This window comes from Bubalus kerabau, chromosome 7, assembly GCF_029407905.1.
Source record: "Bubalus kerabau isolate K-KA32 ecotype Philippines breed swamp buffalo chromosome 7, PCC_UOA_SB_1v2, whole genome shotgun sequence".
Lineage (NCBI taxonomy): Eukaryota > Metazoa > Chordata > Mammalia > Artiodactyla > Bovidae > Bubalus > Bubalus kerabau.
Window position 1 is genome coordinate 25,660,816 of NC_073630.1, and position 72,089 is coordinate 25,732,904.

Sequence of the window (72,089 nt, forward strand, 5' to 3'; positions counted from 1 at the left end):
TCCACAGGACACTGTTGAGGTTTGACAGAAAACAACAAAATTCTGTAAAGCAATTATCCTTCAGTATAAAAATAAAGTTAAAAAAAAGAAAAAAGATGCTGTGGAACATCAAAAATGTGCCAGGGTGAAAAGAATGATATCTAGACCCCTATCTCCTGACAATTATTTTCCTCTACAGTCTCTGATCTTGGTTTCCTCTTGTACTAAATGTTCCAGGGAAATTGCTTTAAAAAGACTCCTGGCATTCTCTTCTTTTTGCCTACTCTGAAGTCTCCTTCTTGTTTCATAAAATGAGCTCCTTTGCATGTGACTTGTCTTCTTATAGCACCAAGATTAGAAGACGATTTCTGCTTCTTCCTTGTTTCCATATTATGGAGGATTTAAGAGTCCTTTTTGGAAAGAGACCGTGGCAATTGAGAATAGGTGGTTTGGAAAGATAAAAGATAGCAAGCACAACTAAAGTAGGTAAAGTGTGAGTTTGCTACTAAAATACATAATTAGATGATAGAAACTATAGTTTCTTATACAAAAAAGCACTGGTGAACTTTTTATGATTTTACTAAGACTGTATGGTTGCTTCCTAAACGAACATTGGTATAAAAGTATGTATAAGTGTGGTATAAGTACAAATTCCAAATGGTTGAAATAGTAGCTAGAAGATATATTGGCAGAATTTTAACAACAAGTAGTACATTGTTGTTAATATATTAGATATTGTGCTGCTGGCTAAACTAAACAAAGTGGTAGAGCCTACTAATATTGCTGTTTTCATCATGCAAAAATATCAGAAGGATGTGGATATAGAATATAAATATGTATTTGGGACTGGAAAAGGAATAAAGCAAATGTAAAGTTTGAGGGAAGTATAGTAAAAATCATTTATGCTTCTGATGTTAAGTTCTACACATACAAGGAACTAGGGTTTCATTGTCCATGACATAATTCAGTAATTAGTATTTTTGTTCATACAAACGGTACACTAATCTCAGTCATAGACCATATTCATGCAATTAATTCGTGCAACTTGTTAAATGTATGAAAATGAGTATTTACTTGAGATTCAAATATAACAACAACAGTAACAGGAACAACGATTCTATTATCACTTTTCCCCAATAATCTTTAAATACCTGATTAGAACATAATTTCACAGTAACATACAACTTCAGCGTTAATGTAGAAAAGTGCTCGCAAACTAACTCGTTCCTGACACAAAGTCACAAATATCATCCTCTGATTTGAGGAAAAGCAGAATTAAACTGTAGTTATTTCCAGATGTTTCTGTGATCTGTGTAAATGCTATTGTGAAGGAACAATTCCCAGAGGAGGGGTCCCTGAGAAAAGAGGTGCCTGATGAGGTTGGAGGCTCCAGCTCCTACAGATAGGCTGGAAATATCAATGAACGAAAGAAGGATCCCCTAAAGAGAAAAGAAGGGCTGGAGGGAGGAGAAGGGGAAAAGGAAGGAATTCAAGAGACGTTCAACAGGTTGGGGCATGCTAGCTGGGGAAGTGAGGGAGACAATGGCATAAGTGAAGCTAATCAGGCATTCACTTAGCAAAAGCCTGAAAACTGCAGTGGCTCAGACGTTAAGTGGTTAGAAATGGATCGTTACCAATCTAAGTAGTAGTAAGAGGAGCGTTGAGAACCCAGGCAGAACAGCAGTGGGAAAGTCTGTCTTGAATGGTCACAGCCTCCCTCCAAAAAGGGCTCTTATGCTTCTATGACACGGCAACTGGACAGAAGCAGAAATCCAGGACTCGCAATGAGAAACCAGATGAGCCACAGGTAAAAGAGCTTAATTCATGAAGAAAGGGGATTCAAGAGTACACGGAAAGAAGAAGCTGCCAGGAGGCTTCTCAAGCAATCTCCTCATATCATTTATTACAAAGGTAGGAGACGGAGTTCTATGACTGGGTCTAAAGTAAATTAGACTATTAATAAATTTAGACTGGGTCTAGAAATTTAGTTCTAGACCCAGTCTAGAACTAAAGTAAATTTAGACGAAAGAGAAATAATACAGTGAGAGAATCTAGACTGTATTTAATAAATCTAGGTCAACCGAATTGATCAACCTGAGAATGAATATATCAGTTCAGTTCAGTCAATCAGTTGTGTCCAACTCTTTGTGACCCCATGAATCGCAGCACGCCAAGCCTCCCTGTCCATCACCAACTCCTGGAGTCCACCCAAACCCATGTCCATTGAGTCAGTGATGCCATCCAACCATCTCATCCTCTGTCGTCCCCTTCTCCTCCTGCCCTCAATCTTTCCCAGCATCAGGGTCTTTCCAAATGAGTCAGCTCTTCACATCAGGTAACCTTTATTGGAGTTTCAGTTTCAACATCAGTCCTTCCAATGAACACCCAGGACTGATCTCCTTTAGGATGGACTGGTTGGATCTCCTTGCAGTCCAAGGGACTCTCAAGAGTCTTCTCCAACACCCACAGTTCAAAAGCATCAATTCTTCAGCACTCAGCTTTCTTTATAGTCCAACTCTCACATTCATACATGACCACTGGAAGAACCATAGCCTTGACTAGACGGACACTTGTTGACAAAGTAATGTCTCTGCTTTTGAATATGCTATTTAGATTGGTCATAACTTTCCTTCCAAGGAGTAAGCGTCTTTTAATTTCATGGCTGCAATCACCATCTGTAGTGATTTTGGAGCCCAGAAAAATAAAGTCAGCTACTGTTTCCCCATCTATTTGCCATGAAGTGATGGGACCGGATGCCATGATCTTCGTTTTCTGAATGTTGAGCTTTAAGCCAATTTTTTCACTCTCCTCTCACTTTCATCAAGAGGCCCTTTATATATTTATATATAAATAAATTTTTCCTCAACTATTTAGAGGACATGCCCAAGGCATGGTGATTTGCTTGTGATGGTCCACAAATTAGAACTATATTCATTTCCTTATTTTTTTATAAATAGAGGCTCTTTCTGATTATTAAAGTAAAATGTGCTCATTGGAAATAATTTGAAAAATATATAAATACTTTTTAAAAAATCAGAATCACATTTAATACTTGGATACAACTTTGACATAACTGCTGTATACATTTTGCTATATTTCCTTCCTGTCTTTTCTTTCACATATTTTGTTTCTGAATTGAGGGCATAATGATCACAAGTTTATTTTTTTTAAATATTGTATAAATAGTTTTCCATATTATTAAATCCTCTTTTTAAAAAATAGCATTTCTAACGGCTGCATAATTCTCCAGGCTATGCACACACAAATTTGGGGATTTTTTTTTTCCTTTTTCTCTAAGGTAAGTTTTTTCCTGCTCACCAATTTTTGCTTTTAGGAAAATTATTATCATAAAATTATTTTATACATATAAAGACTTCTATGTATTTCAAACAGTTACTTTCTTTTGAAATGCAAATGATTACCAGATATAAAATGATTTCATAAAAAAGATAAGACTACTTTAAAAAATTTTAGTATATATTTTCAAATTATTTTAGGAGAAAACTGTTTCCAGCTAGCTATAATCCTACTTTTAAAATTATTATTATTCTAAATTCAGTTGTATTAAATCTATTAATCGTTTATTTTAATTTTTAATAATTTAAATAAAATTACTAATAATTTAAATCTATTATTATTTTACTTTGGTAATTTAAAAGATTTCTGTTGTATAAATCTGTACTTTGTACATTAATAGAATTTAGCATTTTCTCTAAGTTTATGAGCTTTATATTTTTGTACCCTGTTTGATCAGTTATTTTATGATTCCATGGTAAGAATATTAATTCCTTATAGCTCTCCTTGGGATAAATAATATTTACCATATGTGTTTTTTTCAAAAGTGTATTTGTAATGTTTTATGTCATTTAGAAATTTTAAATTTTTATGTAACTTAGTTTATCTGTTTTCTTTGTCATTTTTGCTCTTTGCTTTTAAATTTAGAAATTTTGAGTTTAGAAAATTATTTGTCAGATTCACAGTCAAAATATATGCTCTTATAGTTTTATGGGTTTCAAAATTTTTTTTAATATTTATTCATATAAAATTAAAATGTATTATACTATAAAGCATAATTCTAAACTGCTTTTTATATCGCTTCATTTATTTAATAAATATTTATTTGAACTACTTTTCAAACTCTTGTCCAAGAACAAAACAGACAAAGCTCTTTGTCCTTAAGAAGTTTACACTGTTGCTTTTATCATTCTATCATTCAATCTTCTTACATTGTAGATTCAAATAGGTTATCTATCTATTATCTATCATCCATCTCTATATATAAGATACAGATATATTTTTTCCTCAATGTTTAATGTTCTCAGTGAAGCACAATGAACAGTTAGTACTGGATGAGGAGGGATGGGGTGGGTGTTTGACGGGATGGGAGGAGAGAGGAATGTGTCATGTAGGAAGCAACCTGGAGATCCTACCTGAGTTTAGTAATCAGTAATGTTAAAAAAAAAAAGAAAAGCATGCGCCATGATTGTATGCTTTTCTCCAATCACATTCAGTTGCATAGGGACAAATGTGAAGTAGGCAGAGAGTTGACTTTATTCAGGTCTGTGTTGGTTCCAAGTGAGTACAAGGAAGTCAGAAAGAGTAGTACTGTTCAGTTCAGTTCAGTCACTCAGTCATGTCCGACTCTCTGCAACCCCATGAACCGCAGCACGCCAGGCCTCCCTGTCCATCACCAACTCCTGGAATTTACCCAAACTGATGTCCATTGAGTTGGTGATGCCATTCAACCATCTCATCCTCTGTCATCCCCTTCTCCTCCTACCCTCAATCTCTCTCAGCAGCAGGGTCTTTTCAAGTGAGTCAGTACTTTGCATCACGTGGCCAAAGTCTTGGAGTTTCAGCTTCAACATCAGTCCTTCCAATGAACACCCAGGACTGATCTCCTTTAGGATGGACAGGTTGGAGCTCCTTGCAGTCCAAGGGACTCTCAAGAGTCTTCTCCAACACCACAGTTCAAAAGCATCCATTCTTTGGCACTCAGCTTTCTTTATAGTCCAACTCTCATATCCATACATGACTACTAGAAAAACCATAGCCTTGACTAGACGGACCTTTGTTGACGAAGTGATGTCTCTGCTTTTTAATATGCTGTCTAGGTTCGTCATAACTTTCCTTCCAAGGAGTAAGCGTCTTTTAATTCTATAGCTGCAATCGCCATCTGCAGTGATTCCATGGACCATCATTATCATCATTGGTGACAAAAAGAGTGAAGGGATCAAGGGGACAAGGGGCGAATTAAGTTAATGGGAATAATCAATTGGCAAGGTTGAAGAATTACTGGAATGGGGGTACCGGAAGAGTTGAGTTAGAAAGGATATTAAGTTTAACAAGGGGTTGAAATGATTGGTAATGAAAAAAAGCTGGCATGACCCTAAGACTGAGTATCTCTTTCACTTTTGCATTTGCTTCACCCTAGTCTCATCGTTGTTCAAATATTGAAATGGTCTAAACTAAGAAGATGGTATTATTGGATAGAATAAATAATAAATTGAAATAAATTATTGAAATTTGAGAAAGAATGTCCTGAAGTAGACCAGACAGTAAAAATGAGGGGTAGGGAATGTGCTGTGATGATGTGGAACACTTCAGAAAGAAGAAAGACTTGTCTGAAAGTAGCAATAAGCATGAACTCCACCTTCAGACCCAGTGGGACCATCCCAGAAAAAGGAAGTACAGACCACAGAAAACAGAAACGTAGTAACGGTGCTCAGTGTTCACGAGACTGGAAACTGGCCCTTGAGCTCCCCACCACCATCTGTCTCAGCCTGAGCTCTTTTTGTCTCAGCAATCTGCTGCCTGCTCTAGATTTCCCAGTTTGGCAAACCAATCATTCAATTTCTCTGGCTCTCTACTGTTTTTTTTTTTTTTTTTCCATTCCCCAGCTGATGGCTTAATTTCCTCTCTGGCCTACCACTTGTTTTGGAAAGTGCTTCTGGTCACTGACCTCTTTGTCTTGGCTCAGAAATCTGCTTTGTGTACATGTCTCAGTAGTCAGCCCTGTAGGATGTGTATTCACCCCACATTCATGGAATATACATCTCTCCTTATTTTCCTAAACACTTACAGCATGTAAAACCAGCCAGATTTAACAAAATGAGCTTGATTTCCATCATAGCGGAAATTTACAGAAGTTGATATACTGTCCAGTTTGCTTCATGGAAATTTACAATAGAGAAATGAAAGTGAAAGTCGCTCAGTCATATCTGACTCTTTGCAACCCTATACAGTCCACAGAATTCTCCAGGCCAGAATACTGGAATGGGTAACCTTTCCCTTCTCCAGGGGATCTTCCCAAACCAGGGATCGAACCCAGGTCTCCCACATTACAGGCAGATTCTTTACCAGCTCAGCCACCAGGGAAGCCCATAGAGAAATGAAAATGGCAAAAAAGTAAATTTCAACATCAGTTTCTCAAAGTTAACAGTCACCAAATACCTGGATGCTCAACCACTTCTTTAAAGATTCCTGCTAAAATTATATCCCTTCAACCTCCAGACAAAGAAAGAGTTCAAAATTTTATTTCTTGTGAAACAAATTTTTATTACAAATAATATTTTCATATGGATAATGTGGTACCAGTTTTGTTGTTGTTAATCATTTTATACTTAGGAAAGTCTCACATAGTGTATCATTAAGGTATATGACTTAACATTAATTATAATATTCTTTAACTGTTGAACTTTTGATAAGAAACAGATCTTCTCTGTTATATAGATTTCAACATATAGCTTTATTTGTAAAATTAAGATGTTGTTCCATTCTTTGTTAACTTTGGTTTCTGTACAGTAGATTCTCTTAACCTACCCCCGCTTACCCAAGTCAGTGGTAAGTGAAAGTCAAACTTGCTCAGTCATGTCCAACTCTTTGTGACCCCATGGAAAAAATTCGTGGAATTCTCTGGGTCAGAATACTGGACTGGGTAGCCATTCCCTTCTCCAGAGGATCTTCCCAACCCAGGGATTGAACCCAGGACACCTGCATTGCTGGTAACCAGCGTTCTATTCCTTTGTAAATACACTCAGTGCTCTTAGCTACCAGTCACCTTCCTGTAACTCTGAGCATTCTGTGCCCTACAACTGAGTGGCAGGCTTACCAAGAATCACTTGAGGTTGTCCCAAAGTTATTTTCTTCAGTTTCACTTGTTGTCATTTTAAACTACAGGCCAATATCACTGATGAACATAGATGCAAAAATCCTTAACAAAATTCTAGCAATCAGAATCCAACAACACATTAAAAAGATCATACACCATGACCAAGTGGGCTTTATCCCAGGGATGCAAGGATTCTTCAATATCTGCAAATCAATCAATGTAATACACCACATTAACAAATTGAAAAATAAAAACCATATGATTATCTCAATAGATGCAGAGAAAGCCTTTGACAAAATTCAACATCCATTTATGATAAAAACTCTCCAGAAAGCAGGAATAGAAGGAACATACCTCAACATAATAAAAGCTATATATGACAAACCCACAGCAAACATTATCCTCAATGGTGAAAAATTGAAAGCATTTCCCCTAAAGTCAGGAACAAGACAAGGGTGCCCACTTTCATTGCTACTATTCAACGTAGTTTTGGAAGTTTTGGCCACAGCAATCAGAGCAGAAAAAGAAATAAAAGGAATCCAAATTGGAAAAGAAGAAGTAAAACTCTCACTGTTTGCAGATGACATGATCCTCTACATAGAAAACCCTAAAGGCTCTACCAGAAAATTACTAGAGCTAATCAATGAATATAGTAAAGTTGCAGTTGATATAAAAACAACACACAGAAATCCCTTGCATTCCTATACACTAATAATAAGAAAATAGAGAAATTAAGGAAACAATTCCATTCACCATTGCAATGAAAAGAATAAAATACTTAGGAATATATCTACCTAAAGAAACAAAAGACCTATATACAGAAAACTATAAAACACTGGTGAAAGAAATCAAAGAGGACACTAATAGATGGAGAAATATACGGTGTTCATGGATCGGAAGAATCAATATAGCGAAAATGAGTATACTACCCAAAGCAATCTATAGATTCAATGCAATCTCTGTCAAGCTACCAATGGTATTTTTCACAGAGCTAGAACAAATGATTTCACAATTTGTATGGAAATACACAAAACCTCGAATAGCTAAAGCAATCTTGAGAAAGAAGAATGGAACTGGAGGAATCAACCTGCCTGACTTCAGGCTCTACTACAAAGCTACAATCATCAAGACAGTATGGTACCTACACAAAGACAGAAATATAGATCAATGGAACAAAATAGAAAGCCCAGAGATAAATCCATGCACCTATAGATACCTTATCTTTGACAAAGGAGGCAAGAATACACAATGGAGAAAAGACAATCTCTTTAACAAGTGATGCTGGGAAAACTGGTCAACCACTTGTAAAAGAATGAAACTAGAACACTTTCTAACACCATACACAAAAATAAACTCAAAATGGATTAAAGATCTAAACTTAAGACCAGAAACTATAAAACTCCTAGAGGAAAACATAGGCAAAACACTCTCCAACATAAATCACAGCAGGATCCTCTATGACCCACCTCCCAGAATATTGGAAATAAAAGCAAAAATAAACAAATGGGACCTAATTAAAATTAAAAGCTCTACATAACAAAGGAAACTATAAGTAAGGTGAAAAGACAGCCTTCAGAATGGGAGAAAATAATAGCAAACGAAGCAACTGACAAAGAATTAATCTCAAAAATAAACAAGCAACTCCTGCAGCTCAATTCCAGAAAAATAAATGACCCAATCAAAAAATGGGCCAAAGAACTAAACAGACATTTCTCCAAAGAAGACATACAGACGGCTAACAAACACATGAAAAGATGCTCAACATCACTCATTATCAGAGAAATGCAAATCAAAACCACTATGAGGTACCATTTCACACCAGTCAGAATGGCTGCGATCCAAAAGTCTACAAGCAATAAATGCTGGAGAGGGTGTAGAGAAAAGGGAACCCTCTTACACTGTTGGTGGGAATGCAAACTAGTACAGCCACTATGGAGAACAGTGTGGAGATTCCTTAAAAAACTGGAAATAGAACTGCCTTATGATCCAGCAATCCCACTGCTGGACATACACACCAAGGAAACCAGAATTGAAAGAGACACATGTACCCCAGTGTTCATTGCAGCACTGTTTATAATACCCAGGGCATGGAAGCAACCTAGATTGTCCATCAGCAGACGAATGGATAAGAAAGCTGTGGTACATATACACAATGGAGTATTACTCAGCCACTAAAAAGAATACATTTGAATCAGTTCTAATGAGGTGGATGAAACTGGAGCCTATTATACAGAGTGAAGTAAGCCAGAAAGAAAAACACCAATACAGGATACTAATGCATATATATGGAATTTAGAAAGATGATAACGATAACCTTGTATGTGAGACAGCAAAAGAGACACAGATATATAGAACAGTCTTTTGGACTCTGTGGGAGAGGGTAAGGGTGGGAAGATTTGGGAGAATGGCATTGAAACATGTATAATATCACTTGTGAAACAAATTGCCAATCCAGGTTTGATGCATGATACAGGATGCTTGGGGCTGGTGCACTGGGATGATCCAGAGGGATGGTGTGGGGAGGAAGATGGGAGGGGGTTCAGGATGGGGAACATGTGTACACCTGTGGTGGATTCATGTTGATGTATGGCAAAACCAATACAATATTGTTAAGTAATTAGCCTCCAATTAAAATAAATAAATTTATATTAAAAGAATATAAATAAATAAATAAAACTTTTCTGCTCAAAAATAAAATTAATATTATGTAAATCATCTAGGTATTTGTGAAAAAAATCAACAACAACAACAAAAACTCCAATTAGTTTCCATGAAAATTAAACCTAATGCTTTGAAAAGTCTTAAAAATTTTAAGTTATAAATTGTAATTTAATTCAGTGTGGACAGAAACAATCTGTAAAAGTTTGACAAAGCTTTTGTTTCCTAAAGGCTTTAAATTTTAACTTCACTTTAAAGACCTGGATATTATAAGTATTATGAGTGTCATTTATTCCAAAAAGCTGTTCAAGAACTAAACAAAGGCTTTGATCTATATGTAGAATTTGCTGAAAAATGTGTCCTTTTATACATTAAGTTAAAATCAACTTTAAAAATATGTGTTATACTTCATTACTCCCCATTTAAATTTATATTTTAAATTAGCAAATTAACTAAAATTTCCCATAACATTCCCATAACTTGAATGGCATCTACTGCGTGTTCCCTCTATATCACAATCTTCCTGAAATCCAAATTTAAGTCTGGTTCATCTAATTCAAACCATTCACTTTTAAACACTATAGTAACATTATTCAATTCTTGCCTAATTTTTCATGTCTTAAAAAACAAGCAAAGGACAACAACAACAAAAACCTTTAGTTTTATATTACTCTTTAGAAAATTCAATTATTCTCCTTTTCAAAGCCAAGTTCCTCAAAAGAATGAATTATGATTTCTTCCTCCATTTATGCATCAAACTACAGTAGCCAAGTCTGGCAAACAAGCTGGCAAAAGCCTGGGACTACTGTTGAGAAAGCCACCCATGACTACTTCAATTAGACACTCCCAGTGGACTTCCTTCATCCCCCATCTTTGATTGCACTGTAGTATTTGAGACTTAGTTGTTTGCTTTATCGTCAAATCATCTTCTTTCTTAGCAAGTCCTCCTCCATCTCTTGTTTTTTCTCAATCTCAGACCCCCTCTTTGTATGCTTATTTTGTGCAGGATTTGTCAACGGCTCTTTTGTGTTCCTTTCTTTAATTTCTGATTATAAAGGTAAAACATGGCCATTATAGAATATTAGATATTAAACATTACCTTGAAAGTAACATAAAATTTACAATCAGGCATAATCATGCCACCTAGCAATTACTTCTGTCATCATACTGATATTTTCCCTGCCTTCTTTATGCCTATTATATTTAACAGAAATGAAATGATATCTATCTTTAGTTTTGTTTTCTACTTTTTTCATTAAGTATTATTTTCTGAACTTTCCAATCAGTATTATTAAATATTTTTAAGTATGATTTTTTTTATAGTTGGATGACATTAAATTATCTGGATTTGTACTGGCTTATTTAAGCACTCCACCTCCACTGCTATTCATTAAACTTGCTTCTGTATAGACATATATTCTAATTCAAATACAAATTTTAGCTTTTTAAATGTAGAGTTTAATTTATTCACATCTAGTCATAACTAATAATGTTTCTTTTTTAAGCACTTCCATATTGGAGAATGTATCATTTCTATATTCCTCACAAATTGTTAACTATTTGGCTTGCTGTTCAATTCTTAGATCTATCTTTTTTTTCTGCCCTATGAAAACTTTATCTCAGATTATATTCTGGAATTTAGTACTGTGAAGCAGAGCTAGTCAGCCACCATGTTTTTATTTTTTCAGGTGACTTTTTTCTCCTGTCTGATCGTTTATTTATCCCCAGACTTAACAATTTTTGCTAGGCTATGTCTAGGGTTATTGTTGAAAAGTAACTTAATTAAACTCATATTTTTAAAAGTATCTTCATCAAGGCCCAGCAATGAAGAATAACCGGACAGTGGCATCTTTTTCTTAAATCATAAAACAAGAATTTTCAACATGTCCACAGTGCAGAACTGGCTCAAAAAATAGCATTAAATGTGTGATGCTGGTAAACCTGTAGACTTATGTAGGGATATAAACTTATAGAGACTTTGACAAGAATTAAAATACATAGTTTATTCAACTCTGCCCCAAGAGATATTTGCTCATTTTTTGATTTCCTAGTTATATTTGTGTATAACTTAATCATTATAAGAATGTTCTGGCATATCATTTAGTTTGATTCTCAACATAACTATGAGAAGGAACTTTGTTTATTGTTTCCCTACTTTATAAATCAAGGAAAAGATGTTCACAGCAATTCAGTAACTTTCCTCAGTTTATTCAATTAACTAAATCTCGGAGTAAGACTTGTAGCCAAGTCATCTGTTTCCAAATAGATAGGTTTTTAAATCTACCAATTTTTTTTTTTACATAATTTATATAATCATAAACCCAAGAGACAGAGGAACACTCTTTGTGGACTGGAATAGAGTAAGGACAATAAGGACTGGTGTTAGTCATGATATATGCTGGAAAGTTTCATTCTCACTACCTGGAATTTTACTACCCTGCCTTGATTAAAAGGTCCCCCACAGGTTTTTTGTTTTTGTTTTTGAATCTTTTCAGAAAGCCCATTTAAAATATAAAGTTTCCAGGAAAAATCAAGCTATATTTGTCTTAAAGGGAAAAACTTGAGCATATATTATTATGTTTGGAAGAAAAGAATAACAATTGCTGTGAGAAATGTGATGATCAGGGGAGAAAGGGAAAAGGTACTCATCAAAAGAAATCAGGCTACCATACTTATCTGTTTCATTGTATAACCAGGATCACATCTGCTTGATAGTACTATAATATTCTAAACTGTACAATGCACATCTTTTCAATGATCAACTAATGTGGAGTAGACCCTTCATCACTTAAATAAAACATTTCAAACTCAATAGGCATTATAAAATAAATCCCTAAAATATACATGTTAGCAGATTTTTGCATTAAATCTTCTGTAGCATTCCTAAGAATTAGAAACATACATATACATATATATATGTATATATATAGTATATACACTTTCTAGAACTGTGCTGCTACTGCTGCTGCTAAGTCACTTCAGTCGTGTCCGACTCTGTGCGACCCCATAGACGGCAGCCCACCAGGCTCCCCCGTTCCTGGGATTCTCGGGCAAGAATGCTGGAGTGGGTTGCCATTTCCTTCTCCAATGCACTGTAAAGTTACTTAAAAAATCGGGACACATTATATTGTAACAAGTATGTAAGTTTTGTACCATATGAAACTATTACACCTGCTAGTGGAGTACTGTAATGCACACCATATGATTAAGCAGTCTTGCAGTAAAGGGTTTCTGTACTTTCAAGGTACTTGCAATTTTTCCCTACTAACAATCATTGTAAGGAACTCGAAAGGATCTTCTCTTCGTAGGTAACAAACTAGCTTGCCATAATGTCATGAATGCTGTCCCAGACTCATGAGACTCCTGAGTCAGATATAAAGAATTTTGTTATTTACAGGGATAGCAATAGCCAGAGTATCAGGATTTTCTTGTGCTGGTTCCTCAAGCTTCATTTCCCACAGAGCAATGCATCCAATAGTTTGCATTACAGAAGACCTCTGAACTTGGAGATCCTGAATCCTTTATGTATAAATGCACAGGTATCATGTCTGCCCTCTGCTCTGGAGGAAGACACTATCTCTACCTCCCAAGGATGTTTGCTATACAAAAATCTTTGAAAGGTAGTCTAGAACAAAGACCAGTTTGTACCTCGCTCTCAAGATGCGCAGAGATGCAAGACATCTTTGGAGGAATTTTCCCCCAACAATTATTTGCAATGTATTTAGTACTTTGTGATAATTTCTGACCATATGAAATAAATACTGAATTACATATTCACATTAACCTTATTGGGATATATGACCTTCCTCTCTCTTACAGCTTAAATATTTTATGTCTAGTGACTTTACCTGTGTATGTTTCAAGATTGTGAACCTCTTCTTCAGCTTCTCAAATACACAAAGTCTATAGGTATATAAAGTCTTTATCAGTTTTTGGCATTTTTAGAGCAAACTTGTTTTTCATCTTGCCTCCATGTCATAAAAAATAGTTCAATTTTTTAAAGAAGATATTTCCAAATAAGCTTGTCAATCATATATAAAAACCAAAATACAAAAAAAAAATTTAGGATAAGATAATAACACTTGGTAGAATTAGTACTATATTTGCAAAATGTACATATATTAAAAAATTTTGAAGTTTATATATTCCTATAATTATACAAAACATACACAAAATTATTTTATGTTACTTATGAAAATGATGGAGAATATTATTTGTTCAGTTCAGTTCAGTCACTCAGTTGTGTTTGTTAGGCAGAATTAAAATGTATATGCAATAGAATGTTTGCTACAGATACATTGGCATACACACACTAGATATTATTTCAAATGTTTCATCTGCAGAAAAGAAAAATCCCACCACTAGTCCACTGTAAAAAAAAAAGTAGCCTATATATATATAATGTATTGATAGGCCACATTTGTTTTACAGGGTATATTATATGTACATATAATATACATAGAATTATATGTATTACATAGTATATATAATATATAGGTTATATGTAAATATTTCAATATGGACAACTTATTTTTAGTATCTTAGATTCTTATATTTTGATAATACATATGATTAGATAGCATATATTTTAAAATTTCTGCCTTTCATTCTGGTTTTAAAAGTCCTTAAATATATTCATGCTCATTCAAAATGAAAGCAATTGAGAGCAGGTTAGAGAAAGCTGAAGACAAAAGAGGCTAGACAATACTTCTTCAAAAGTAAATAGATCTATGCACTATTCAGGAATGATTCAAACATTCATTATCACTCAAATAACTGCCAAGCGATTGAAATCCCTCTAATTGCAAGGACCCTAACTGTAGCTTATTGCCTTCCTCTCCCATCTCCTGCCTTCTCTGGGTCATTTCATTCGCACCTCTCTTTCAAGCCATCTGGGATCCCTGGTACAGCCGAGTTTTAATGCCGAACACCTGGCCTGACAGTGTTTGCTGCTCTCTTTCACCTGCCAGCCCTTTGTTCCTCCCCAAGATTGCATGAACACTGCAAGTCCTGTCAGGCATGCACGCACAGAGGCTTTCCTGCGTTCAATCTCTTCCTCAAGACCTTAAGTCTGGTAAATCCTTTCATTATTTTGCCCTACCCGTTTAGCTGTTCCATCTACTCTGTGATCTCTAGAAGCTAAAAATCCACATGAGAATTAAATCTAGATACATGTGATACCTCTAGAACAGTACAGTGGAAGAGAAGGGTTAAGTGAAGAAAATCACATAAAGACGCCCCGTTCTTATATGGAATAGTTATAAGTTATCTGGCTTTGCATTCAAATTTAAAAATTCAGCAGCTATGAGATTTGAAAATGTGTGTAATCAGTACTTAGAGAAATATCAAATTGCTCCTCCACAACGCAGATAAGCCCTACTAACTACCCAAGACTTGGTTTTTCATTCTTTGTCGAGTACCTCCCAGGATTTGCATCCCACCTCTTGAGCTCCACCCACACACAAAGCTCCTTTTACACTTCCAAAAATAATTTCTGATCTGACATTCCCAGTGATATTGAGTCTATACCTCAACTTCCATCTGTTTCCCACTCTCAATTTCTATAGACTATACAACTAAGAATATGGTACTTGGCTTAGCAGTCATTCTCCTTAATTATTCGGAATTCTTTCCAAACTTTAGCCTTTTCCAAGTTTCTCCTTTCAGTCAATACAACTTTCCCAGTTTAACTCAGACACAATTATACTTCTCAGAGGCTTCTGCGAAAATGGTATCATTCACTTCAGTGCTTGATAAAATAAATCTGACTTAAAATTTTAAAACTTGTACAAGTGAGAGCGAGAAGGGCCAGGGGACTCATTTGGTACAGGACAAACTCCAAGATGTATAAAAATTCATGGCATCCTTCAAATGTGTAATGAGTAAAGACATTAAAGAAAAAATCCATAAAAAATATTTGCCATTCTAAGCATGGAAGAAAAAAAAGAAAAGAAAAAATATAATAACAATAAAGAATTCCATGAACTTTACTGATTAAAACACAAAGAAGCAAGTAAACCAGAATGTCACAGAATCTTACCACAATCCTTTAGTCGAATTAGAATGTTTCCATGGAAAACTGTGAAGAGGCCAACTTTGGGAATGAGGTAAGCCGAGTAATTTTAAATTGTGTTGCAATCATGAAGTTAAGGCTCCTATTATACAGAGGCTCAAAACTGATTAGGCAAGGCTTAGTTTTTGATGACTTATACTTGATAAACCAGTTTCAGAGAGGTTTTTTTTCAACAGTTTGTACAAAGGTCAGGAGAGTACCCAACTCAGGTGACTATGGAGAAATGTTAAACACGAGCTCCTCACTAGAGACCTGCTCTCAAGTTCCTGCCTGTTGTCTCTCCTGCTCCATATTCCACCACCTGCAGGAAATATAACTCATTATTTTAATAAGGCAAAAAATCAGATTAATCTAATGGTAGAACTCTGAGAACTCAGATAATGTTTTTAAAAATTAAGAGACAGACAGACACGCAGAAGAAGGATATTCTAATCTAAGAAACTGGGAAGAGAGAGGAACATTTCCAAATAGAATCTCTGTATGTATAGTGGCCTTTGTTGGCTAAGATGGGATGACCATTAGATGTAAAAGTGATTTATAATTCACTGTAAAATATACTAGGGATGGAGTGAGAAGCAAAATTTGCAGTCTCATGTTTGTCTATTATATAAAGTCAACTTAGTTAACTTAAGATTTTAAACTAAGGAAATAAATGAGCTCTCTGAAGAGAACTGAACTTTTATAAGACAAAACCATATGTGGAAAGTGGAAGTAGAATGATTCTTGGTTAAAAGAAGAAGATGGGTGGGGAGGGGAAGCAAAGTAATATAGAAAATACCAAGGAACTTTCTAACTGTAGAGAAATCCAGAGGGTGGAGTTGGGGAATTTAAATGAAAAACAAAGGAAACAAATATAAGTATACTACAGGTCATCCAGATAGACCCAGAAAATTTCTCAGAGCAACAATATTGTTGAAACAAGATACCTAAAGATATTTCAGTAATGTGAAACCTCTGGGTGGAGGACTTCAATGGTGTGTTTTGGGAACCCTTTCTCCTCTGTTCTGATGGACATTTCTGTCAAGTCTCTGGATGAGGCCATGCATGACAAGTTGCTATATCTGCAGCAAGAACAAAGTGGACAAATATCCCAATAACTGGCTTATCAACTTTCAACTTCTTCAACTGGTCCCACATTTTTTCTCTCACTACTGATTTTTATCTCCCTATATTTATGCTTCCTTTTCCTTCTTATATAAACATTCCTAACATTATTTTACATCTATGGCTATGTTTCCCGAACAATATTCATGTCTCTGACCTTTGAAAATTACTATTCCAGCCACCCCACCAGAACTATCCCTGCTAATTTACAGTGGTTTCCTAGTCATCAAATCCTATGGACCTGTCTCAGATCTCATCAGTCTCTCTGGTATTAACCTCTTTTGATAAATTCATCCTTGTTACCGTTTCACTAGGGCTTCTCTCATAGCTCAGTTGGTAAAGAATTTGCCTGCAATGCAGGAGACCTGGGTTCGATTTCTGGGTCAGGAAGATCCCCTGCAGAAGGAAATGGCAACCCACTCCAGTATTCGTGCCTGGAAAATCCCATGGACAGAGGAACCTGGTGGGCTACAGTCCATGGGGTCACAAGAGTTGGACACGACTTAATGACTAAACCACCACCGTCTCACTTCCTTTTAGGTCTTCCTCCTCCAATCCCTTTAAAACACTGGAGGTCCTTGCAATTCCACTGGTTTCTCACTTTCTGCTGCCTCATAGGGCAATCTCACATATCTCCTGACTTAAATATCTGCAGCAGTCATCCAACACTGAGTCCCAGACCAAGTGTCTCCCCTCTGAATGTTCTAAAGGAAACCAGAATTTAACAAAACTAATTATATCCTTCTACTCCTAACCTAACCTCCCCCAGAAGGCATGGGCCTAGAAAATAGAACCAGGAAACAGTCACTTACACAAGGTTATAAATTCCTTCTGAATCTCAGAAGGAATGGGTAGTATTACCATTCCTTGCTCAGCAATGGTAGTATTAACCAGCCATAGTGTGTGCAGCATCAAGGAAAGCAATTTGATCTCAGGTTACTTGTATTCTTATAAAGTTATCACTAAAATATCATTTCAAAGAAAAATAAAAATACAAGTTTCAAGGTTCAGGTTCTTGGTGTTCATTTCCTTATTAAATTATTTCCCTTATATAGCATTACTCTTTCTTCCATTAGATCATAAAATTCACAAATTTAACTTTCCTCATTGCATCATTCTTATCCCAAGGATAGAAAGTTGTGTTCTGTAAGGGACACGTTTCTACATTGGGAAACTGGTTATTTCTATATAAAAAACTACATGCTTAGTCTTTCAAGGAAAGCAATATAATTTAAAAATAGATCCTTTTAAAATTATCCATTTAATTTTTTGTTTTGACATATGGATGATGTAAACATTTATGTATTATTATTTGGGTGTGGACCATAAAGTCTTCATCTACAGCTAAACAGAACTTCTTTCTCCCTCTTCTATGCAACCTTTATAAAGTAGGGCAGAGAAGAAGCTGGTTTGCCAGATTCTAAACACATGAAAACCATTGCACCTAAATTTAGAATTTTTAAAATCTTTTTCCATATTCCAATTTGGCTTTGAGAAAATTTGAATTCTTTAGCTGCACTTTAAAAGTTACTCCTTTTTTCTCTTTCTAGGTTTGGGAGCATGGTAACACTGTTTGTTTATATAGCACTTTATGTCATTATATGTGTTAAGTCTGATCCTACAGAGGAAGTGGGCTGGTATAAAGTCAGCCAAGGTATGTTCATTGGATTTGATACAAGGAGTAGAATGGCAAAATGAGAAGAATTACTTTTTCCCATTAATGAGTAATATAGAGGAAATAGTCCCTCCTGCATGTTCTCTTGGTCTCTGGGCTTGGAAGCACAGGTATAAGAAGAGCGGGAATAACTGGTTAACCACAGATAGTGATCCTCAGTTCCAACATTCCAACCATAGTTTTTCCCACTCGAAGGACTATGCCCTGTATTCCTTAGAAAGATTTTCATCTGTTTGAGAAGTTCTATGAAGTATTAATACGGAGAAGGCAATGGCAGCCCACTCCAGTACTCTTGCCTGGAAAATCCCATAGACGGAGGAGCCTGGTGGGCTGCAGTCTATGGGGTCGCTAAGAATTGGACATGACTGAGTGACTTCCCTTTCACTTTTCACTTTCATGCATTGGAGAAGAAAATGGCAACCCACTCCAGTGTTCTTGCCTGGAGAATCCCAAGGACGGGGGAGCCTGGTGGGCTGCTGTCTATGGGATTGCACAGAGTTGGACACGACTGAAGTGACTTAGCAGCAGCAGCAGCATGAAGTATTAATATGTTAATTTTCTGAGGTCCTAATGAAGGGTTAGATTATCAGACCCTTGGCTTTGTTGTTCAGTCCCTCACTTGTGTCCAGCTCTTTGCAACCCCATGGACTGCAGCACGCCAGGCTTCCCCATCCTTCACTATCTCCTGGAATTTGCTCAAACTCATGTCCATTGAGTCGGTGAGGCCATCCAACCATCTCATCTTCTGTTGCCCCCTTCTCCTCCTGCCCTCAATCTTTCCCAGCATCAGAGTCTTTTCCAAGAGGCTTCAACCCTAATAGCTGAAACAGTAATGAGCCCACCTCTACCTCTTGATGTGACAGTGGCAAGACCACATTAAAGAAGAACATGTGATAGAGGAGATAATGTTGGAAAACACAACTTGCCACAAAAGTGATACCAGGAGGCCATGAACTGAATGAGATACCAAAGAAATTAACTACCACACCCCTCCTATAAAGTTATTCATCCATTTTGGGACAAATATGCACAGAGTATCTTCTATTCCAGGTACAGTTATGGGCACTAGAAATAAAACAATAAAACACAAACATTCTTGCCTCATAGTCCTTTGGAGGCTCATCAGGGGCTCATACAATAAATAGTAAGCATAATACATAGCACATTAGATAGTGATAACACAATCTAATGATATTAGATGAAATAGACATACAAATACACAAAGATGAAAAAAAAGCACAGGAAGGAAGATAGAAAGTACACGTGGTAGATTACCAATTTAGATACTATTAATAGGGAAGGTCTCACTGAGATGATAATTTTGAGTAAAGACCCAAAGAAGATGAGAGGGTCAGCCAGGGAGGAGTTGGGGGAAGAGGACTCCAGGTAGAAGGTACAGTAGGTGTGAAATTCCTAAAGTAGTAGTGGGCTTGGCATGTGTGGAAGAGCAAGAGGAAGGGGTGGAAAATGAGGTCACAGTGGGAATGAGAGTCATATTATGTAGAGACCCACTGGTCATTGTCAGTTTTAAGCACTGATTGTGAGAGAGATGGGAAGTAATCAATGAATATTTAGTTCATAGATGAAATGAACTAACTCCCCTTGAAATAGAATCACTCTAGCTCCTCTGTTGACTATAGACTGAAGGAGGCATGGGCAATGTAGGGAAACTGGTTCAGAAGCTATCAAATAGCTTAATAGATAAACAGGCTAAAGTAGTAGCAGTGGTGTGAGAAGTAGTCTGATTCCATATATATTTGAGGGTAGGAACTGCAGGACCTGGTGACATAATGAATGTAGACTATAGGACAAAAGTGAAGGATGATGCCAAAATCGTTGGCTTGAAGCACTGGGTAGATATACTGGAAAGATGAGGCTGGAAGTGGACAAAGAGAGAAGGAGAGCTAGATGGGTGAGTATTCTGTTGAAGCTTAAGAGGAGCATCTGATTCATAAATTTATTCTTTGTGAGACCAAGAAATTCTGTGGGTTGTTTGTTTAGCAAACAAGAGCATAGATAAATGAGTTGGATCTTATGAGCAAAGGAGAAAGCTTTCATCAACCATTACTACATCAAACAAGACTGCTCAGGAATCATTCCAGCAGCTTCCATCTTTCCCACACTACAAGGAACACCTTATGAATGGCTTCCACATAGTTAAAATTTCCCCCTAGGTTCCCATCTTTTTTACCTTGAATATTTTCAGCTTCCAAATAACTACAGTTCTTAAGATGTCAAAAAGCTTTCTGGGTGAGCATAGCTTTGTCATAAATGGGACACTTTGAGGCATAAATGCTGAAGGGACAACTCCTCTTTAATTGCATTGATTACTATCAGCTGCCAGTCAGGCAGTACTTACCCCACCTGCTGACTAGTCCCAAAGCACACTCATCCTAGACAAAAGCAAAAGTGAAAAGAAAAAGGTTGACAGTTTCAGCTGTTAACAGTAGTCATTAATTAACCATTTTGCAGAAGAGCTTCTAACTATTCATTGAAACTTCATTGCTATTATGCATACATTTCTTGGGCACCTCAAAAGTGTTAGGGGTCCAAAAATGATATAAAATACAGTCCCTGCTGTTTTGAAGTTTACAGTCCATTAAAACTCACGTATTTTTCAGTTTTCTACATTTGTTCAGGGTCCTAGTCTGTTGCACTGTATTGTGTTAAGGAAAGAGATCACATCAAAGGCAAGAGAAGACAAGAAGAAAAAGAGAGTTCACTATGTTTACATGGCACATATACTTATCTAAAGGCTTCTAAGTGACTTTTTGTTGAAATTATGACACTCAGTTCTATCAATGAGAACTTTCTCAAGATTTGCTGCTGCTAATGTCTTTCTAAAAGGGCTACTCTTGACACACAGAAAATACATCGATGCATTTTCTAATGACAGAAACACAAGCTTAGAGTGATGGGGAAGCAGTCTGAGGAAGAAGAATGAAAGCACTATGAAGGTAAGGACTATGATTGCAAATTTCCAGGTCTCAAGAAGATTGGCACATAGCAGGTACTGTATAGTAAATGTTTCCTAAAGAATGGGTGGATTTATGGATGGATAATGGGTGGATAAGTAGAAGAATGAATGGAGACATGAATAAATTGAATAAAGATGTTAAAATTCCAATTGTGAAATTTAGGCCAAAAATCTTCATTTAGAATTTGCAAGTGAAAGAAATATGACTCCTGCTCTCCAGTTCACAATTTCCGCATCTTGTAAAGAATATGATTGGATATTTAAGGTGATTTCTATATCTAAAATAAGCTATTTTGATAATAATGATGATTTTTAATTTTTTGAGCCTTATATTTATTCATGGTTCATCTCTGAACTGGTACTTTGGGAATCTATTTTTAATTATAACTTTATATAGTTTTAATATATATAATAATATATATAATATATTATAACAATATATAACTTAATTAATTAATACAATAATATATAACTTATATAATTTTAATATTTTTAATTATAATATTAATTCTAACTTACATATTAATTAGATACCTAACTTTGTAGTCCTACAAGGAGAGATTCACTGTGTGTCTCATACAGAGGAGGAAACTGAGGTTTAGACAGGTCAATATTTTGCCCATAGTCATAGAGGAAGCATGGTAGAGCTGAGATTCTAAGTGAGATCTGTCTAATTCTGATTCCCATGACTTTGTTATCTACTATTCTATATAGCTTATTTTGTAAGAGTGCTTTGTGTATGTGTGTGTGTATAAAGGGCCTGTTACTTGAGAATACGTGGAAATTTGCTTCCTTACAGCGAGGCTGGTCATCAGTGTTGCTAGGCTGGACACAGGATTAGGACTGGAAAGTTCCACCCGGCATGAAAGGAAGCAGGGATAAATATCCTACATCAGTGTGTTCAGGAGTCAGCTATAAGGCAAGAGGACAGAAGATGGGGCACAAGGAACCAAGAACACTGGACATTTGGGAGGGACTGAGGAGGAGGACAGTTTGAAATCCTGGACAAGTGGGCAGAAATCAGGGAATTTATCAGAATAGAAAGGATCAGAACAACAGCAAGCAGGGGAGCAGAGCACAAAGGTGTGTCGGTAGCCCTTAATCATGGAAGCACATCCCTCCCGCGTGGGAGTTTTTACCATTGCAAACAGAGGGAACAAATTCTGGATTGCAGGGCTAGGCACAGCATGAAGAAGCAGAATTGGCAGCTGTGGGCTAAGGGGATGGGGGATCAGTAGCAGCTGCTGGTGAGCAGCTCCTGACACCTTAGCATGCCGTCTTGGCTCTTGAGGGTTTTCGCTATCTGTTCAGTACCTTTTGCAAGGGGAAATTGGCTCCGCAGCCTATATCGTAGCCTCCCAGATGGAAGAGTGCAATTATGGATCGCTGGAGTCCACCACGGCTGACAGGTTCTTTCTTTTTTTTCCCCCTGTCAGGAAAAAGTGACTCATAGCAATCATATATTGGTGTCATATATGACTCTCTCTTCCCTGTTCCTCTGACCCCTCCGCCACACACTTACTCACCACCCATGTAAATCTCCTTTTGTATTTCTACATTGCAAGTTGTTGGTATTTGCAAGACACTGTGGTAGGTGGAGGATATGAAAAGATGAATGAGATATTATTCCTGCCTTTCAGGCATTCACAATCTATATAAAAGAGAAGTGTATAAACCAATAATCACAGCTAACAGGTATGGAGTACTGTAATGAGGTATGATTACTTATAACAGGCAGATGCTATTATATTTATTATATGTATTAACTTGTTTAATCCTCAAAGCCACCCCATGAAGTAGGAGTTGTCGTCTCACTTTGTAGTTAATGAACCTAAGGCATGGAGGTGCTAAATCAATCACTCAAGGTAACTCAACTAATAAGAGTCAGAAGCAGGATTTAAAACCACACAGTAAGGCTACAAAGCATGCTTTTTAAAGATAATGTTATTCTATGTCCTCACAAAGAAAAAACAACTGAATATACTTATGTTGTTGTTAAGTCCCTAAGTTGTATCCAAATCTTTCGTGACCTCATGGACTGCAGTCTGCCAGGGTCCTCTGTCCATGGTATTTCTCAGGAAAGAGTACTGGAGTGGGTTGCCATTTCCTTCTCCAGGGGATCTTCCTGACCCAGGGACTGGACTCACATCTTTTGCATTGTCAGGCAGATTCTATACCACTGAGCCACCAGGGAAGCCACTTAAAAGGGTGAGTATTGAGACATGCCAAAGAGGCAAGAGGATCACAGAAAATGTGCAGATTTTGGAGTGAGTAGGGTTCTATCAACTGTCCTATGATTTTGGACACATTCCTCAACATTTCTGGGTCTCCATTTATGCATGGAGAGAATAACACCTACCTTCAGATGTTTTTGTAGAGATAAGAAAACTACCATAGTGTTGGCACATATTAAGTACCTAATAAATGACGCTTGCAATTCTGTTATGACTGTGGTTGCTTTTTGTTATCAGTGTGATAACATATGTAAGTATTGTGGGTACAAAAAAGAAATGACCAATTTTGTCTTAGTGAGCAGGAAGATGTTGAAAGGAAGGTACTGTGAGGCTTCCCAAAGCAGGGTGGCATTTGAACTGCATCTAGAAAGACTGGCAGAAGTTTTATTGGCAGATAAAGGGAAGAAAAACATTCTAATCAGAGGGAACAACTTGTGCATACATGCCTGGGGAATATCCAGTTTTGGTGTGGATGATTTTGAGGGAGGGGGTGGTGCTAGGAGAATGGCAGTAGTGGAAACAAATCATAAAAGGCCTTGCAAATCTTTGAATTTAGCCCTGAACACATAAACTACTGAAGGTTATATGTAACTCAGTAGTTTTCTGGATCCTTCTAAACTAGTTTTTTAATAGACTATTGTCCTTCCTTCTTTGTAAGTATTTTAGAACACATTTATACCACTCCAGAACAGACACACACTGTTCTAGGGCTGATCCAACTGAACTCCATTTTACCCTAGAGTTAACATGTCTTCCCAGTTCTGTCTATAGTGCCCAGGCAAATCAATTAGGGTGAATGGCGGGATGGTGAAGAATAAATGAGACAGAAATATTCCCTTTAATTACTTGTTGGAATTGTTGCCTTTATTGACCACCTACTTTTGACCCACACATAAACTATCAAAACTGCTCCCAATTTTGGGTAAGAACCCATTTTTTGGTTGTTGTTAAAATTAATTATTTTCTGAGAAAGGTGAGTAACCTATATGTAGAGGACTAGACTCTTGTTCATATAGCTATTGCAAAGAATTGTTTGACATCATGTGATATCTATATTTCTGAGATTAAACAAGACAAAACAAAAGCATATAAAAAATAAATGCCAATAACATATTAGTTTTGAAACAGTTCCTGAGTAAAATAAGCATATACGTTTTTAACAAATGAAGAAGTGGGAAAACAAACTGATATTGTTTGCTTTGGGCTCTGACAAAGGATCATCTCAATCACAGAGACCTTGAAGCCATGCCTAAAACCCAAGGTGGGAAACTCCATCTGCTCTCCTTGAGAAGATATTAACAGTATTGTCAAGACTGCCACTGGATAACTATTCGACTTTCAGGAGTTATTGCTCCTGTTACTGGTTCTTATTTTGTCACCTTTCTTTACTCATATGGCCCTGGAATACATGAAATGATTACATAGTAAATAGTTGCTTAACTTGCTACAACTGCTTATTACCATCTGTCAGAGATCACATCATAGTTGTTTTAATGAAATACCAGATACTCTGGGTTACACAAAGGAAGGCCAAGCCCTTTGAGTGAATGGGGTTTACCATATAATTCCTTAGTGAAGAAAGTTATTACATACTGTCCCTTGTGCTTCCTTTTATTGGGTGTGCAGACTACAAGATTAATCTTTTAAGTTTAATAGCCTGACTTCTTAGTCATTTTTATTGCCCATTTCAGATGTGTTTAATCCCATTTTCCTAAATTTGGATGTGTTGACAAACATCCAATTGTTTTCAATATTTAAATATTAGTCTCATCAGAACTATATAAACACTGTTTTCCTCTCATTGTAAAGTGAAAATTTAACATAGCTAGTCCTCAAATATTATATTAGTTTTTAAGTGCCTTACATCATTACCAAAGTCAAATCTGTAAGATGTTACATTCTTTCTGAACATCTAGTGTGACTTGCTTTTACTTCATAGAATGACTCTTTAAAAAAAATTATACCTATAATATTCATCTGATTTTTAAGTAAAAGGTCATTTTTGCTCCATTCTTTCAAAATCATTTATCTTGTCATTATGCATGCTAACAGCACTCTTTAATTTAGTATCATCTACAAATTTCATTAACATATTGTTTACTCCCAGTTCCAGGTGATTAATGTAGACATTAAACATAACTATACCTTCGTGACTTGGTTGGATATTCCTTTGACATAAAATAGCATTATTCATCATTACTCCTCATTTGTAGTTCTTCTATCCATTTTCCTTCTGGTGGCATGAGAATGTTCAATGGAACTTAATTTTAACTTTTAAGAGAATATCTAAGATTACTAAAATTAAATATGTTCTTTCTGCTGCATTTCTCACATTCATTAAAGATAATTCTGTAAAAATTATAGACAACCTCATTGACCTGTAAAATTAATCTATAAATCCAAGTGATCTTTGAAACATGATGCATTCATCTTGAACGAGTTTAAAGGTCTACACAGTTTTTCTAGGACTTAAATATTACCGGTCTTCTTATATATTTCAAATTTTAAACTTTAATTCCTAGGCAACTTATGGCATACTTGTGTTTTTTGGTGATATGATTATGAACATACCTCAATAGAATTCAGTTGGCTTTCCACTCCATTCTAATTTTACTTGCCTTCTAATTTGAATAATTGTGAGAAATAGCTCTTCTAGTTGAGGCACATGGAAAGATGGATGTGTGTATTTGTTACTTTAAGAACATTTTTCCATAACAGAACAGATATTCACACAATAAATACTAGTGTAATCTTTGCTGTTGTTTTTTATAAGTTGGTCTCCATTTTTAATGTTTGTACATGGAGTGATAGTTGATTAGTGTTTTTTTCTATATCCTCTGCAGTCCAGAGATTAAAATCATCTAGTCACAGGCCACATAAAAATAATCTGGGGCATAATTTAATTATATAAAATATATTATTTTAATGAAATAAATTATTTAATAGTAATTTAAATGGCAATGTCTCCAACATGGCAGCCACATAGTTCCTAACACACAATTCGAATCACATGATTATGAAGTAATTTCCATAACAATGAAATTTATTTTATTAATCAAATACTCTCATTTCACCAGTTTTTAATCATTACATCCAAAATAGTTTGGCATTGTAGCAGTTATTTTCCTATGTCTTATTCCCCCTCTCCTAGCAAATTAGACTAACTAGTCATACTAATTTCACCCTTTTTAGGGATGGGGAAGACTAAGACATTGTGCGTCAATGAGAGAGTAGGAGAAACTTGCTAGGGGCTCTGGGGGAGGAACCTCTTCTCAGGAATTCAGCAGCTTTTCTTTTCACTCTCTGAGCTCTCCCCATCACCCTCTACTATCCCCCAGCCGAAGCCAAGTGAACAGGCACAAAGTCCAGATTACTACTGGCAATAAACCTGCCACAATGGGGAACCTGAGAATGGAATCTGAATGTGGGCAGCCAAGTAGCAGAAAGAATCTGGTCCATGTGGCCTCACTGAACCACGGGAAAAACTCAGGACATATCCTGAAGAACAGCAAAGTGTTTTTTGTTTTGTTTTTTTATTTTAATTGGAGGCTAATTACTTTACAATATTGTGGTGGTTTCTGCCATACATTGATATGAATCAGCCATGGGTGTACATGTGTTCCCCATCCTGACCCTTCCTCCCACCTCCCTCCCCATCCCATCCCTCAGGGTCATCCCAGTGCACCAGCCCTGAGCACCCTGTCTCATGCATCAAACCTGGACTGGCGATCCATTTCACATATGATAATATACATGTTTCAATGCTATTCTCTCAAATCATCCCACCCTCACCTTCTCCCACAGAGTCCAAAAGTCTGTGAAGAACAGCAAAGTAAGAGAGCAAAGTAAGCTCTGGGCTTGCTCATTTACAAATACACACATGTCCTTTCTCTATAAGTCTACCCCAAGAGGATTTCTGTTACATAGAGTCAAAAGCATCCCAAAGTAAGCATACCCTATGTAATTCTGAATTTAGGAGGTAAATCTGGTTAGCATCTAGATCCTTGTTCAGATTAGACATGAAAACTAAACTTTTCAATGTCATTTTTTGCTATTCCCATTTTTATTGTACTGTGTGATTTTATGAAGACATGTTTAGGGCTCAGGATTTTTAGCATTTTTTTTTCTGGATTCTCTGTTAAATACATTTATATTAAATGACCACTCTGACCAGAGAGCTACCTACCTAATGTAGTGGGTCTCCCATACCATGCTGGAGAAAGAGACATTTGGATTATTGAAAATTCCTAATTGTGTCCTTACCAGTAGACACATTTATGTGTTTGGGAAATAAAAACCTTAAGAGGCAAAAGTGTTAATGCCCATTATCAAATTTCTACTGAGTTTTCTTCTCCCTGTAGGCAGGCTTTAGTCTTCACTAGCTCTTTAGCTTCCTGGGTGTCTCAGCTGTCAAGAATCTGTCTGCAATGCAGGAGATGCAGATTCTGTCCCTAGGTGGGGAAGATCCCCTGGATGAGGAACTGGCAACCCACTCCAGTATTCTAGCCTGAATAATTCCATGGACAGAGGAGCTAGACAGACTACAGTCCATAGAGTCTCGGAGCCAGAAACGACTAAGAGCACACACACGTTTTCAATAGATTGTATGGCTGTGAGCGTGCATCGGAATCACCTGGAGGGCTTGCTGGAACGAAGGCTACAAGGTGCCACCCGCGCCAGCTTCTGACTGATAGGATAGGGGCGGGGCTGAGACCACATTTCCTAACAGCTCCCCAGGTGATGCTGATACTGCTGCTCTGGGAAGCTCCTTTTGAGACTCCGGGCTTTACCAGCGTGCCTTGTGCCTCCTACTGTTTGCAGATTTTCACAGCGAGAGCCACTTAATTCACACATGTTGTGTTGATTCTGCCCCACGGAGGTAAGAAGGAATACAGGCCTTTCATTGGTTCCGTAGGACGTAACTTAAGACGTACCTTTTCAGCGTATTCCGTGTGAGTAACAGAGTTGAGTTTTTTAGCTCTGGCATTTCATCCCGTCCTGGGTTGTTTGCTGGACGTGCTGTTTCGTCTGGGACTAGGACACTGACTTCCTTGCTCAGTTCCTCCTGGAAGCTGAATATAAGCAGGTAAGTTCACTTCCCACATCTGAGAACTGACCTGGGTTGCCTTCTGGACGTTTGTGACCCTACGCTCGCCTTTGGCGGTGTTGGTTTATTTCACTGCTCGTTGTTTAGACTTTGAGTTTGCCTTTTCTATGCCAGTAAGTCTCGTGTCCTTGGCCTGGCATTCCCTGGACCTGGTTTGAAATACCCCAGGCTACCTTCTCTGCTTTTCAAATGCAGATATTCAGGTGAATGCTGCTGTTGCTGTTTCTATGACTGCTGCCTATCCTTTCCCTCTCTCGATTTCGGTATGGGATTTCAGACCCCTCAACCCGAGGTTCCATCTCCCTCATACTCTGAGACTCAGCCCTGGGTTGGTCTTTTTTTCTCTATAAATGATTGCTTTTAGGGTAAGATCATGCACCTTGGCTGGAAGAGTCTAGTGCCACCTACATGTGACTTTAATCTAAGTAAGTCAACTATACCTGTGTCAAGGAGGTCTATGGGCTTGCTATGCAAAGTGTGGTCTGAGGATCAGTGGCTATCAGCGCGTTAGGGAAGCTTTCAGAAATGCAGAGCCTCAGGCCCTACCTCAGATGTACTGACTTAGAATCCACAGTGTAACAAGAGCCACAGGTGACTTTCATGCACACTGTGAAAAACTAATGCATGGTGTTGCTAGCGCCTATAGGATGAAATGCTCCCGCCTGTGACTATTTGTGACTCAGCCTTACCAATCTCTACTTTTCCTAACTTCCTTATCACTACTGATAATTTTACAAACCTATGATGGGTGAATTTCCCACTGACAGTATGAACTAGGACCCACAACCCAAGGTTCTGCAAGAATCCAGAGTGTCTCTGTGTACATCTCACATTTGTTATTTCTTGGTATATATTTTACACAAGTGCTTTTCAACTATGTCAACATATTTGGCCATGATCTGATGTGGACTTGGATGTCACTCCCACATCCTGACAATTTCAGGGTCCAGGGTGGATGTGTACCATTCAAATTCAACAATAAATTTTAGGTGCTTAATGTAATGTTGGCCCATGGTAGGTGACCATTCAAACATCTCTCATCAGCACTTATTCTGGAGAAGGCATTGAAAGTAGATCTGCCTGGGTGAACTAGTTCCACCCCAGAACTTCTGTGGTGGTGATGGGGACAGTAATACTGGTCTGGACAGTGACCAGTGACCAATTAGCTTGTTGCCAGAAACTCATTCCTGAAAAAGCAGAACTTTGGCTAGTAACTGAGTCCACAAGTCAGGTCCAACCATTGCAGAGAAGGGGCTAATAAGACACACATGGGTGTCAGAGACTCAATGAAGACTGTCTATATTCAGGATAGGATTATAGCCTGAAAGGAGGAAACAAACACTTTAACCTAGAGACCCAGGTTGAGAGGTCCCTGTTCATAAGCATTGACATAGAAAGAACATGGGTTCTAGTATCCAAGCTGGGTTTGTGTGATCTTGAGTAACTTTATCCTCAGATGGTCTTCCTAAGCAAATGAAAATGAATGCATGTCCAGGGTCTAATCGAGGACTCAAAATGCTTAGTTAAGTGGCAGTTACTGTTATGTTTAATATTGAAGGAATCATGTGAGTATATGAACCTCAGAGCTGCTCCAGGTTCTTTGAATTCTGACCCGATTGGTTGGAGGGTTGAGTAGCTATTATAGTACCTTGTTCAGGATCTGAGCAGAAGGAAGCATGCATGCTGAAAGTACAAGTGTTAAGGTAGGTACATTGGAGGACTATTTTGTTTTCCTTTTCTCTTTTGTTCTCGTGGTTTGATGACTGTATTTAGTGTTGTGTTTGGATTTGTTTTGCATTTTTGTGTGTATTATAGGTTCTTGGTTTGCAGTTATCATGAGGTTTTGGCATAGCAATCTATATTTTATGTATAGTACATGATATAAAGTACATGGTGTATAGATATGATTGTTTAAAGTTGCTGATCTCTTAATTTCAAATGTACTTTAAATATCCTGCATTTGTGATTCCATGTTTGTGTGTGGATGATTTCCTACCTTTACTGTATGTTGGCCTTTACCATGACCTTTCCCATTTTGTAATTTGTCTTATAGTTTCCTGTGTCTTTGGACGCAGACTATCTTTTTTAGTAGATTTCAGTCTTTTTACTGATGGTTATTCAGTGGTTATTTGTGATTTGGGTGTGCTCGTGAGAGGAGGTAAGTTCAAGGTCCTTCTACTTTTCCATGTTGCTCCTCCCCTCAAGCTTTTCAATCTTAATGTATTAATAAATTCTGTACCACAAATGCCTAGCAAGGGGAGTTTTTGTAAGCAGCCCAAAGTCAGAGAGCTAGTAATGGCAAAATCAAGGTTCGTGTCCAGGTGGTTTGGTTCCAGAGCTTGTGCTTGCAACCACTACACTGCCCTGCCTCCCAGCAGAATAAGAGAGGACACTTTAGGAATTGGGACAACTGTACTTAAGATGGAGGAGGGCCAAAAGCAGGTTGCTTCTGAAAAAACTGGGGGTAAAGAATTTCAAAAGGAATAGAGTCATCATCAATGTGAAATAGAGCAGAAAAAATATGTAAAAAGAAACTAAAATTAGACTTTTATATGAATTGAATATTACTTATATGCTTTGAAAAGCCAGGTACTCTAGTATTTGCAGAAATAGCAGTCTTGGGTAGTGACTTAAATAAAAGGAGAGAGAAAAGCAGAAGTAGCACATACTTAATTTCTAAGGTAACTAAAACTGCTATTATTGTACCTGCATCACAGTCCTAATATGGAATCTTCTTCTTCCCTAAATCTTCTCTGTGTGTTCTCCAAAATATGTTCTCTTGAAACCTTCCTTCATTTCTCAGTATCTTTATATATGTCTGGGCAGTAACAGTATATTGATACATGTTGGAAGGAATCAATCATTTTTTTTCCTGAGCTGGAATCCAAATTTCCCTCAACAAAATGTTTCAGCAGAACGTTTTGTTTTTGTTTTTGTTTTTTTAATACAAATGTGATTGGCCTTATCAGGAAAGGTTCTTAACTAACCATGTATTCAATACTATATAGACAAAGAGTTATGTTAGGCAATCACATCACATCTCATCTGCTTTTCAGCAGATGGTGATGAGGCATTCAAGACAACTATATACCCAGAATTCCACAGAAAAAAACTTAAGATTACTCTGAGATATAGACTATCTAGCAGCAATAACTGTGTCCAAAGAGGTCTAGCTGGTCTCAATGGAAATTTGTTCTGTCACTTGTCAGCCATGTGACCTTGGATATTTCCTTAACTGACCTGAGATTCAGGTTTCTCTTCAATAAAATGAGGGAAACAATACTCTGCAAATATTGTTATTGTGATCAGTCACACATTACAGGACCTGACACATAGTCTGTGTTTAGTAAATGGTAGTATTGTACATCGGAAAAGGCAATGGCACCCCACTCCAGTACTCTTGCCTGGAAAAATCCCATGGACAGAGGGGCCTGGTGGGCTGCAGTCCATGGGGTCGCTAGGAGTCGGACACGACTGAGCGACTTCACTTTCACTTTTCACTGTCATGCATTGGAGAAGGAAATGGCAACCCACTCCAGTGTTCTTGCCTGGAGAATCCCAGGGACGGGGGAGGCTGGTGGGCTGCTGTCTATGGGGTCGCAAAGAGTCAGACACGACTGAAGCGACTTAGCAGCAGCAGCAGTATTGGTAAGAGGAAGGTTTTCTCATGACATACAAAAACACAGTTTAAGAAACCAAATAACAGAAGTGGGGTTTGAGGGGGAATGGTTATGTGTATATGTATGGCTGAGTCCCTTTGCTGTCTACCTGAAACTACCACAACATTGTTAATTGGCTACACCTCAAATTAAAAAAAAAAAAAAGTTTCATGTAGTAAATGAACATGTCTATTTAAAAGCTTAAATTTGTAATACTTTGTATTTTTAGATTCAATTATAGATAGACTTTGTGATAGGATAAAACAGCTTTTGTTCTTTTTATAAGGAGAATAAGAGGAATTCTATTTTCTTCATTCTTGGAGGGTAGTTAAGCTTTGTGTTCTGAGTCCATCTAAGCTTGGTAAGTGACTTAGTTTTTGTCATTCTGTTTAAATTTTAGAGCCTCTAAGTAGAAATTATCACTTACTCAGATGGAGGTTTCCACAGTTTTTTTGTTGATTTGTTTTGGGTGGGCGTTTACCAATGAAAATAAAGTTTCGCTGTTTAAAGAAAAAAAGAAAACAAATAAAGTGATTTCCTCAATACTAATACATTGAAATAAGAAAGACAAAGAAGTGGGAAAGTGACTTACTTCTCTGAAGAGAAACTGAAAGGTATATCTTCTCACGCTCTAAAAACAGGACACACTGAAACACTGTCAGGGACCAGGCAGACATTATACGTGATTAAAGCAGGTGTGGGTCCAGGTTCTAGGCTGGTTTGCTTTCAGATAGCTATGCCTTCCCTTCCTTGCCCTGCTCTGTGTCAGGAAGATTCACCCCAAAGGGTGAATGTTTTCCCCAGGCCCCGAGTCAGCTGACTTCCTGCTGGGTGAGGTCACAGTAAGAACCCAGAGAGGGCAAGGTGGCAGAATCCGCCAGAAATGTGGGAGATTGGGGTTCAATCCCTGGGTCAGGAAGATCCCCTGGAGAAGGAAATAGCAACTCACTCCAGGATTCTTGCCTGGAGAATCCCCATGGACAGAGGAGCCTGGTGGGCTACAGTCCATGGAGTTGCAAAGAGTCAGATACGACTCAGTGATTATCAGCAACAACAGCCTCTCCAGCAACAGGGGCATCTCCTTCAGATTCCAGGACCTGGAGTAGTACAGCCCCTGGGCTTCTACAACACTGTCTCCTTTTTTCTCTCCAGCCATGTAGTAGAAGCAGCTTCTTGCTGTATCAACCTCTGGTTTATTTCACAATCCCTATGATTCTCTCCTCTCCCCCATCAGCTGTGTTATTAATACTAGTTCCTTGTGTTTGTTTTGGTTTCTGTATTCCTGGTTAGACTCTGACTGATGAGATCTGTAAGTTTAGACACAAGAATAGCTGACAAGATTGAAGGAATGGAATGGTGGAACCTACTGGTCACCAGCTCTTCAGTTCAGTTCAGTAGCTCAGTCGTGTCCAACTCTTTGCAACCCCATGAATTGCAGCACACCAGGCCTCCCGTCCATCACCAACTCCTGGAGTTCACTCAGACTCATGTCCATCAAGTCAGTGATGCCATCCAGCCATCTCATCCTCTGTCGTCCCCTTCTCCTCCTGCCCCCAATCCTCCCAGCATCAGAGTCTTTTCCAATGAGTCAACTCTTCGCATGAGGTGGCCAAAGTACTGGAGTTTCAACTTTACCATCATTCCTTCCAAAGAAATCCCAGGGCTGATCTCCTTCAGAATGGACTGGTTGGATCTCCTTGCAGTCCAAGGCACTCTCAAGAGTCTTCTCCAGCACCACAGTTCAAAAGCATCAATTCTTTGGTGCTCAGCCTTCTTCACAGTCCAACTCTCACACCACCAGCTCCTCACCTGTGGTCAATTTGTGCAGCCTAGGAACTTGAACAGTGTGGTCAAATTCTCCAAGTTTTCAAAAGAAGCTGAACATTCTGAGTTTTATGTAAAATCTGTTTAGAAAACATTGGCAACTAATTCCATGTCTTTAACAACTGAAGGCCAAATTAAACATCTCTGCAGATCCCATATAGCTTGAAGGTTTGAAATGTGTAACTTTCACTTATATAATAGTTATTACTTTTTTCTTAGTACAACATCTTCTGCCAAGTTTATATACAGAGGACCCATAGCCGTTCTAAGAAAAGCTGTTTCTCTACCACATTTTTTAAGGTAATGCTGCTGCTGCTGCCAAGTCACTTCAGTCGTGTCTGACTCTGTGCAACCCCATAGACGGCAGCCCACCAGCCTCCCCCGTCCCTGGGATTCTCCAGGCAAGAACACTGGAGTGGGTTGCCATTTCCTCCTCCAATGCATGAAAGTGAAAAGTGAAAGTGAAGTCGCTCAGTCGTGTCCGACTCTTAGCGACCCCATGGACTGCAGCCTACCAGGCTCCTCCGTCCATGGGATTTTCCAGGCAAGAGTACTGGAGTGGGATGCCATTGCCTTCTCCAAGGTAATACTAGGTACTCTAACAAATCAAACCCCTAGTTGTAGTGGCTCAACACAATAGAAATTTCTTTCTCATGCATGAAATAGTTTGGTGCAATTGTTCACTTTTGGCCAGAGGCTCTTCCTTCCACAGTGACCCTGGATTATGGCTCTACCATCTCCTGGGGCCCGGAGTCCTCTGTATCCAACTGGCAGATGGGGAAGAGAGTAGAGAAGGTGTGCCCACTGTTTAACCACCTTTTCATATGGCCACACCTGAATGAAGATTGCCTTGGCTGGGCAGCTGTTTCCCAGACCCAGGACTGCACTGCAGGAACTGTGTGACTTTGCATTTGCCACATTCACACTGCCTACCAGCAAGGCTGTATGTGAGACTGTCTGAAGGGGAGCCTCACGTAAGAGGAAATCCACACCGATAAATATTTTGACTATCTAAACAGAAGGAACTGGGATCATCAAGGCGTCTTCAGCAGTGAACTCTAGGGATAAAAATAAAGAGCCAGGAAAAGGACTAGACAGACATATAAATCTCATTACAGGACAGTTTAGTGAGTATTATAGTTCCTATTAGACCCATGTGAAATCTGAGGCCTGGAAATGTTTTCAATAACTTGTCCAAAGAATCACAACCAATAATTATGCTCATTCCAGAACATGCTATTTTAGAATTCCCTCAGACATTGCTTATAGATGGGGTTTATCCTATTACAATAAAGTAACTTTTATTGCCTTACATGGAGATGAGCAAAACAGAATAGGAAAATATCTTGGAGAGGCAAGAGTGTAGTTAGAGTTTCTTATCACATATGATTGAGTCCTGGGGTTAAACTAACCGACAGAGCAATTAGTCTGTTTGTTTAATGGACAGTCATAATTTTCTAGAGATGATGTGGGGAGATCTATGACTGGGTGACTTAGTGCTATTGAACACGCTGATTTGTTATCTGGAATTAATCAACATTGAGAATGAAGCACCACCACACTGCTGAATTTATACATTCATTTTTTTCAAAAACATTCGCAAGTGCTAAGGCTACATTACTCATGGTGGTAGATGCCAGGGATTCAAAAAAGAATACTAGGTACTATTAACTGAATACCTACTTTATGCCAAGTGCTTTTACATACATTATCAAATATCATCTTTACTATGATACTTCATGGTAAGTGATACTATCAAGTTTTATTTACACTCTTGGAACTTTCCCACTTTGACATAACTGGTTTGAAGAAGATCGAACTTAAAGAAGTCTGACTACAAGTTGTGCTCTTTCTGTTGTGATATCCACACCCTTCCTGGCTTATTGAAAAAGTAAAATGCTTATGATCATATAGGTGACTTTAGCAGGGAGGAGAAACAAGTAAACAGTGATAAAACAATGAAGGAAATGACATTGCTCTGGGTATATTTTAATGCTTCACTCATTATGTTTATACAGTAGCTGATTCGATAGTTCCTAGTTTTGCACATAAGTTTTCTTTCTTGAGCATACCCCAAGGCCATATTTTATCATGTGCAAAAAGGATGTGTTCAGAAAATGTGTTTACCAAAGTAACTGTGTGCCATGGATAAAGGGAGGCCAACGAGATCATCTCTGAGACTTTCAGCTGACATAAAAAGGTGCTTTTCAAGTGCTTTACATATACTGCCTCATTTAATACAACACGCTTTTGAGGAAACTCATGATTATTCCCAATTTAAAGAGGATGAAACTGAGGAAGAAAGAAGCTAAATAACTCACTCGAGGTCACATAGATTCTGCGTTTCAGGGCTGCAATTCTGTCCCAGGTCCTCTCCTGCCACGTGTCTACTTTTAAGCCTGTCACCCCACTGCCTCCCATTGGATTGAAAGTGCATACAGTATAGACAGCACTGTGGGGGCTACGCAACCTCTCTGGAGTGACCGGGAATCTAATTGAAGAGCCATGATATACCACCATCTAAACTTACCTCAGTGTTTAATTTTAAGGAAGTATCAAATCACAGATTGAATTTTCATTGTTAATTGCATATGTAAGAAAGATCACAGAAAGGCAAGGTAGGTCAGTTAATTTTTATGGCTACTATAAACCAAACATGGAATCTATTTTGATTCATATAAATTGCATGGCAGCCCAATGAAAATACTATTAGCATCCCCATTTTACAAATAGAAACTAAATAATCAGTTCAGAACCCCGTCGCTACAAGGTGAGTGAAGTATGGCAGTTGTCTTCAAAGTGTGTTCCATGGACAAGCACAATCAGCATCTCCTGGGAGTTAGTTTAAAAATGCAGATTTCAAGGCCTAACCCAGACCTGTTGAGTCAGATCTCTGGGACTGGGGTTCAGAAATTTGCTTTCTAGGAGATTCTAATACACACTTAAGTTGGAAAGCACCTGGCCTAAGGTATGAATTCTGTGATGATTGTGAGACCTGTGTGATGTCAGACCTCATATCCTTGCCACTGCAGTCAGTATGCCACAACCTGAAATAGTTGAGAGAGTTCCATGAAGAAAAGCAACAAGAGCTGTTCTTTGAAGAATTTGTGAAATATGGGTCAGTAGAAAGCATAGAGGAGGTATTACAGGAAGGGTCAGTTATTGGACAGTTTACTCAAGATAGGTGCCATGTTCATCTTCCCCTGAATTTAGCTGTTCTACCCAAAACCCTTGCTTCAGATCACTTATTGGTATTTGATACAAATGTGGAATCTGCAATATTCTCAGTAATCCATGGAGAAGCTTTGCAGAAGTGCTCTGTTAGTAATTAGTTAATATCAATATGAGTTAATGAACTAAGTCAATTATTTGGATTTGGACTATGGACTGTGGAGGGGGTCTATCAGTGGGTAGCAAAAATAATTGAACAGACATATAGGGAAAGGCAGCTACAACATAAAAACAACAACAACAACAAAAAACAAGTTTTGCTTTAGATCTTTTAAACAATATTTTTTTTTTGCCAGCACTTTCATTTAAATTTTTTTATTGAAGTATAGTTGATTTACAATGTTGTGTTAGTTCCAGGTGTACAGCAAAGTGGTTCAGTTGTACATACACATATATCCACTGTTTTTTAGGTTCTTTTCCCATATGGGTTATTACATAGGATTGAGTAGAGTTCTGTGTGCTATACAGTAGATCCTTATTAGTTTTATATATATGCTAATGCTAAGTCGCTTCAGTCATGTCCAACTGTGTGTGACCCCATAGACGGCAGCCCACCAGGCTCTGCCGTCCCTGGGATTCTCCAGGCAAGAATACTGGAGTGGGTTGCCATTTCCTTCTCCAATGCATGAAAGAGAAAAGTGAAAGTGAAGTCGCTCAGTCGTGTCCGACTCTTAGCGACCCCATGGAGTGCAGCCTACCAGGCTCTTCTGTCCATGGATTTTCCAGGCAAGAGTACTGGAGTGGGGTGCCATTGCCTTCTCCGATTTATATATATAGTAGTATGTATATGTCATCTCCCAATATATCCCTCCCCAACCCTCCCCCCATAACCATAACTTTGTTTTCTACATTTGTGAGTCTATTTCTATTTTGTAAATAAATTCATTTGTAACATTATTTTTAGATTCTACATAGGAGTGATATCAGATGATTTTTGTATTTCTCTGACTGACTTTACTCAGTATTGCAATCTCTAGGTCCAACAGGTGCTGCAAATGGCATTTTTTTGTTCTTATGGCTGAGTAATATTCCATTGTACATATCTTACACATCTTACTTATCCTTACCTCTTTCAACAACCACTTACGTTGCTTCCATGTCTTGGCTATTGTAAATAGTGTTGCAATGAACATTTGAGTGCATCTGTCTTTTCAAATTATGATTTTATTTAGATATGTGCCCAGGAGTGGGATTGCTGGATCAGATGGTAGTTCTATATTTTTAAAGAAACCTCCATACTGCTCTCCGTAATGGTTATACCAATTTATATTCCCACCAAGTGTAGGAGTGTTCCCTTTTCTCCACACCATCTCCAGTATTTATTGTTTGTAGATTGTTTTTGATGGCCAATTTGATCCATGTGAAGAGGTATCCCATTGTAGTTTTTGATTTGCATTTATCTAATAATAGTGATGTTGAGCATCTTTTCACATTTTTTTCAGCCATCTATATGTCTTTGGAGAGAGGTCTGATCTTCCACTCATGTTTTGATTGGATTGTTTATTTGATATTGAGCTGCGTGAGTTGTTTGTATATTTTGGAGATTAACCCCTTGTCAGTTGCTTTGTTTGCAAGTAACTTCTCCCATTCTGAGGGTTGACTTTTTGTTTTGTTTACATTTCCTTTGCTGTGCAAAAGCTCTTAAGTTTAATTAGGCTCAATTTTTTTTTTTATTATTATTCTAGGAGGTGGATCTAAAAAGATGTTGCTTTGATTTGTGTCAGAGTGTTCCACTTGTGTTTTTCTAAGAGTTTTATAGTATCTGGCCTTAGTTTTATGTCTTTAATCTGTTTTGAGTTTATTTGTATGCAGTGTTAAGGAGTGTTCTAATTTCATTCATTTACATGTAGCTGTCCAGTTTGCCCAGCATCACTTATTGAAGAGAAGTTTCTTCATTCTTGCCTTCTTTGTAATAGATGAGTGAATTTATCTCCGGATTTTCTGTCCTGTCCATTGACCTATGTTTCTGTCTTTGTGCCAGTATCATACTGTTTTGATTACTCTAGCTTTGTGGTATAGTCTGAAGTTAGGGAAGTTGAATGCTCCAACTCCATTTTTCTTTCTCAAGATTGCTTTGGCTATTCAAGGTCTTTTGTATTTCTATACAAATGGTAAAAATGTTTTGTTCTACTTCTATGAACAGAAAATACCATTGATAATTTGATAGGGATTGCATTAAATATATAAATTGCTTTGGGTAGTATAGTCATTTTCACAAATTTGGTTCTTCGAATGCAAGAACATGGTATATCTCTCTATCTGTGTGTCGTCTTTGATTTCTTTCATCAGCATCTTATAGTTCTCTGAGTACAAGTTTTTTGCCTCCTTAGGTAGGTTTATTCCTAAGTATTTTATTCTTTTGGATGTAATGATAAATAGGATTGTTTTCTTAATTTCTCTTTCTGATCTTTCATTTTTATTGTATAGGAATGCAAGAAATTTCTGTGTATTTATTTTGTATCTTGCAAACTTCACCAAATTAACTGAGCTCTAGTAGTTTTCTGGTAATGGCTTTAGGATTCTCTACATATAATATGTCATCTGCAAACAGTGATAGCTTTGCTTCTTTTCCAATTTGGATTTCTTTTATTTCTTCTTCTTCTCTGATTGCCATGGCTAGAACTTCCAAAACTATGTTGAATAAAAGTGGTGAGAGTGGACATTCTTGTATTGTTCCTAATCTTAGAGGAAACAGTTTTTCATCTTGGAAATGGCTGTGGGCTTGTTGTATATGGCTTTTATTATGTTGAGTTAGGTTCCCTTTATCCCTACTTTCTGGAGAACTTTTTTTTTTTAAATCATAAATGGGTATTGAATTTTATCAAAAGCTTTACCCTGTGCCAATTGAGATGATGGGCTTCCGTAGTAGCTCACATGGTAAAGAATCTGCCTGCCTGGTCAGGAAGATTCCCTGGGGAGGGAATGGCTACCTACTCCAGCATTCTTGCCTGGAGAATCCCATGGGCAGAGGAACCTGGTAGGTTCCATGTGGTCGCAAAGAGTTAGACACGACTGAGTGACTTTCACTTTCATTGAGATGATCATATAATTTTTATTCTTCAGTTATCATGGTGTGTCACATTGATTTTGCATGTATCAAAGAATCCTTTAATCCCTGGGATAAATCCCACTTTATCAATGGCATGGAATCCTTTTAATGTATTGTTAAATTTGGCTTGCTAGTATTTTGTTGAGGATTTTTGTGTTTGTGTTATTCAGTGATATTGGAGTGTAATTTTCTTTATTTGTGGTATCATTGTGGCCTTGTAGAATTAACTTGGGAGTGTCCCTTCCTCTGCAATTTTTGGGGAAGATTTTTAGAAGGAAATGTTTGATAGAATTAGAATTCTTTAAATATTTGATAGAATTCACATGTAAAGTCATGACTTTTGAGTGTTTTTTAATCACAGTTTCAATTTCAGTAGTTGTGATTGGTTGGTTCAGGTTTTCTGTTTCTTTTTGGTTTGGTCTTAGAAGGTTGTATCTTTCTAAGAATTTGTCAATTTCTTCTAGAGTGACCATTTTATAGGAATATAGTTGCTTGCAGTAGTCTTATGATCCTTGTGTTTCTATGGTGTCCGTTGTAACTTTTTATTTCTAATTTTATTTGATTTGAATCCTCTCCCTTTTTTTTTTCTGAGAAGCCTAGCTAAAAGTTTACCATTTTTATCATTTCAAAGAACCAGCTTTTAGTTTCATTGATCTTTTCTAATTTCTTTGTCTCTATTTATTTCTGTTCTGATCTTTATGATTTCCTTCTACTAACTTTGGGTTTTGTTTGCTCTTCTTTCTCTAGTCACTTTATTTGTAAGGTTAGGTTGTTTATCTGAGATTTTTCTTGTTTCTTGAGATAGGATTGTATTGCTATGAACTCCTCTCTTAAAACCACTTTAGCTGTATCTCATAGATTTTAGATTGTCCTGTAATTGTTATTTCTCTATACATGTTTTTTTTTCATATCCTCTTTGATTTCTTTAGTGATACTTTGATTGCTTAGTAACATATTGTTTAGCCTTCATGTGTTTTGTTTTATAGGTTTTTTTTTCCTTTAATTGATTTCTAATCTCAGCATTGTGGCCAGAAAAGATGCTTGAAATGATTTTGATTTTCATAAATTTACCAAGACTTGATTTGTGGTACAAGATGTGATCTATCCTAGAGAATATTTCATATGCACTTGAGAAGAAAGTATATTCTGCTGCTTTCAGATAGGATGCCCTTATCAATTAAGTTCATTTGGTCTAATATGTCATTTAAGGCTCTTGTTTCCTTACTGAATTTCTGTTTGGATGATCTGTCCATTGGTGTAAGTGGGGTCGAATCTCCCACTATTATTATTTCTCCTTCTATGGCTATTAGTATTTGCATTATAGAGGTACTCCTATGTTGGATGCATATGTATTTACAATTGTTATATCTTCTTAGATTGAACCCTTGATCATTATGTAGTGTCCTTCCTTGTTTCTTGTACCAGTCTATATTTTAAAGTCTATTTTGTCTGATATGAGTATTGCTATTCCAGCTTTCTTGATTTGCATTTGCACCGAATATCTTTTTGCATGCCCCCACTTTCAGGCTATTATGTGTCCCTAGGTCTGAAAAGGGCCTCTTTTCAGCATATATATTAGTCTTGTTTTTGTATCCATTCAGCCAACATTCAATCCATTTACATTGAGAGAATGGCATTGAAACATGTAAAATATGTATGAAACGAGTTGCCAGTCCAGGTTCGATGCACGATTCTGGATGCTTGGGGCTGGTGCACTGGGACGACCCAGAGGGATGGAATGGGGAAGGAGGAGGGAGGAGGGTTCAGGATGGGAAACACATGTATACCTGTGGCGGATTCATTTTGATATTTGGCAAAACTAATACAGTTATATAAAGTTTAAAAAGAAAATAAAATTAAAAAAAAAAAAAATAAAGTAATTATTGATATGTATGTTCCCATTGACATTTTCTAATTGCTTATGATTTTTCTCAGTCTTCTTCCTTTCTTTTGTTTTCTTGTGGTTTGATGATTATCTGCATGTGTGTTGTATTTATTGTAGTGTTTTGGTTTGAAGTTCTCATAATGTTTTGATATAGCAGTCTGTGTATGTACAAAGTTGTTTTAAATTGCTGGTCTCTTAATTTCAAATTCAATTCCTGTTTCCTGCATTTGTACTCTCCTCACGGTTGCTAGTTTTGATATCATATTTGTGTGTGAATGATTTCCTACTTTTACCATATGTTTGCCTTTACTGGTAAGCTTTCCCATTTGGGATTTTCTTGTTTCTAGTTGTAACCTCCTTTTTTCTTGCCTGGAAAGGTTCCTTTAGCATTTATTATAGGGCTCTTTAGCACATGTTATTGGGCTGATTTTGTCTTTCTGATTTCTGAGCTTTTGTGTGTCTGTAAAGCTTTTGATTTTGTGTTGAATCTGAATGAAAGCCTTGCTGGATATTCTTGGTTATAGGTTTCCTTTCATCACTTTAAATATATCATGCCACTCACTTCTGGCCTGGAGAGTTTCTGCTGAAAACTCAGCTGATAAGTTTATGGGATTCCTTTGTATATTATTTGCTGCTTTTCCCTTGTTGCTTTTGATATTTTTTCTTTGCATTTTAATTTTTGTTAGTTGATTACTACGTGCCTTGGCATGTTCCTCCTTGAGTTTATCCTGTATGGGAGTCTCTGCACTTCTTGGACATAGGTGTGACTGTTTTCCATGTTAGGGAAGTTTTCAGCTATGATTGCTTCAAATATTTTCCCCAAACTTTTCTGTTTCTCCTTTTCTTCTGGGAGCCCTATCCTGCAAATATTGATGCATTTAATGTTGTCTCAGAGGTGTCTGAGACTTTCCTCATTTCTTTTCATTCTTTCTTCTTTATTTTGTTCTGTGGCAGTAATTTTAACCACACTGTCTTCCACCTCACTTATTTATACTTCTGCCTCAGTTATTCTTCTATTGATTTCACCTAATGTATTTTTTTATTTTTTCAGGGCTCCCCTGGTGGCTTGGTGGGAGGGGCTCAAACTACTGCACAATTGCACTCATCTCACACGTTAGTAAAGTAATGCTCAAAATTCTCTAAGCCAGGCTTTAATAGTACATGAACTGTGAACTTCCAGATGTTCAAGCTGGATTTAGAAAAGGCAGAGGAACCAGAGATCAAATTGCCAACATCCGTTGGATCATCAAAAAAGCAAGAGAGTTCCAGAAAAACATCTGCTTTATTGACGATGCCAAAGCCTTTGACTGTGTGGACCACAACAAACTCTGGAAAATTCTTAAAGAGATGGGACTAGCAGACCACCTCACCTGCCTCCTGAGAAATCTGTATGCAGGTCAGGAAGCAAAGCTAGAACTGGACATGGAACAAACTGGTTCCAAATTGAGAAAGGAGTATGTCAAGGCTGTATATTGTCACCATGCTTATTTAACCTATATGCAGAGTACATCATGAGAAATGCTGGGCTGGAAGAAGCACAAGGGGGAATCAAGATTGCCAGGAGAGAAATATCAATAACCTCAGATATGCAGATGACACCACCCTTATGGCAGAAAGTGAAGAACTAAAGAGCCTCTTGATGAAAGTGAAAGAGGAGAGTGAAAAAGTTGGCCTAAAACTCAACATTCAGAAAACTAAGGTCATGGCATCTGGTCCCATCACTTCATGGCAAATAGATGGGGAAACAGTGGAAACAGTGACAGACTTTCTTTTTGGGGGCTCCCAAATCACTGCAGATGGTGACTGCAGCCATGAAATTAAAATACGCTTGCTCCTTGGAAGAAAAGTTGTGACCAACCTAGACAGCACATTAAAAAGCAGAGACATTACTTTGTCAACAAAGGTCCATCTAATCAAAGCTAGGTTTTTCCAGTGGTCATGTGTGGAGGTGAGAGTGGGACTATAAAGAAAGCTGAGCACTGAAGAATTGATGCTTTTTAATTGTGGTGTTGGAGAAGACTCTTGAGAGTCACTTGGACAGCAAGTAGATCCAACCAGTCCATCCTAAAAGAAATTAGTCCTGAATATTCATTGGAAGGACTGATGCTGAAGCTGAAACTCCAATATTTTGACCACCTGATGCAAAGAACTGACTCACTGAAAAAGACCCTGATGCTGGGAAAGACTGAAGGCAGGAGGAGAAGGGGATGACAGAGGATGAGATGGTTGGACGGAATCACCGACTCTGTGGACATGAGTTTGAGTAAACTCCAGGAGTTGGCAATGGACAGGGAGGCCTGGTGTGCTGCAGCCCATGGGGTTGCAAGGAGTTGGACAGGACTGAGGGACTGAACTGGACTGGTGGCTCAGATGGTAAAGAATGCTCCTGCAGTGCAGGGGACCTGGGTTTGATACCTGGATTGGGAAGATCCCCTGAAAGAGGGGATGGCAACCCACTCCAGTATTCTTGCCTGGAGAATCTTCATGGACAGAGGAGACTGTTGGTCTACAGTCCATGGGTCGCAAAGAGTGGGACACAACTGAGGGACTTTACACAGTGTATTTTTTAATTCAGTTATTGTGTTGTTCATCTGTTTGTTATTTAAAATTTTCATATCTTTGTTAAACATTTCTTATATTTTCTCAGTCGTGCCTCCATTATATTTTTTCTGAGATTTTGGATTACCTTTAATATCATTAGTCTGAATTCTTTTCCAGGTAAATTGCCTAGCTCCTCTTTATTTTGTTATTGTTGTGGGTTTTTATCTTGTTCCTTCATCTGTACCATATTTCTCTGATTTATTGTTTCATCTAATTTTCACTGTTTATGGTCTCTTTTCCCCAGGCTGTGGGATCATAGTACCTCTTGCCTATGATGCCTGCCTCTTGGTGGATGAGGTTGGTGTGGGGGCTCGTGCAGACTTCCAGGTGAGAGGGACTCGGTGCCTGCAGTCTGGTGAGTAAAGTTGTGTTTTGTCCCTTTCCAGGGTCGTGTCAGTATTAGTTGCTCAGTCTTGCCAGATTCTTTGCAACCCTGTGGACTGTAGTCTGCCAGGCTCCTTTGTCCATGCACTTCTCCAAGCAAGATTACTGGAGTGGATAGCCATTCCCTTCTCCACGGTATCTTCCTGACCCAGGGATCTCCTGCATTGCAAGCAGATTCTTTATCATCTGAGTTACCAGGGAAGACCTTGGCTGTGAGCTCATTATGATTTTAGGCAGCCTGTCTTCTGACGGATGGAGCTGAATTCCTATCTTATTGGTTGTTTAGCCTGAGGCCTTCCATCCCTAGATCCTGCAGGCTGCTGGGTATGGCCAGGTCTTAGTGCGAAAATGGGGACTTCCAGGAGAACTCACACTGAACAATATTCTCTGGATCCTCTACTACCAGTGTCTTTGCCCCCACAGTGAGCTACAGCCAGCCTTTGTTTTCCCAGTAAACACGCCAAGATCCCTTGGTAGAGCTAGCCCAGGTTCCTATGAAAGTACAGCTTTGTGCTAGGTCCTGGTGCACATGAGACCTTGATGCGCCCTCCAAGGATGGAGTTTGGGTTTCTCTCAGCCCTGTGGAGTTTCTGCACTCAAGCTCAGATGGCCTTCAAGGCTAAATGCTCTGAGGGCTCTTCATCCTAATGCCAGACCCTCAGATTGTCTTAGAGGGCTATTTTGTGTAGAAACATCTCTGTGTCTTGTGTGGGTTTAATATTTTTTGGTGTGAGGGCTATTTTTAGTATAGATGTCTGTCACATCTTTGCTCAGTGTGTGCTGGCCATTACCCCTTTCACTGGCATTGTGACTCACGTGGTGACCAGAGCCTTCACTGGATATTGATCAGGGCCCGCACTTTGCTCTGTGTTTGTCACTGCCCTGTCATGGGGCAGCTGTTGGAGTAGAGGCTCTAGTTGTTGGAGTAGAGGCTCTCTGATCTGGAACTTAGTATATTTCTAATCTGTGCTTTGAGGTAGTCAGGGTTGGAGTGCTCCCACTGGGAGGGAAGCCACTGAATGTTTCTCCTGTGGAGCAGTTCATTGGTGAACGTGCTCTGTTGTGTCATCTTTTACCCATCGTGTGAGCACTCAGAGTACATTGTTGTTGGCACTGCTCTCAGCCCCACCTTAACCATGAGTGTGCCAGCAAATGGTCCTGGTGTCTTTCAGGAGTTTTCACCAAGCCACTAGCACAGATCCACTGAAGTCAGGTCCCAGGATTGCAATAAATCATGTATCTGGACCCAATTTGGGCACTCTGGAGATAGCTCAGACTCTGTCCTGGCCCAGTCACCATGCCAATGTGTCCACAAGGTCTGTAACTGCTGAAGCTAGAGCTGACTCAGTTGCAGGAGCACTCAGATGTTCTGAAGGCACTGAGCTTACAAAGCCAGTCATGGGGGTTTAAATCTGTAGTTCAGACATCCACCAGGAGAGATTTCAGCTCTTCTTCCTTAGTTATATGCCCTCCTAATGTGGTTTTAACCCCACCTCTGTGTCTGGGCCATCCACAGGTGTGTGAGACTGCCCCAGAGCATAGGAGCCCACCTGGGAAGGAAAGGGCATAGGAGGTGGTAGCTAGGGGTGCACAAGCCTGCTTCAATGGGAGCCCTTCCTAGTGTCTGTGGAGGCAGGGGCTATCATGTGGGGAGAGAGCGTGCAATAGCAGCCCCATCCTTCGTGCATCACTCAACAACAGCACTTTGCTTCTGTGGTCGTCCGGCTTCCTCCATGAGCCCTCCTGATGGCAGGGCTCTTCATTCCTGTTCTCTTAGCTTCTCCTCACGGCAACAGCAGTCCTCTCCCTGGATCTGCTCTCCAAACCCTATGGTCCAACATCCAGACTTGGTCCACACTGGCAGACACACGTCTCAGACTGGGGTGTGCAGGGCTGTGGCATAGACCTCTGTGTAGGTCTCACTCTGTCCTGCCTGCCATAGACCTGGCCCCCAAACTTCCCCTTCTGTCCTAGATTATTTTCTCACCAGTAAGGAAGCCTCCCCAGGTGCAGGAACTTCTCTCATCCATGGGGAAACCCACCCCATGGATGCAGGTCCCAGCCTACTTCCTCGCCTCTTCCTTTCCCCTTCTTTATTTCATCCTATCCTGTTATGCAGGGATCTTTCTTGTCCTTTCAGATGTCTGAGGTCCTCTGTTAGTGTTCAGTAGGTGTTCTGTGAGAATTATTCTATATGTAAATGTATTCTTGATGCATTTGTGGGGAGAGGTGAACTGCATGTCTTCCTACTCCATTCCCATCTTGACTTATCCTTGCTAGTTCTTATTTCTGAGTATTATTGAACTCCTTTTTTAGGCACCCTAAGTACAAACTAAGACTAACCATCATTCTTTATGTAACATAAGAAAAAGGTAAGGAAACTTGATGGAGTAAGGCTTTTGGATGTCAGCTGTGGGGCCCAAGTTAAATGGGCAGAAGTCTTTTTTGGCAGGAATAACAGGAGACAGGGCTGCTAAGAAGGAAATTCAGTAAAAAAAAAAAAAAAAAAAAGGTTCTTAGGCTGGTAAGTCACTTCTTTACTTCCTCTCCCTAAATTTTTCTTCTCTTCTTATAATTCTCCTCTCCTACTGTGCTTGGTTCTAGAAGGTTTCGTAGGTCATCACAGAACCGTTCAACTTCAGCTTCTTCAGCATTAGTCAATGGGGAATAGACTTGGATTACTGTGATATTGAATGGTTTGCCTTGGAAACGAACAGAGATCATTTTGCCATTTTTGAGATCGCACCCAAATACTGCATTTCAGAATCTCTTGTTGACTATGAAGGTTACTCCATTTCTTCTAAGGGATTCTTGCCCACAGTAGTAGATATAATGGTCATCTGAATTAAATTTGCCCACTCCCATCCATTTTAGTTGACTGATTCCTAAAATATTGATGTTCACTCTTGCCATCTCCTGTTTGACCACTCAATTTGGCTTGATTCATGGACCTAACATTCCAGGTTCTAATGCAATATTGCTCTTTACAGCATCGGACTTTACTTCCACCACCAGTCACATCCACAGCTAGGTATTGTTTTCACTTTGGCTCCATCTCTTCATTCTTTCTAAACTCTTCTCCAGTAGCATATTGGGCACCTACCAACCCGAGGAGTTCATCTTTCAGTGTCATATCTTTTTGCTTTTTCATACTGTTAATGGGGTTCTCAAGGCAAGAATACTAAAGTGGTTTGCCCTTCCCTCTCCAGTGGATCACGTTTTGTCAGAACTCTCCACCATGAGTCATCTACCTTGGGTGGCCCTCATAGTTTCATTGAGTTAGACAAGGCTGTGGTCCATGGGATCAGTTTGGTTAGGTTTCTGTGATTGTGGTTTTCATTCTGTCTGCCCTCTGATGGATAAGAATAAGAGGCTTATGGAAGCTTCCTGTTGGGAGAGACTGGGGGAAACTGGCTCTTGTTCTGATGGGCAGGGCCTGGCTCAGTAAAACTTTATCCAATCTTCTGTTGATGGGCAGGACTGTGTTCCCACCCTGCTGTTTGACCTGAGGGCAAACTATGATAGGGGTAATTACGGTAAAGGCGACCTCCTTCAAAAGGACTTGTGCTCTCACTGTTGTAACCAGTGCCCCTGACCCCGCAGCAGGCCAGGCCAGTGTCGACCCATGCCTCCACCAGAGACTTCTGGAATTTCTCCTGTCTCCTGGTGCACACAAGATTTTGTTTGTGCCCTCCAAGAGTCTCTGTCCCCAGTCCTGTGGAAGTTCTATAATCAAATCCCACTGGCCTCCAGTCTTGCTCCTTGGAAAAAAAGCCATGACCAAACTAGACATCATATTGAAAGGCAGAGACATTACTTTGCCAACAAAGATTCATCTAGTCAGAGCTATGGTTTTTTTCAATAGTCGTGTATGGATGTGAGGGTTGGACTATAAAGAAAGCTGAGCACAGAAGAATTGATGCTTTTGAACTGTGGTATTAGAGAAGACTCTTGGGAGTCCCTTGAATAGCAAGGAAATCCAACCAGTCAATCCTAAAGGAAATCAGTCCTGAATATTCATTGGAAGGACTGAAGCTGAAGCTCCAATACTTTGGCCACCTGATGTGAAGAACTAACTCACTGGAAAAGATTGTTTTTAACTTTTTTGTTTTTAACTCCCTTATCTCTGTACCCTTTAAAGATTTATGTTAACTCCTGCCAACATTGAGGGCTTGGAGCAAATACCTGGAGCATCTCTGGCAACAGATGGAGGATGAGATGAACTGGTTTTATTCACTTTCCCAGTTCCTTCATGGAGAGTCTGACTAAAGAGGTCACTTGCAACCAATCCTCAGCATCCCACCTGATGCTGGGAAAGATTGAAGGCAGGAGGAGAAGGAGACGACAGAGGATAAGATGGTTGAATGGTGTCACCGACTCGATGGACATGAGTTTGAGCAAGCTCCTGGGGTTGGTGAAGGACAGGGAATCCTGGCATGCTGCAGTCCATGGGGTTGCACATAGTCGGACATGACTGAGTGACTGAACTGAACTATGCTTGGTGCACCAACAGCAACAAGCAGTGAACATTAGAACTTTATGGTGCCAACTTCTTTCTAGCGAATGACTTATTCCTAATAGCAAAGGCACTTCCTCCTCTGCAGAGGCCAACTTGTCCAAAGACATTCAAACACTTGCTTCTCTTAACTCTTCAGATGCTAGGAAGTTGGATTCTTTGACCACACAACCCTGCCCTAGATCTCAGGCTGCTTTATAAAGTTTGTCTCAGCTCTTTTTTTTTTTTTTTTGCCATATTCCTGTTGTACCTGCTCCCCTCATGCCAGTTTGAGATACAGAGATAGAAACCAAACCCTCCAACCCTCGCTGTTGGCAGGAATTAACATAATTTTTTAAAGGGTACAGAGATAAGAAAGTAAAAAACAAAAAAGCCCAGATGGGACCAAGATGGTAATGCATCTGATCTTCAATAGACCCTGAGTCTCATTATATGCTGATTTTACTAATTAGCATATTAAAAGGCACATCTACCACCGGCCAGGACTGGACATTAAGGATAGAAAGGAGGTGGCACCCCACGCACTTGAAAAGGCCCTGCTCTTTCCAGGGTAGATTACTGCATCTGCTTCCTTGTCATTAGCCTCATTCATCTTTACTCTTTAAATCACTCTTGCCAAGTGGGTGAGAAGCTGATCTGTGAACTTTGTTCTCGCTTCTTTATTCTTCAGCCACTGGATAAAGTTTTTACTGTGTTTGTTTCAGCTTCAGTTTCATTATTCACCTACTTAAATCCAAAGGAAGAAAGAGCTGTCCCCCAACTGAGGCAGAGGGCCTCAGCTGGGCTGGGGCCTGAGCAGGGTCTCTATGACTTAATTAGGGAACACATCCTTGCTTTTCAGTTTTTCAGGTCCACTATTCCCTTCTGTCTCAGCCTGTTAAAATTGGTGTTTGATTTGCCTCCACGCATATCATATTAGGGCAGCTACAGAGCTTGAACTGTAGTCCCAGCCTCTGAAGTAAACTTAACCAAAGACTTCAACGTGAAGAACAGAATTATTCATGTCTTGTAACCACTGTGTGTGAGTATGAGAGAGGGACCATTTATTCAGCATAAATATTTGGGCTCTTTTTTTTTTTTTCCCTCAAATGGAAGCATGCAGAAGTTCTGTAATTTGAATGGCAGCAGTCATTAGTTGATCTTAAAATACACTATCTTTTCTATAAATATTTTCTCTCAAGTGATGGGTTTAGTTTCATACTGCTTTATTCCTTTCTTTAGGAAAGGATGGTGTTAAAATGCCATCAAGTAAAATAAGGGGTTTTATGCTAAGGTCTCCACATCAGTGAATTTGCATTTTGTAAGAACACCCTACGAGGATATCAGTTTCTTCCCTTGAAATGTTAGATGGATCCATTTCAGTTGTGTATGTCCTACTTCATGCTCTAATGTGGCCAGATTGCTATAGCTTTAATTTAAGGCACAGGTTTCTGGTGATAATATACATCGACACTTTTCCAGTGTTGGCTGAGAATGGGGCTGTAAAGAATTCGAGTTGGATCATTAGTAATGAAAACTTAAATGTGTGACCCCCCTAAACAGATGGACAAATTCTGCTAGTGTTTTAATATATTCAACACTTTCTAAACTTATACACATTCCCAGATAATATGACTTTCTTTTCTTAATGACTAACTTTCTATATAAGAAATACTTTCGTTGTATGATAAAAGGAAAAATGGCCCCAGAGGTTACAAAAAAAATCAGAGCATGCTATCAGCAAGAGCAATATTAGTTCTTTAAAACATATAATCTGATTTTTGTTGTTGTTCATTCTCTAAGTTGTGTCCAACTCTTTGTGAGCCCCTGGACTGCAGCATGACAGGCAGTCCCCTGTCCTCCACTATTTCCCAGAGTTTGCTCAAATTCATGTCCATTGAGTCTGTGATGCCATCCAACCATCTCATCCTCTGCTGCCCTCTTCTCCTATTGTCTCCGATCTTTCCCAGCATCAGGGTCTTTTCCAATGAGTTGGCTCTTCATATCAGGTGGCCAAAGTATTGATTGTTTTCATATAATTTAAAATGTGTCCAAATTAAATGTGCCTGATTTTTACGAAGTGAAAGTGTTCATTGCTCAGTCGTGTTCAACTCTTTATGATCGCATGGACTGTATCCCACCAGGCTCCTGTGTCCATTGAATTCTCCAGGAAGGAATACTGGAGTGGGTAGCTATTCCCTTATCCAGGGGATCTTCCCAGCCCAGGTATCGAACCCAGCTCTCCTGCATTGCAGGCAGATTCTTTACTGTCTGAGCCACCAAAGCATCAATACAAGAGTTTTATATACCACGAATTAAAACTGAGACAGCAAGTGTATCAGATTAATAGTTGTATCACAACAATGTATATGTAAATGCTAATTTGACATAATTTTTAACAAATGCTTTCTTTATACACTATTGTTTTCTGATTATTTTAGGTAAGATAACTAGATATGATTTACATTGTGTGGATCTGATTACTTGTGTTTCCATCAAGGTTCCAGCACACTAAGTTGGGATGAACACACAAAGGATAGAATGTAGGAAAATCACAAGCCTGTGGTACATGGTACATCTCTGGGAACCTGAGGAGAGGGAGCTCTCACTGAAACTCAGTAGGAAAAGTGCTTGTAGGGATCACTGCCAAGACAGGACCAGTGACTTCAGTTAGGGGAAATTGCCTCAATGGAAGGATCCAGAAGAATTAACTACCTTGGTCTTGGTCCCCTACCCATCTCTCATCTCCTGCCAGGATTCCTTATTCCAAACATCAGAAGCCAGAGGGTTGGGAATCCCTCTAGGTAGTCTACATAACTCATCTCCCAGCGCAGAGAGCAACATGGAAATAGTGGATAGTATATCTGGTTGAGCAAACAGATTTATTGCACAGCATGGTGAAAGAAATACTGATAAAGTCTACCTATTTAGTGCCTCATTTTTTTCAACTTTATTGAGATATTATTGACATATAACTTTGTGTAAGTTAAAGGCATACAATGAGATTTGATTCATATATTGCAAAATGATTTCCACAGTAGGGTTTGTTAACACCTCTATCCCCTCACATAATTTCCATTTCTTTTTTGTGATGAGACCATTTAATATCTCTTCTATTCACAATTTTTATGTTTATGTAATATAGTATTGTCAACTATAGTTACCATGTTGTACCCAAGATCTCCAGAACTTATTCATAATTGGGAGTTTGTCCACTCTCTCCCCATTTCCTCCACCCCCTGCCCTTGGCAACCACCACTTGGGCTTCTGTTCCTGAATTAAGCTTGTTTAGTTACACCTATAAGTGAGATCACATGGTATTTTCCTTCTCTATCTGAGTTGTTTCACTGAGCATAATGTCCTTAAGGTCTATCCAAGTTGTTCCAAATGGCAGGATTTCCTTTATTCTAATGGCTGAGCATTACATAGTGTGTATGTGTGTGTGTGTGTGTACCAAATCTTTTTAAAGTGTTCCTCAGTTGGCAGACACTTAGGTTGTTTCCATATGTTGGCTATTGTAAATAATGCTGCAATGAACATAGGAATACAGCTATCTCTAAGATACTGATTTCATTTCATATACCACAAGTATATATCCAAGTAGTAGGATTGCTGGATCATATGGTTGTTCTATTTTTAATTTTTTTGAGGAACCTCCACAGTGTTTTCTATTTTGGCGATGCCAATTTACCTTCCCACCAATGATGCACAAGGGCTTCCTTACATCTGTGCCTCTCTTTTTGATGATGTCAATTCTAACCAGTTTAAGGTGATATCTTGTGGATTTGATTTGCATTTCCCTGATGATTAATGATGGTAAACATTTTTTATGTAGCTATTGGCCATTTCTATTGTCATCTTTGGGAAAATGTCAATTCAGTTCCTCTATTTTTAAGCAGGTTTTTTTTTTTTTTCTCTTTTGAGTTGTATGAGTTCTTAATAGTTTAGAATTAACTACTTATATATCTGATTTACAAAATATTTCTCTCATTCTGTAGGTTGCCTTTTCATTATGATGATTGTTTCTTTTGCTCTGCAGGAGTTTTTAAGTTTGATGTAGTTATACTTAGTTATTTTTGCTGCTTATGCTTTTGATGTTATGTCCAACATATTGTTGCCAGGATCAGTGTCAAGGAACTTTCCCTTATGCTTTCTTATAGTTTCATGGTTTCAGATACTATGTTTAAGTCTTTAATCTATTTTGAATTAATTTTCAAAATTTTGTGAGTGGTGAAGAGGAACTAAAAAGCCTCTTGATGAAAGTGAAAGTGGAGAGTGAAAAAGTTGGCTTAAAGCTCAACATTCAGAAAATGAAGATCATGGCATCCGGTCCCACCACTTCATGGGAAATAGATGGGGAAACAGTGGAAACAGTGTCAGACTTTATTATTCTGGGCTCCAAAATCACTACAGATGGTGACAGCAGCCACGAAATTAAAAGACGCTTACTCCTTGGAAGGAAAGTTATGACCAACCTAGATAGCATATGCAAAAGCAGAGACATTACTTTGCCAGCAAAGGTCCGTCTAGTCAAGGCTATGGTTTTTCCTGTGGTCATGTATGGATGTGAGAGTTGGACTGTGAAGAAGGCTGAGCGCCAAAGAATTGATGCTTTTGAACTGTGGTGTTGGAGAAGACTCTTGAGAGTGCCTTGGACTGCAAGGAGATCCAACCAGTGCATTCTGAAGGAGATCAGCCCTGGGATTTCTTTGGAAGGAATGATGGTAAAGCTGAAACTCCAGTCCTTTGGCCACCTCATGCGAAGGGTTGACTCATTGGAGAAGACTCTGATGCTGGGAGGGACTGGGGGCAGGAGGAGAAGGGGACAACAGAGGATGAGATGGCTGGATGGCATCACTGACTTGATGGACGTGAGTCTGAGTGAACTCCGGGAGTTGGTGGTGGACAGGGAGGGCTGGCGTGCTGCGATTCATGGGGTCGCAAAGAGTCGGACATGACTGAGCGACTGATCTGATCTGATCTGATAAGACAGAGATCCAATTTCATTCCTCTGCATATGATTATCCAGTTTTCCCAAAACCTTTTGTTAAAGAGACTAGGAAACCGCAACCCACTCCAGTGTTCTTGCTTGAAGAATCTCATGGACAGAGGAGCCTGGAAAGCTACAGTCCATGGGGTCACAAAGATTCAAACGTGACTGAAGCAACTTAGCACATCCTTTCCCCACTGAGTATTCTTGGCTCCCTTGTCAAATATTAGTTGACCTTATATGTGAGCATTTATTTCTGGTCTCTCAAGTCTATCCCATTGGTCTGTGTGTCTATTTTTATGCTAGACATACTGTTTTGATTACTACAGATTTCTAGTAGTTTGAAATCAAGAAATGTGAAGCCTCCAGCATTGTTCTTCTTTCTCATGATTGCTTTGATTATACAGGGTCTTTTGTGATTCCATACAAATTTTGGGGTTATTTTTATCTGTTTAAAGTGGATTGGAATTTTGCTAGATTGCTTTGAATTTGTAGATGGCATTGGATTGAAGGGACATTTTAACCATATTGTTTCTTCCAATCTATGAATGAGGTATATATTTGTGTTTACATTAATATCTCTAATCAAAGTTTTAGTTTTCAGTATCCAGGTCTTTCACCTTCTTGGTTAAATTTATTCCTAAGTACTTTATTGTTTTTGATACTATTATGAATGGGATTGTTTCTTTTTCAGATATTTCATTGTTAGTTTATAGAAATGCAGCTGATTTCTTAAGTTGATTTTTGTATCCTGCAACTTTACTGAATTTGCTGATTAGTTACAACAGGTTTTTTAATGGACTCTTTAAGGATTTTCTTTTTATAAAATCGTATCTACAAACATACTATTTTAATTTTCTTTTCTGATTTGGATGCCTTTCATTTCTATTTCTTGCCTGCTCACTCTGGTTAGGATTTCCATTGCTTTATTGAATAGTAGTGATGAGAGTAGGTATCCTTGTCTTATTTCTAATTTTAGACAAAACCTTTCAATTTTTCACTGTTGATATTAGCTGTGGGTTTTTATATATGACATTTATCATGTTGAGGTACTTTCCTTCTATACCCAACTTTTTGAGGTTTTATCCTAAAAGGATTTGTATTTTTCAAATGCTTTTCTACATCTATTGAGATGATCATAGATTTTATCTTTCATTCCATTAAAATGGTGTCTCACATTTATTAACTGGCATGTATTAACCAACTCCAAGGATAAATCCTGTTGACCATGATGTAGATTATTTTGATATTTTTATGTGCTGTTGAATTATGTTTGCTAATATTTATTTTGGAGAAGGCGATGGCACCCCACTCCAGTACTCTTGCCTGGAAAATCCCATGGATGGAGAAGCCTGGTAGGCTGCATTCCATGGGGTCGCGAAGAGTCGGACATGACTAAGCGACTTCCCTTTCACTTTTCACCTTCATGCATTGGAGAAGGAAATGGCAACCCACTCCAGTGTTCTTGCCTGGAGAATCCCAGGGACGGGGGAGGCTGGTGGGCTGCCATCTATGGGGTTGCACAGAGTTGGACATGACTGAAGCGACTTAGCAGTAGCAGCAATATTTATTTTATTGAGAATTTTTGTATTGGTATTCATCAGAGATATTGACCTATAATTTCCTTTTATTGTCTTTAACTTAGATATCAGGGTAATTCTGGCCTTGTAAAAATGAGTTTGGAAATGTTCCCTCCATTTAAGTTTATTGGAAAAGTTTGAGAAGAATTAGCATTAAGTCATCAAGTGTTTGGCAGAATTTATCAGTGAAGCCATTTAGTTCTTGACTTTTCTTTGTTGAGAGTTTTTGATTATTGATTCAATCTCCATATTAGTAATTGGTCTGTTCAGATTTTCTATTTTTCCATAATTTAGTCTTGGTAGCTTGTATGTTTCTAGGAACTTATGCACTTCTTCTAGGTTAATTATCCAATTTGTTGGCTTATGATTGTTTTTTACAGTCTCTAAAATCCTTTGTATCTCATGGTATCAGTTATAATGTCTCCTTTTGTATTTTTGGTTTTATTTACTTGGGTTTTTCTTTTCCTAGTTTATCGAGCTAAAAGTTTGTCAATTTTGTTTCTTTTCAAACAGTTCTTAACTTGGTTGGGCTTTTTTTTTTTTCCTATTGTTTTTCTGGTCTCTAGTTCATTTGTCTCTGCTCTAATTTTTTGTTATTTTCTTCCTTCTGCTAACTTTGGGCTTAGTGTTTTGTGTTTTTTTTTTTCTAGTTTCTTGAGTTGTAAAGTGAGATTGTTTTGAGATCTTTCTTTTTTCTTTATGTAGGCATTGACTGCTATAAAATTTACTCTTTAGAACTGCTTTTGCTGAATCCCATAAGTTTTAGTATGTTGTATTTACATTTTCATTTGTTTCAAAATATTTTTTGATTTCCTTTTTGACTTCATCTTTGACTCATTGGTTATTCAGAAGTGTATTGTTTGAATTTCACATATTTAAAAATTTTCCAGTTTTTCCTTTTTTTTTTTTTTAAACTGCTTTCTAGTTTCATACTATTTGGGCCAATAAAGATGCTTGGTTTGCTTTGTGATCTATTATGTGATCTATTCTGGTGAACATTATGTGTGTACTTAGAAGAATGTTTCTTTTGCTGCTGTCGGATGTTCTATATTCTATATATGTACAATATTCTATATATGTCTGTCAGATCTATTTGCTCTATAGTTCAAGTTAATGTTTCCTTATTAATTTTCTATCTAGATGATCCATGCTATTGGAAATGGGTTATTGAAGGTCCCTACTATTATAGTATCATTTATTTTTCTTTTAAGATATGCTAGCATTTGTTTAATATATTTAGGTGCCCTGATGTTTGGTGTATATATATTTGATTGTTATATCCTATTTATGAATTGACCTCTTTATCATTATAAAATGATCTTTTTGTCTCTTATTATAGTTTTTGACTTAAAGTCTATTTTGTCTAACGTAAGTATAGCTACTTCTGCTTGCTTTGTTTGTTTTCACTTACATGGACTATCTTTTCCCATCTCTTTGAGCCTGTATATCCTTAAAGCTGAAGTGAATCTCTTGTAGATAGCACATAGTTGTACTGTTTTAAAAATTCACTCAGCCACTTTACACCTTTTAATTGGAGAATATAGTCAACTTACATTTGGAGAAATAATGAGAGGTAAGAGCTTACTAATGGTATCATATTGTGTCTGGCTGTTTTATAGTTCCCCCTTTTTTTTTTCTCCCTTTTGTTGCCCTTTCTTTGTAAACTGGTGACTTTCCATAGTGGCATTTGATTTTCTTCTCTTTATCTTTTATGTATCTACTGCAGGCTTATAGTTTGTAGTTAACATGTTACTTACATTTAAAAATGTTATAAAATCTATTTTATTCTGATAACAACCTAACTTTAATTGAATATAAAAATAGTATTTTTTTTATATTTGTATATTTGTATTTGTATATATTTTATATATATATACACCTGTTTATTTCCTCATTCTATGTTTTTTAACCTATAATTTACCTCTTAAATTGTGTATTCAGTAACAAATTATGGTAGCTATATTATAGTATTCTGATTTTGACTATATATTTACCTTTACCATATGATACATATTTTATGATGTTTTCATGTTGTTTATTAGCATCCTTTCATTTCAGCTTGAAGAAATTCTCTCATTATTTCTTATAAAGTAGTAGTGATGAACTACCTCTGCTTTTGTCAAGGAAGTTCTCTTATCTGTCCTTCATTTTTACTGGATAGTGTACTCTTGGTTAAATATATCATGCCACTCTTTCCTGGCCCTTAAGGTTTCTGCTGAGAAAACCATTTAGTCTTACAGAGGTTTTTCTTGTAAATTTACAGGCTTCTTTTCTCTTGTCCTCCTGCCGTTTCAAAGATTCTTTCTTTGCCTGTGATAGTTTTACTATAATGTGTCCTGGAGAAGATCTCTTTATGTTGAGTTTGGTGACGTTTGAGCTTCATTAACTTGGATATTCAAATCTCTCTCCAGATTTATGAAGTTCTCAGTCATTCTTTAAATAAATTTTCTACCATCTCTCTCCTGAGATTCTCAATTACTCACAGATAATTTCTTCTGATAGTATCCTATAGGTCAGGTAAGTTTTCTTCACTTTTTCTCATTCTTTTTCCTTTGTTTTCCTCTGACTGGATAATTTCAAAAGTTCTGTCTTCTAATTCAGATTTTTTTCTTCTGATCCATTCTTTTTGTTGATGCTCTCTATTATACTTTTCAGTTTATTTATTCTTTAGTGTTCTGGTCCCTTTTTTTTTTTTTTTTTAATTTGTACCTTTGTTACATTTCTCATTTTATTTATGTATTATTTTTCTGATTTTGTTCCATTGTCTGTCTGTCTTGTAGCTCATTGAACTTTCTTAAAATAACTTTCTCTATGAGACAAATTGCAGGTCTTCATGCCTTTGTGGTTGGTTTCTGGAAGAGTATCATGATTCTTTGGTATTGTCATGATTCTTTGGTATTGTCATGTTTCTTTGATTTTTTTCATGTTCCCTAAATTTTCGTGTTGCTATTTTCACATTTGAAGTGACTGTCACTTCCTCTAGTTTTCATTAACAGACTTAGGGAGAAAAAACCTTCCATTAGCCCCTTTAGGAATTCTGAGGCTTTCCTCAGGTCTTCTGTGGATACACCTACTTTACACGTCTTGCTCCCTCTTGTGACAGAATTCTTACACTTGGATGCCTTCTCTGGATTCTGCAAGGCACCAGGCTTCATATTGACAGAATTCCCTCGTTTTCTCAAGGGCAGAGATAAATTTTGTGATTTCTCTAGCCCACAGTTTTGGCTGGTTTTCTACTCATGCTACTAGTTGTCTGCTTAAGCCCACTCTCACCATTGTTGATGTGTACTCGGAGAACTGGCCATAATGTGTGTGTCATGGTGGTGGTGTACAGAATGCTAAGACTGCACATTGGTTTGCTGGGGTGATCCATGAGTAAGTCTTCCTACCCACTCATGGGTGATTTTCTTGATAGAGTCCATGATGCAGTCAGGAGAGTCTATCTTCTTTTAAAACTCTTCCTCTTACTCTATCTAATACATCCAAACTTGTATTTCTTGCTCCAATAGCGTGCTGAAACGTTTACCCTGAAAACTTGGACTTCGTAAAGCCCTTCTCATCTGTTGGTGGCTGTCTAAGACAATGTTCTCTAGGGGCTTCCAGACCATGGACAGGAGATGCTGGAGCCAGTTAATGGGCCAGTTTGGTGTCCAAAGTCAAGACAAAGTTTTGCATGCCTATTACTCAATGCATAATTGAGTTTGACTTTTCCTAGATCCTTTTTCTATGGTACTGGATCCCACAGCTTCCATAAAGGCACTTTGGACCACAGATGGATGACAAATTGTTGCTGTTCGGCATACAATGAGGGACATCTTATTCAGCCATCCAGCTGACATTATACCTTTAATGCCTCATTTTAAAGTACTTTCAAATAATAGAATGTTTTTGCCTGCTTGGGCTGTTATAACAAATACTATAAACTGGGTGGCTTAAAAAATAAGAATTTGTTTCTCAAAGTTCTGAAGGTTGGGAGGCCCAAGATCAAGGTGCCAGCATATTTAGTAACTAACAAGAACCCTCTTTTGTGATTTGCAGAAGGCTTCCTTTTTGCTGTGTTTTTACACATTGGAAACTGAGAGGGCTCTGGTCCCTTTCCTTCTTATAAGGGTACTAATCTCATCATCAGGGTTTCACCCTTATGACCTCATCTAAACCTTGCTACTTGCCAAAAGTCCCAAGTCCAAATACCATAACTTTGCAAATGAGGGCTTAGTATATGAATGATGTAGGAACACAAACATTCAGCCCATTGCATAGGAAAAAACATCAGCCATCACCATTCATTTAGAATGCTTTCTAGAAGATAAGCAGTTTCCTCTTACCCAGGGAACATTGTTGGTCTACTTCATTTTAGACCTCTGTAGCACACAGCGCTGCTAACCAATGCCATCTGAATAAAAAAAAAAAAAAAAAAAGGTATTAGCAGGGTTAGAATGAACAAGGCAGGAATCAGAAACTAAAATGGGCAGTCTCATTGGCAAGTGGGTGGCTGCACTAGCAGAGGTACTCTTTCCTGCTGGTGTTCTTTGTTCCTCCTCCTTTGTGAGTATTATACATTATGTTTCAGTGACATATTGACACACTAAAGCTGCTTACCAAACCATTCTAAAAGCTAAAAGTGGTTAAAACAACAATAATCTGTTTTTTTTCTCATAGACCTGCAGGTCAGATCAACTAATCTAGACTGAACCCAACTACATGGCTCTGCTTCAAGCTGTAAGTCTGGTTGGCTTGATTCACTCAGTTCATTCTGACTGAAGGGGCAGCAGGGATACTCTTCATGGAGATGGCAGATGTACAAAGAAGGATAGGACAAAAATAATAATTCCACTTCAGGTCAAGGTTCAGAATAGGCATACTGTCACTACCCTCTGCAAGCAATTGGACAATGCAAGACATATGCCTAAGGTCAAAATCAAGGTGTAGGAAAGAACACTATGTCCAGATTAGGTCATGACAAGAAGGTGGATGTGGAAAGGGATGAAAAATGGGATACAAAATTTCAATCTACTGTAATCTACACTCTGGCCAAAATTATTTCATTTGCAAGCTACCCTCCCCTTCCCCCACCACCAATGCCAAAATAAAACAACAAAAACAAAATCTCACCCTCTTCCCAGAGTCATTAAAAGCCTTGTGCCACATGACATTAGGTTCAAAGTTCGGGATTTTATAATCGACATCAATCCACATGAGGTCCTTTTTGATCTGGAAACCTATGAACTAAAATGGCAAGTTGTTTCCTCTAAACACAGCACATACTGCTGGAACAGTGAAAGAATAATTGCGACAAGCAGTCCTATTTGAAAAGAGGAAAGGAAGGAAAGGAAGAATGAGACACAGGTATATAGTACACACTGGCTGTAATAAATTATGAAATCCACTGGACAATCCCACTAGATCTCCTGGAGAAGGAAATGGCAACCCACTCCAGTTTTCTTGCCTGGAAAATCCCACGTCCTGAGGAGCCCGGTAGGCTACAGCCCATGGGGTTGCAAAGAGTCGGACATGACAGAATGACTTCACTTTCACTGGACAATTGTTGCCAGGTACACCCTTTTGAGAGGTAGGATGTGGTCCTAGGTAGCTCCCAATTCTGCTTGCAGGAGGTAGTTACCCAGTCAATCACTTTCCCGGTTTGTTAGTCTATCCTCTTCAATGTTCTTTTCCCTCGAGTATCTTCTTTGGCCATTTCTGAAAATAACTTTGTCTCAAATGCCCTTCATGGAAGCCAAACAACTTTCTCATGCTCTTCCCTGCTGAGGACAGTTGGGGGCTTAGAGGTTTACATTTCCAGGAGGATTTCAGTATTTTATTAACCAAATATCTCAAAAAATTCTGGATCTCCTATTTTTTTCTTTCCAGTGTATGTCATGGATCCCAAAACAGTCATAATTTTCTTGAATGTGCATTTTTTCCTACTCTTAATCTTGGACACAGTAGGTTTCTGTCAGACTACGTCAGTAAACTTTTTCAATGTGACTGGCTTCCTATGTAGAAAATGTTTTGTTCTATGATTAAAAATAATTGCTTCTAAGGATCAAAACCCAAAGTATCTACCAATTATAAAATAATCTTCCAAAAAGAAATAACCTGATTCTTTTGTATGATTCAAAATGAATTTGTTAAAAATTAAGCTTGCCAGATTTGTATAAAATTCCTATCAGTGTTTTTATATGCTATTTAAAAAACAATTTAAACAACAGGCCCTTTGTATCTAGAGTCTTTCTTTAGATGCCCTCTTTTAGGGCTGGAAGAGATCTTCTAGGCACCACCTAATGCTTGCAGAGACCTTAACAAATGGTCTGAGGGCCAAAGGAAATTGTTCTATGCCCCCAGGTTATATGCTAATATTGATTTAATCTTTGCTTCTATTCTGTGTCTTAATCTGAGAATCTTTAACTGGTTGGAAAGCTGAGGAGGAAGAACAGTTTAATTTTCAAAACCAGAAATATCTGGATTTATAACATGCTGCTTACAAATTGATAAATTGTCTGATCTAATTTCTTTTTTTGTAGAAACATAATATATGCAAGTTAAAGAGATTAGCTCATACTTTTTATATTTTTCTTATAAATCATCTTGGCCACATCTACAGTTTGGTGAGGTGCGTTTTTATCTTCCAAGTTATGGGAGGTAAAGCTTCAATGTTTTTGCCTCTTCCTAGTATGTCATTATTTTTCCAGATGTATATTTTTTATTTTATTGAAGTATAGTTGATTTACAGTGTTAATCCCTGCTGTACAGCAAAGTGACTCAGATATAGTTATATATATACATACATACTTTTTCATATTCCTTTCCATTATGGTGGATCCTAGGATATAGAATATAGTTTCCTGTGATACACAGCAGGACCTTATTGTTTATCCATCCTATACATAATTGTTTGCATCTACTAATCTCAAACTCCAGTCCTTTCTTCCCCCTACCCACCGCCTTCACAACCACAAGCCTACTATATCTGTGAGTTCTATTTCTGTTTTATAGGTATGTTCATTTGTTGTATTTTAGGTTTCACATATAAGTGATATATGGTACTTCTCTTTATTTCTGATTTATTTCACTTAGTATAATCTCTAGTTGCATCCATGTTACTGCAAATGGCATTGTTTTGTTCTCTTTATGGCTCACTAGTACTCCATTGTATAATATATATGTAATACATCTTCTATTTCCATTCATCTGTTGATGGACATTTAATTTGTTTCCATGTTTTGGCTATTGTAAATAGTGCTGCTAAGAATATAGGGGTGCCTGTATCTTTTCAAATTATAGTTTTTTATGAGTATATGCCCAGGAGTGGGATTGCTGAATCATATAGCAACTCTATTTTTAGTTTTTTGAGGAACCTACATACATTCTCCATAGTGGCTGCACTAATTTACATTCCCACCAACCGTGTAAGAGGGTTCCCTTTTTTTCACACCCTTTTCAGTGTTTATTACCTGTAGGCTTTTTAATGATGACCATTCTGACTGTTATAAGCTGATAACTCATTGTAGTTTTGATTTTCATTTCTGTAACAATTAGTGGCAATGAGCATCTTTTCATGTGTCTCTTGGCCATCTGTATGTCTTCATTAGAAAATTGTCTATTTTTGTCTTCTGCCCATTTTTCAATTGGATTTTTTCATTATTGAATTGTATGAGCTGTTTGTATATTTTGGAAATTAAGCCCTTGTTGATCACATCATTTACAAGTATCTTCTCCCAGTCTGTAGGCTGTCCTTTCATTTTGTTTATGGTTTCCTTTGCCATGCCAAAGCTTATAAGTTTAACTGGGTTCCATTTGTTTATTTTTGCTTTTGTTTCTATTGCCTTGGAAGATTGACCTAGTAAAAAAATAATAGTAAGGTTTATGTCAGAGAATGTTTTATGTAGGAGTTTTATGGTGTCTTGTCTAATATTTAAAATTTTTAAACCATTCTGAGTTTGTGTATGGTATGAGGGTCTGTTCTAACTTCATTGATTTACATGTAGCTATCTAACTTTCCCAACCCCACTTGCTGAAAAGGCTGTCTTTTCTCCATTGTATATTCTTACCTCCTTTGTTAAATATTAATTGTCCATAAGTGTGCGGGTTTATTTCTGGGCTGTCTATTCTGTTCCATTGATCCATATGTCTGTTTTTGTGCCCATAGCATATTGTTTTGATTACTGTAGCTTTGTTGTATTGTTTGAAGTCTGAGAAGTTTAAGTCTCCTGCTTTGTTCTTTTCCCTCATGATGGCTTTGACAGTTCTGTGTCTTTTATGGTTTCATACAAATTTTAGGGTTATTTGCTCTAGAAATGTCTTATATAATTTGATAGGGATCACATTGAATCTGTAGATTGCTTTGGGTAGTATGGCCATTTTAACAATTCTTCCAGGCTAAGAGCATGGGATATCTCTTCAGTTCATTCAGTCATCTTCAAATTATTAATGTATTGTGGTTTTCATCATATAAGTCTTGCACCTCCCTGATATTATTCCAAAGTATTTTTTATGATGTTTTAAAAAGGATTGTTTGCATTTCTTTTCTGATATTTCATCTTTAGTGTAAAGAAATGCAATGGGTTTCTGTATATTAATCTTGTATCCTGCTACTTTGCTGAATTCATTTATCAGTTCCAGTAGTTTTGTGTGTGGAGTCTTTAGGGATGTGTATATGTGTGTGTGTGTATACATAGTATGTCATCTGTGTATAATGAGAATTTTACCTCTTCCCTACCAATTTGAATACTTTTTATTTCTTGTCTGGCTGCAGTGGCTAGGATTTCCAATACTATATTGAAGAAAAGTGGTGAGAGAGGGTGTCCTTTTCTTGTTTCAGATTTTAGTGGGAAGGCTTTCAGTTTTTCAACTTTTTTTCGACTTCCCTGGTGGCTCAGATGGTAAAGCGTCTACCTACAATGCGGGAGACCTAGGTTCAGTCCCTGGGTTGGGAAGATCCCCTAGAGAAGGAAATGGCAACCCACTTCAGTATTCTTGCTTGGAAAATCCCATGGACGGAAGAGCCTGGTAGGCTACAGTCAATGGGGTCGCAAAGAGTTGGATATGACTGAGCGACTTACTTTTCAGTTTTTCACCATTGAGTATTATATTGGCTATGGGTTTGTCATAAATAATTTGCTCTGCATCTATTGAGATGATCATGTGGTTTTTGTCTTGTCTTTTGTTGATGTGCTGTATTACATTGACTTTTGCATATGTTGAACCATTCTTGTGACCCTGGGATGAATCCAACTTGGTCGTCTGATCTTTTTTATGTGTTATTGCATTTATTTTGCTAATATTTTTGTATGTATATTCATCAAACACATTGGCCTGTAATTTTCTTTTTGGTAGTGTCTTTGTCTGGTTTTGGTATCAGGGTAATGGTGGCTTCATAGAATGTTTTTGGGAGTGTTCCTTCCTCTTTAGTCTTTTGGAAGAGTTGATAAGGATTGGTATAAATTTTTCTTTGTATGCTTAAGTAGAATTCTCCAGTGAAGCTATCTGGTCCTGGACTTTTATTTGTAGGGGGGTTTTCTTTCTTTCTTCCTTTTTTTAAATTAGAAATTCTACTTCATTTCTAGTGAACAGTCTTTTCAAGTTATCTGTTTCTTCTTGATTCAGTTTTGGTAGGCTCTATGTTTGTAGAAAGTTGTCCATTTAGATTATTAAAATTTTTGGCATATAATTGTTCATTGTATTCTCTTATGGATTTTTGTATTTCTGCAATATCAGTTATGATTTCTCCTCTTGCATTTCTTAATTTATTTATTTAGGTCTTCTGTTTTTTCATTCTTGGTGAGCCTGGCTAGAGGTAAATTTTGTTTCAGAGAACCAACTCTTGGTTTTATTGATTTTTTTTTTCTATTTTATTTTATTTCCTGTAAAAATCTTTATTATATTCTTTCTCCTGCTGACTTTAAGCTTTTTTGTTCTCCTATTTCTTGTTCTTTTATGTGGAGGATTCAGGTTTTTGGAGAGTGTTTTTCTTGCTTCTTAAAGAAGGCCTATTTCACTATTAACTTCTCTCTAAGAACTGTTTTTGCTGCATCCCATAGATTTTATGTAGTTTTGTTTTCATTGGCATTTTATACTTTTCATCCCTTTGCTGTTCATTGTAGTTATCATCACTTTCACAAGAAGTTTTAGTGTTGTTTTTTTTTTAGTCTGTATACTGGCCTGTTGAAGTCTTTTGCTTGCTAATTGTGATTTTCTCTTTCCTATTGATTCTTATTTTCTAGAGAAGATCTTTAAAATTTCCTTCAGGATAGGTTTAGAATTGCTGAATTCTTTTAGTTTTGCTTGCCTGAGAAATTCTTATCTCTCTTTCTATTATAGATGATAATCTTGATGGGTAGAGTCCTAGGTTGCATAATTTTCCTTTTCAGGACTTTGAATATATCTTGTCACTCCCTTTTGGCCTGTAACATTTCTGTGGAGAAATCGGCTAATAACCTTAGGGGAAAGTCCTTTGTAATTAGCTCTTTTTCTCTTACTGTCTTTAGAATCATCTCTTTAACTTCTGACACTTTAATAATATCTTGGTGTAGGTCTGTTTGGATTTTTCTTATTTGGGACCCTCTGTACTGCCTGTTCCTGAATATCTGTTTCCTTCCTTAGGTTTGGGAAGTTTTCAGCCATAATTTCTTTAAATACGTTTTCAAACCCGTTTTCCCTTTCTTCTCCTTCTAGGATCCCTATTATGCACAGCTTGGCATGCTTTAATTATTCCATAGGTCTCTTATATTTTTTTTACTATTTTTTTAAATGTGTTTTTTTTGTTTGCTGTTCTATTTGGGTGATTTACATTATTCTATCTTTCAGATCATTTATTCTTTCTTCTGCATTATTTATTCTACTATTATTTGCCTTTAGTTCAGCTTTCCTCTCTGCAAATGAATTTTACAATTTTTCTTGGCTTCTTCTTATAGTTTCTAGTTCCTTTTTATGGTACTCTACATTCATTCAATTCCTAATTGCTTCAGTATTTTCATTATCTCTTCAGTTTATCTGAAGAGGTCTATTTCATTGTTTATTCTTTCAAGGCAATTCTCTTGATCTTTTAATTGGAAGTGGTTCCTCTACTGCAGGGCTTCCCTGGTGGCTCAGAGGTTAAAGCGTCTGCCTGCAATCCAGGTTGGATCCCTGGGTTGGGAAGATCCGTATAGAAGGAAATGGCAACCCGCTCCAGTACTCTTGCCTGGAGAATCCCATGGGTGGAGGAGCCTGGTGGGCTACAGTCCATGGGGTCTCACAGAGTCGGACATGACTGAGTGACTTCACTTACTTACTTACCTCTGCTGCTGCTGCTAAGTCGCTTCAGTCGTGTCCGACTCTGTGCGACCCTGTAGACGGCAGTCTACCAGGCTCCCCTGTCCCTGGGATTCTCCAGGCAAGAACACTGGAGTGGGTTGCCATTTCCTTCTCCAAAACATGAAAGTGAAAAGTGAAAGTGAAGTCGCTAGTCGTGTCCAACTCTTAGCGACCCCATGGACTGCAGCCTACCAGGCTCCGCCGTCCATGGGATTTTCCAGGCAAGAGTACCGGAGTGGGGTGCCATTGCCTTCTCTGTACTTACCTCGACTTTTATATTTGTCTTGCTCTGTGAGTTTAGGAGAGAACTCTACTGTTGTCCTGGAGGGCTGTTTTTATGTGGCAACATTCCTCTGTAACCTGTGTGGGTTTAATAGTTTATGGTGCAAGGGCTGTTTTTGGTATGGATGCCTGTCACCTCTTTCCTCACTGTATGCTGCCCATTATCTGCTTGATAGGAGGTGTAACTGGTGTTGTGGTGACCAGAGCCAGTGGCATCTCCTCTTTGCTCTGTGACTGTCACTGCCCTGCCAAGGGCAGGGTCTGCTCCCTGGTTGTTGGAGTATAAGCCCCTGGTCTGATTCTGAGGTGTATTGTGAAGTAGCCAGGACTGGAATGCTCCCACTGGGAGAGGGGCTAGTGAGTATTCCTCTGCCGGAGCTGTTCACTGGTGAGTGTACTGAGTCACCTGTCACCCGTTGTGTGAGCTCACAGAGTACACTGTTGCTGGCACTGCCCTCAGCTCTGCCTCAACTGTGGCAATGCCAGTAATCAGCTCTGATGCTCCTCAGGCAGTTTTCATAAGGCCACCAAAGCAGATTCATTGAAATCAGGTTCTAGGAGTACAGTAATCATGCACCTGGACCTGTTGTGGGAGCTGCGAAGCAGCTCAGACCCTGGCCTGGCCTGCCCCTGCATATACACACCAATAAAGCTCACAGCTGCTAAGGGCAGACCCATCCCAGCTGTAGGAGCACCCGTGGCTCAGGTGTCCCACAGACACTGAACTAACACAGCCCATGGCAAAGGTGTAAGTCCATGGCTCATACAGCCCTGGGGAGAGAATTCAGCCCTACTTCCCAAGTGGTGCAGTCCCTGGGGCTTAGCTGTGTCCTCAGCCCTGCCCCTGCAAGTGGGTAACCCACTAGTGTTTGTTCCCAGACATCACCAAGGAGAAGGGGGAGCTGTTGAATGGAGAAAGAGGCTGCAGTGGCTTTCTTGTCCTTCACGTGCCACTTAACAATAGCGCCTCATTTCTATGGCAGCCCAGGCTTCCTCCACAAATACCCCTGATTGTGTCGTACCACTCTCCAGCCCCTTCAGGCTGTCTTCATGCAGCTAACACCAGTTCTCTCCCTGGGTCTGTCCTCTAAACCCCGAGTTTCAATACCCAGCTACCACCTGTAAGAGTGGACACAAATTTCAAGCTGGGGAATGGGTGCAGGGGCATAGACCATCTGTAGGTGTCTCTGCCACAAACCAGTTGTTGCGTTCTCCTCTGAGACTCTGAAGCGGACTTTCTGTCCCAACTGATGTCTCTCCTGGTGAGGGGGCTTCTCAGAATTCAGGGAACTTCCCTCTTTTTCCAGTTCCCTCCCATGGGTGCAGGTCCTGTCCTGCTTGCTTCCCCACCACCCCCCGCCCCCCATTTCACCCTACCTGGTTACATGAAGATCTTTCTTGTCCTTTCAGATGTTTGAGGTTTTCTGCTAGTGTTCAGTAGGTGTTCAGTGAGAACTGTTTCATTTATAGGTGTATTTTTTAATTAATTAGCTGAAATGTTTTACTTTATTTTATATTGTAGTATAGCTGATTAGCAATGTTGTGATAGTTTCAGGTGGACAGCAAATGGACTCAGTCATACATGTGTTCCTTTTCCCCTAAACTCCCCTCCTATCCAGGTTGCCATATAAAATTGAGCAGATTTTCCTGTGCTGTATAATAGATGCTTCTTGGTTATCCACTTTAAATACAACAGCATGTACATGTCCATCCCAAACTCCCCAACTATCCCTTCCCACATCCTTCCCCCACTGGTAACCATAAATTTATTCTCTAAGTCTGTGAATCTGTTTTGTAAATAAATTCATCTGTATCGTTTCTTTCTAGATTCTGCATTTGAAGGATAACACATGGTATTTCTTTTTCTTACTATACCCAGTATGGCAATCTTTAGATCCATCTATGTTGCTGCAAATGGCATTATTTATTTCTTTTCTATGGCTGAGTAATATTCCATTATATACACGTATTTTTGATGTATTTGTAGGAGGAGGTGAGTTCCAGATCCTTCTATTCCACTATCTTGATGAGAGCTCCGTCAGATATTTTTCAACTTCCTTACTATTTTCTCAGCCTTCACTCACTACTTAGTTCCAAATTCAATGGCATGTATTTCATGTTTTATTTACATCTGCACTCTACTTCAGTACCAAGTTTGTATCAGTTAATTATTACTACAGCGTGGCTGCTGAACAAACAACCTCAACTCAGGAGCTTTAAACAAGAGAACAGTTTATTCTCAGATGTGAGGTTGGGCACAGCCTGGCGGCTCCTGCATTTAAGCGGTAGGTCCAGCTAATCCTGATTCGTTGTTCAGGTCTACTCCACATGTGATCATTTCAGGTCTCTGGCTGAAGGAATAATAGCTACCCAGGGAAGCTTTTATTATGATAGTGGTGGAGCTACAGATAGAATAGTGGAAACTCTTGAGGCTCTTACCACCTATTCTTGGAACTGGCATTTTGTTACTTCTTACCCAACCTGCCGTTGACTAAGGAAGACCTGTAGCTGAGCCTAAAGTCCAGTAACAACAACAACAAAAATACAACACTCTTGATGAGACCATGGCAGAATATCCATGCAGGGAAGGACTGGGTATATAAAATTACTGTAAATAATTTTATGTATCTCACTTTGAGAGCCTTGAATAGCCCTGCCTGCCACCAAGACTTTATAAGTAGGGCCAAAACAAAGAGTATCTGCTTCTTTATTTGTTGTTGTTCAGTTGCTCAGTTGTGTCCAACTCTGTGACCCCGTGGACTGTAGCACATCAGGCTTCCCTGTCATTCACCATCTCCCAGAGTTTGCTCAAATTCATGTCATTGAGTTGGTGATGCCATCCAACCATCTCATCCTCTGTTGTCCCCTTCTCCTGCCTTCAATCTTTCCCAGCATCAGGGTCTTTTCAAATGAGTCAGTTCTTCACATCAGGTGGCCAAATTATTGGAGTTTCACTTCAGCATCAGTCCTTCTAATGAATATTCAGGACTGATTTCCTTTAGGATTGACTGGTTGGATCTCCTTGCAGTCCAAGGGACTCTCAAGAGTCTTCACCACCACCACAGTTCAAAAGCATCAATTCTTCGGCACTCAGTCTCCTTTATGGTCCAACTGTTACATTCATACATGACTACTGGAAAAACCATAGCTTTGACTATATGGACCTTTGTTGGCAAGGTAATGTCTCTGCTTTTTAATACACTGTCTAGGTTTGTCATAGCTTTTCTTTCAAGGAGCAAGCATCTTTTAATTTCATGGCTGCAGTCACTGTCTGATTTGGAGCCCAAGTGGTTTTGGAGCCCAAGAAAATAAAACCTGCCACTGTTTCCATTGTTTCCCTATCTATTTGCCATAAAGTGATGGAACCAGATGCTATGATCTTCATTTTTTGAATGTTGAGTTTTAAGCCATCTTTTTTCACTCTCCTCTTTTACCTTCATCAAGAGGCTTCTTTATTGCTGAATCCTTAATTCTAAAATTATAATCAGTTAGTTCATCATTATTGTGTAGTTTCCAGTTTGACACTGGAAAACAAGTATATGTTATTGTCAGTTCAATCTGAAAAATACCTTCTGTTACTTAGTCATTTTTATAATGGATGAACAAAATACTAACTCATGATGAAAGTTATCACCCCTTTCTTATTGTCACAGTACTAGAACTGCCACTAGATCTTCAATGTCATCTGCAATCACTTGGTTTATATTAAGTCCTACGTCATCCTTCATAAATGTCCACAGATTTTTGAGAGAGTAAAGCACTGTATATTCCCATTGTTCAAATTTTGACCCACTTTGATATGAGAATCTATTTAGGCCATCTGAGAATCCATTTAGATTGTGCATTGACAATCTTAGTTGAACGGCCTATGGCACAAGTTTTCTCATTGTTCACCTTAG